The sequence below is a fragment of the Pleuronectes platessa genome, chromosome 16 (assembly GCF_947347685.1).
Source record: "Pleuronectes platessa chromosome 16, fPlePla1.1, whole genome shotgun sequence".
In the NCBI taxonomy this organism is placed as follows: domain Eukaryota; kingdom Metazoa; phylum Chordata; class Actinopteri; order Pleuronectiformes; family Pleuronectidae; genus Pleuronectes; species Pleuronectes platessa.
The window spans coordinates 6,731,389-6,792,336 of NC_070641.1; the positions used below are offsets into that span (position 1 = coordinate 6,731,389).

General features: G+C 41.9%; 2 protein-coding genes across 3 annotated transcripts; both read right to left on the bottom strand.

The window, feature by feature from the left end:
* Positions 1–18,992: 18,992 nt before the first annotated feature.
* foxk2b (forkhead box K2b) lies at positions 18,993–34,557 on the bottom strand. Of its 2 annotated transcripts, none has more exons than XM_053443902.1 (9): positions 34,061–34,557; positions 28,451–28,645; positions 25,472–25,625; positions 24,161–24,307; positions 23,866–24,059; positions 23,128–23,330; positions 22,712–22,957; positions 21,911–22,111; positions 18,993–20,964 (listed from the first exon to the last, which is right to left on the bottom strand). In XM_053443902.1, the coding sequence occupies exons 1-9, from the start codon at positions 34,351–34,353 to the stop codon at positions 20,759–20,761; spliced, it is 1,839 nt and encodes a 612-aa protein (XP_053299877.1). In that variant the 5' UTR covers positions 34,354–34,557; the 3' UTR covers positions 18,993–20,758. The 2 variants fall into 2 exon arrangements, with proteins under 2 accessions (XP_053299877.1, XP_053299878.1); XM_053443903.1 differs by lacking the exon at positions 34,061–34,557 and adding an exon at positions 33,251–33,488.
* Positions 34,558–37,765: 3,208 nt separating this feature from the next.
* Positions 37,766–41,196, bottom strand: LOC128459049 (transmembrane protein 238). The gene has a single exon (XM_053444152.1). It carries the CDS (start codon positions 40,860–40,862, stop codon positions 40,224–40,226), a length of 639 nt encoding a protein of 212 aa, XP_053300127.1. The 5' UTR covers positions 40,863–41,196; the 3' UTR covers positions 37,766–40,223.
* Positions 41,197–60,948: the final 19,752 nt, after the last annotated feature.

Sequence of the window (60,948 nt, forward strand, 5' to 3'; positions counted from 1 at the left end):
GGTTTCTAATCTTTTATTCTTCTCATGTTTCCTGGAAACAACTTTAATATATTAAAGTCTCGGTCGACTATATATTTTCCTAGACACCTCACTTCTACATTGTTATTCAAATGGTTAATTGAAGATTGTTTGTTTTTCTTTTACACGAGACACACCTGACATATTTACGTGCCACTCCCGCCCACGCCCTCGGGTGAGGCCTGTCTTTCTAATAATGAGTCATGAAAAACAAATTTAGACATGAGGTGAGAGACGGAACAGAAAGCATCTCTGCCATCTTCCTTGATGTTGCAGCAGGAGGACAAATATCAACAGCTACACTTTTCCCCGCAGTCTACATCTCGATTTATCAGATTGAACGACTAAATATCAGTCTCTGAAGACGAATGAGGGAGTTAGGAACAGCGAGGCCGGCCGACCAGACAACCTGTTTGATGGAATTTGATCAAGCCCGAGTTGAAACCTTGACAGATAAAAAAAAAAAAAAACTGAGAACATCCCTAATCTCCATCTGTTGATGAGAAAGGAAAAAGGTTATCAAAACCGCAGCAGGAAACGGAGAGCTGACTTATTACTGCTCGTACGTCTCCTTTATTCTGGCCCCGCACATCAATTTGAAACCTGCAGGCTTTGACGTTGGGAGGCATGTGGCTTTTTTCGACAGAGGAAAAAGAAAACGGACTCATTTAGCTCAAGAAATGGACATTTTTCCACACCATATGCTGCACATACCTGCTCAAACACAGACTGAACTCCTGCCTGGTGCAACGGAAATGTAAATTTTGGGAAAATGTGACAATTATTGGTGTTCTTTCAAATCAAACCCATCTTTGCTCCAAAAAATGATAAATAAGGTGTAGTTATTCAAATATAAACCTGCCATAGCAGACGTTTTGGCAGATCACATGTCATAATTTAAACTGTAGTAAAACTGAAAACTGTTCTGTTCTTATTTAGTAATGCAGAAGATAGGGAGTAGCTTTATCTTTCATTTAGAGCCGTGTCTCCGGCCACCTGATGTGAGCAAATCATATTTACCCTCTTAGCTCTGGTTTTGGTTAATCAAGTGAAGTTGCGGCTGATTATACAATAAAGTAAAAGAAGCTATAAAGCTTTTGGGTAAGAAGTTAGTCAGTCTCACTGTTCACACGTTGTCTTTTAATACTTATTACACCGTCTTTCTTTCACAATGAAAAGCCTCCCCTTAAGGGAACATTTTAAATTAGATTTTGACAAAGCAGCACAAGAAGTAGCAGAGCGAGAGGAAATGTAGAAATAAATAAAACACAGGGTTGCTGCTGGTTTCAACCAGTTCAATTTTAGGCTTCCTGATGAATGAGAGCAAAGATCTTTGTCAAGTACAACAGATGTTAAGAAATATCAGAGTCCGAGAATCACGTTAAGTTCCTCATAATTGAAGATAACTCTGGAAACACAGCAGTAAGTATAGTCTTCACCACAGACGGGTGAATGGAGATTGATAGTGATGAATAGAATGAAGGATGACACAGTTTTAGGTGTAACAGAAGTGGCGGTAAATTACGTTAATCTCGGCGCCCTTCGGTGATCATCTGATGACACATTAGCCTCTGGGGGCGAAAGCCAATATTTGGGGCTTCTGGTGTCAATAGTGCCGAGCTGGGTCAAGACCTCTTCCTGTCACCACCCACCGTTTACAGTACTCCATGTTTACAAAGGCAGAATCTGTTTAGAGTGGAACATTAACCTAATTAAAACTTACCTAAATGTATATCAGAATTAAATGTGCTAAAATGTTACATGCTCAGACATTTTAAAAAGGCTTAAAATTCAGATTATGACATTTAGTTTTTCAGACCCAGCGAAAACCACAAAAAAAAGATAGAAATTCAACCATTTTCTAAGTGGGAAAAATTGGGAATTATAAATAAGAAGTTGTTGTTTATAATGCGCGTATAGAGCGTTTTTTATGTTTGACATGTCACTGCAATAGAGTAAATGAAATGTAGACTTATACATGTGCAATAAGGTTTATTACATTCTATGAAATGGAAGTGGGTCAACTAAAACACTTGATCTCAGCACTCAGATCATTTTCGTCATTGTTTACCGTCCATGTCCTGAGGGTCTAATCTACTGTTCTTAAATGTACAATTGCACATCTGCCCGCTCCTCATCCCACAGGGAGGATCCGTCTGTTGTTGATCTCATTGAGTGTTTTTCTTCTTTTTTTTTTATGTTTTCCTTATCCAATTTGTGGGGTTAAAAAGATAGACGGTGTCATATGCCTTGCAGACTGTTCAGCTGCCGGAAGCCAAAAGTGATATTGGGTTATGTAAATAAAATTCGATCTGAGTTGTCTCAGCTGACCATCATCAACCGATGACTCAAAACCATTAATCCCGAAACCAAATCTTCCCTCCAAATAATTTTTGTACAGTTATTTAAGAATGAGAGTGATGGTTTATGAAATCCCAGGACAAATGTGTGATTCAATTCATGGTAATTCAGTTCAAAACTTAGCTCAATCCCCGCTACCAATCTTACTTGTGTGTGTGTGTGTGTGTGTGTGTGTGTGTGTATGTTTGTGTGTGTGTGTGTGTTTGTCACTAGTGTATTTTCAGCTGGAGCTGGTTCAAAACAACATTCCTCAAGGTGCATCAATCGCAGATCATCCGAAGTCCTTTGGGTTTTGCAACAGTTCTTCTTTCCAGGTAGGATCCCAGCCTGGGCTAAAGCCCATGTGGACTGAATACTGAATTCTTTTTAGCAGAAAAAAGAAGAAGAAAGTATTTCAGACTGAGTGGGCACAAAAATGCAGAATATACCTGCACGCACACGGACCAAGCTCCTGCCAGATTTTTTTTTTTTTTTTTAATCAATTTACTGGAGGCTATGGCAACAAGGAAATGAACCTGATACGAGTTCATCTGGTCTAGAAGCAGCGACGCGTCAGCAGAAGCTTCATTTCATGTTAAAATACTTTATGACCCTTTTTGTTGCTGTGACCTTTTCCCGCACTTCAGTTCACTGCTCATGCTCCCATTTATTCATCAGTGTACTCATGGCTGCCCAATTATGGATCAATCCATTTCCTCTGTGGCATGAAATCTGCAGGCACACGGGTCATTCAGTGTGGCTGCTGTTTTTTTTGCGTGAAAGAAGTTTTACTTTGCTCTCCAAGCGTGTGCCAAACATTGTTTTAATCAACGGGTCAGGGTGTGTTGTTGCCGCCTGATGGGTTCCTCCCTCTCTCCTCGGCTCCGCACACCACTGGCCGGCTGCATGTCACCCAGATCACAGTCAAGAACCCTCACTGCACAATCATTCCAGTTGCTGAATAATACAAAGCAAACAGTGACCTACTTTCGAAGCAGGGAACAAGCTCGAGTAAAGACACGGAGCGGAGTACGGCGGAGGAAGTGGACGGAGGGCGGAGCGGAGTGGAGGCAGGGCGGTGTGCTGACGGAGGGGTTTAGGTATTGGTTTGTGTTACCATTTAGAAGGAAAGGAGGCCAGGTCTGTGCTGAGGAGACGAGAGCTGCGAGCATGGCCTGCCATGTGAGCTCCCAAGTCCGATCCAGGCAGAGTGCCGGGCCAGGCCGTGGCTTGCCGGCTCCTTTAAATGTGATTAGACAGGCAGGCACAAGAATACTGCAGCAAGCCCCTATCCTGAAGGCCTCCCTGCATGAGGAATGCAGTTCACAGAAACAGGGCTTCACACATGTGTCACAACCATCCATCTGGGCAATGTACACACACTAACCTTGCACCCGCCCACCTGCATTCCTGCTATTTTCTACCTGTTGTTTATATTTTGTTTATCCTGCAGGTACGATGCAATGTTCAACTTGTTGCTATGGGCCTTTTTGTTGACAGACAACTGAAGAAACCGAAAACAAAAACAAATATGCACAACTGAATCAAGTCCGCATACAGAGAATTAACCCATTATATCCTTAATTTATTGCTGGAGTGACAGTTAACAAAATGTAGGCCTAATTGCAGGTTGATGTAGGATGTAAGAAAACAGTTATTCTGAATTTCAGCAAGTTATCGTCTTCCTCTGGTCTGTTGCAGGATTAAGTTTAAACCTGCACCAGGAAATAAAGACATAGAAAAACACAGAAATGACTAGTTGAGGCGAAACCTGAAATAATAAATGCTGCAGATTTGGCTAGTTTACAATAAAATAAAACTCTGATGCAGTCGTGTTGGACACCGCCACATGCAGGACGACGAGGAAAACTTTATTCAAATTGCTTACTAAACAGAAACTGGTTCTCAGGTTTGTTCCAACAGACACCAGTTTGGGTCGGTCAACATGAACTCCTCTGCACTTTGCTGAGGTCAACTCAGATTGTTTTCCCCAGTACTCGATTAACTACTTTCTCTTAATATGTGGAGCAAAAACAAAACAAAAAATCCTTCAGGAAAAGTTGCTGAGTCACTGTGGACAAACAGGGATGAACTCTGAACAGCAGTGTCAACACCACTCTCGAGCAATGCATGCTGGGAAGTCAGTCATTCATTCATTCGTCTCATCTCTCATTTCTGTGAAATCTGAAAATGAAATCTACACACTCTGAGTTGAATTAACTTAAACGTCAGACTGAGACAAAGCGTACATATCACATCACGTAAGACAAGAGTGGATTCCATTAACTGGGACGCTCAATGTCTCCTCCTGCTGAGACTCCTGCTCCTCTGGTAAGAGTTCACACAGTGTGCCGAGGAGGATGCGTATATCTGAGAGGGAGACGTAGGACACGTGGTCTGCGCTCTGCATCCAGCAGCAGGCCCCTGTAGGTGGGCTGTACGTGCTTTTTAAAAGTAGATAAGGGTACACACACAGGGCCAAGCGTATACTAGTCGGAAATCCCCGGGTGTCACGAGCTGATGGACTCGTGACACAGCAACACCTTCAGCTCGTTCTTAGATAATGACTTCAGGTGGTTGTCACAGTGACCAAAGGATGAGACGGATGCATATTGTTGGTGTTTCACCTGAAATGACGCACAATTTTGGATTACACACAATAACAGTGAGCCAGTGTGATCCACAAACAATTAAAAAAAATAATAATCTGGGAATTCATTTAAAGAGCCAAATTAAACACAGACTCTGAAACTTTAGTCTTACACCCTTCTTTAAAATCAATGTATGAGCCTCTGTCGTTGTTGATTTGATTCCCTATTTGAAACACAGACTGTATATCACACTATCCAGAAATGAGGCCAAGATATCCTGGCTACGAACGCTGCCATCTTGTGGCAACGATGTCACGTGATGGACCAATCACAAGTCAGTGTCAGCTGTGGCTCATGACGTTTCACCCTGTTTATATATCTTCAAATAACTAATTAAAACCAACAGAAGCATGAACACCTGAACAAATTACATGAGAACTACCAAAACATTTTTATTTAACTTGTTCTTTGACTTTTTAGTTATGTGCATGTCCCATCTGCTAACATGCAGGTGGAGTTTGCAAGCTATACTGCAGACATCCACTAGGGGGCAATCAATACATTTTGGGAGCTGTCATGTCGTCCATCTTTATTTACAGTCTATGGTCTTAAAACTAAAATAATTATTCTCTGACATTTTTTTAACATGTATTTCCAAGTCTCAACACACAGAAACGTCAAATATATAAAATTCTTCTGAACGTGAAATTAATTTGACAAACAAAAAATGTTAATATGTTAAATGACGAGTTAATATTTGATCTATTCTAGTGCCTCGTTTTGGCCCCTGGTGGTACTTTAAGGAAGTTTCTTAAATTCAACAGCTTGATGTTTAAAGTGGTGAATAACAATGAAAAGTATGAATGTGATTATTAAGGAGTTTATAGACCGTTTGCAAAAGCTAAATAGGAAAATAAAACCTTGAATTCAGTTCATTACGATAACAAAATTATGATGGTAAAAGAGAGTACATTTGTGAAAACCTGACTTTGACTGGGAATAACCGGTTGCTCTTGATTATTTTCATGTTGCTGAATGTTGTTTCCGCCTCGACACAAACCAAAAGTCATGAATGTAACTATGTGTCATGTGTTTCCTCTCCGTGGAGGAAGAGATATACCGAGCTGCTCTCTTGAGGCGAATGAGGGATTACTGAGAGGGCTTGACCTCTGACCTCAGCCCCAGCAAAAGATGATAGTTAGCCGCACAAAGCCGTTCGCAAACACACACACACACGTACTGAGAAATTTGAGCAAAAGGTTGAGCTCCACATTGGCAGTGCACACGCTGAGCTCAATCATCTGCAATTACGTCCACTGAAAAGAGAAGTGAACAAAAACACACTGGAGTTTCTCAATCACATTTGGAGCATTTGTTTGCCTCCATGATAGAGGTTGTGCGTCTGAAGCTGCAGTGTGTGGATGCAGGTGTGTTTACACAACAAGCAGCTGACCCCACTCAGGTGCTTTTAGATAGATCATTGTTCTCTCAACGGAAGGTCAACACTAACAAACACGTTCAAGTATTCTCAGTTATACCTCGATCTGTTTTCACTTTAAACTTCTATTTATCCCTATATAAAAAGAAGGATTTTTAAATATACCCTTTTGACCCCAAATCACACAAAACACACAAAACCTAACGAGGAAAATCCCTTCAAAAACACCAACACACACAATGTAGTATTCAAAAGGTTGAACATTTAAACTGGAGACCAACCAATGTATTAGTTGACAGATAATATTGTCTGGAATGATCTTTTCAAGGCAACTCATTGTTGACATTTGTGTTTTTATCTTACAGAAAAAACAAGGCAGAAAATATGTACTTTTATGTTTATATTTTACATATAATATGTATATTAAATTAAATATCAACTATTTAATTAAATAAATAAATAAAAACAATACAATTCCTCCACCAAGGCCCCTTTAAAACCAATCGAGCTGCACTAATTACGCACACTTATGCCTTCTCTGGCAATGTTAGAGAAAGTGACAAATCCATCACTCCCACTAAGATAATAATCCATCCTGTGGTTTTTAGGGTAAGAAAAACAAATAGTGAAAATATCCATGTCGGAGGAGATCAGGCATTTTTTCCACGTTTGTCTGGTCAAGTGATTTGACGACTCTGACCAGCGTCTCACAAACGTTAAATATACAAGACAATAAAAACATGAATGAATTTCCAAGTGGGAGTGACCAGTTTTAATAGAGACCTTTATAGATATTTGATGTTAACTCTGACTGTTTTGGAAAATGGGACCCACAATGGTGTTTATCAGCTGTTAGATGATGATGATATGGTTTGACATTCATCGAGTTTTAACACAATGACAAGAACTGGCTGTGAAATTCATCTTGAAGTGCACAACGTTACATAAAAAATGATGTTGATGTTGTTTTCTATGGACACCTTCCCCTTCGACGCTCTTGAAAATCCAAGCTGGCGGCTCACGGTCTGGATGTGACAGCGCTGGTGCTGGTGGAAGGAAACAATTGTTGCTCCACCACGTTATTCAGTCGCCCTCATAACAGAGAGTGAAGTGTGTTGATGATTGCAGCTTCGAGGATCCTCTCATCCTAACGAGTGGTTGCCGTGGGCTCTCAGCCTCTCGCCGTCTGGTCCACATTCATTTCACAATCATGTCATTTGGTTTTAGTCTCACGTTTTTTTTAATTAGATTTGTTTTTCTTTTTTAAAGCGTTGGTTTTATCTAAGAATTGTTTAGATTTGACTTGTTTACCTCACTGGACTGCTGGCCTTTTGTTTTAAGGTAATATAAAGTCTGACCTCCTGACTCCAGGAAATAGATTAAAAGAATAGTCCTGCGTTTTAATGTTTCTGATCTTTGCCTCTCGGCTGCACACTGTCCCCTTCGTGATATGTGTAACTTAAAATCAAGTGTGACCACTCTAAAATAACCAACAACCTGAACGAGGGGACGTCCAGTGGACAGCACACGCTCCAATGATGAATTCAAAAATGAGCCTGGTGTTTTTCCACATCTTTCTCAGGGTCAAATCCAACAACAAGAAATGATGTGTTAATCCATCTCTTTTGTTGGATTCCCTTTTATTTGGGGGTAAAAATAGTTTCCGCACATGCAGCCAGCCACAGGTGAACAGGCGTGCTTTTGTCCTGACAACATGTGCAGGGTCACATGTTATGAAAGGCTCGCCCATCAGAGAATCGGTAGTCCTGGAGACACGATGCAACAAACTCAGCGGAGCCTTTATATCATGTTGTGGGGAAGAGTTCCACAATGGAGATGCAGCAAACAGGAATAGGGTTAAAGACAGTTTCCCCGCGAAGCCACGGTGAATTCAGCTCGTTAAAAAAAGACTGTCTGTCCGAAGCGCCTACATCTCTGCAGCTTTAACAGCTGGATGCCGCAGGGTGTCGCGGTGGCCCTGTGCTTTGCTCTGTGGCCACAGCTGAGGTCTGGCTTCATGTTCCACTCGTGTCAGTGAGGGTTTCCTCTGAGCTCTCACCTACATAAACTTTAGTTCAATTGTACACCCTATAAATTTAACCACACTCAACTGGCTTGAAGAAAAAGGTTCCATTAAAAAAAACCTGAGGCAATTTTTGTCAAATATATGCACCATGGTCTCGAAGCACTTTCTACCAATAAACCTCAAAAGGATGCAAACATTGTTCACACCAGGATCTATAACATCAATGCTCTGCACCACCAGTGAACTCTTTCACTTTTTAAAATAGAGTGTGTTTCATTCAGCACTACGATATATAATGTTTGAATTTATGGTTTTAGGTGAAAATTACAAAACAATATGACATTGATCCCCACAACATGATGCAATCGTCTCAGTGTGCTACGATTTTTCATTCAGGCTTGTTTTTGACTTGTTCGATTTTAAGACAGCAATGATCCTTTTGCAGCCTGAGGCCTTTCATCAGATGGATGGTGAATCATTTTATAATGCGGTCATTGTTAAACAGTGACCGCACAGGGGGCTCACAAACAAGCCCCCTGCATCACACTGACTCTGCTGACCCCCCCCCCTCGCACATAATTTATAACAATATATTATTGGCACTATCACCAATCTCTGCTGCTTAGAACCGCACGTGCCCATAACTCTCTTACTGTATATATTGCTGTTCTACATTGTTGTTTTTATATTGTTGTTTGTACAGTGCACCGACCACACCAAGGCAATTTCCTGTATGTGCAAATAAACATGGCAATAAAAAGAATTCTGATTCTGATTCTGATTCCATAGACTAAACCACAGCAGCCTATATCGTGTCTGTCGCCCTGACCTCAAACCCAATCACATCTCTCGTTTGCATATTGTTTACATTTATTCTTCCTCGTGAATACCGATTCATTTTTCCATTCGTGCGTGTGTGTCTTAGCTGTGTGTAGACCTGTGAACGCTACATTGGCAGGAGCTGAAACACGTAACAACCTGCTGCGGTGTGAAATCAGCCTCGTTTCCTTGGGAACTGAGAGGAGGCTCTCCATCTCTCGGCTGAGTGCTGCGAGAGAGCGACGCCGACCAATTAAGAGGCGAGAGGGCCCGAGCCGCGGGAAATTATCTTCGAGTGCCTTTTCAGTCACCTCAGTGAAGACTGCATTTAATAATCAGGAAGGCAAAAAGCTCCGGGGATTATTAAAGCATTTCGCCTCGCTACATTTGAGTGCGTTTTATTTCCTCATCGCGTCCTGGATTTCTCTTGATGAAGCGTTCTCCGTCTTAATGGATGGAAGCGGCGTGGCCTTTTACTCGATGCACAAATGGGATGATAATACAGTCTGTTACTGTAATTTGAGCTTTTATGATGTATTTGGCTAAAAGCAACAATAAAGTCTCATTCTATGCATGTTAATACATTTTTCAAATGCCAAAGATCTTGAAAACATTTAAATTAACAACTAAATAGCCCTTTGTGCAGATCAGTCCTCTCATTCAGGCCCAATGAATAAAATCAACAAATATGCACTTGCATCACTTTCAGTTTCCCAATTAAAAGGAGTGAAATTGTCTTTTTTCTCACCATTAAAAGAAAACATATGGAACAAAGCAACTCTTGAATGGCCTTGAGGATGTAATGTTTCCGGTGCCACTGGATATGAATGTGTTGGATGGAAGGAACAGCCTCCTCAGTATTCAAACTTATATTTTAAAGGAAGAGATTTGGTTTTATTTGACGTAGCGTAAACAAAAGGACGATTAGAGACGTGCGAGGAGTCTCTGGCGATTGGACGCCATCGGGACATCATCATTTTGAAGAAATATTCCCCTTTTTCGCCTGGATACTGAAAACAACCTAGATGTGAAAATATCCAGACATCAAGAAGTTTCATAGGAATTAGGAGGATGGTGCCAGAAAAAAACTGTGTCTATGGTCAAGTTAGGACAAGAACAGGAAGTCACCATATTGATACAGAAACATTATCTGGGGACAATGAATATCCAGATCCGGTTAAATGAAATTCTAGAGGATAGTTCTCTTAACCTTATGATCAGCTAATTTGAACACGCTTAAGTTATTTAAACCAAAATTGTGGGACAATAGAAAAGGTGAGAAGCTCACGAAAACTGATAAATTCATCATCTGAGGACCATGAATATCCGCAAAAAAATTAGGGGACTCCAGTGATTAGGACTGTGACAGCTTTTCATAAACCAAACTGTTGATTGAAGTGACGTTTGGCTTGTGCGGGTCACAGAGTCACAGATATCAGTGACTCGCCTGGGGACCATGAATCTTACATCTGGTTTAATTGTAAGCAAAAGGTCCCTTTATATAATCAGTTTCAGGTTTTTCTGGTTGACTAAAGACTGCTAAATCAAAAGCTTTTCTGCACATAAGAGAAAATCAACTTTTGCTCGCTCTACTTCACCTGCAGTTTGAGTCATTAATCGAATCCCAGTGTTTGGATTCCAGATGAACTCGCCGAACTCAGATGGGTTGAGGCTGTGGGTCAAAGTTACTAAGTTTTTTAATTGAAAGAGAAGAGCAACTGTTTTCATTTGGTTGATCATACTCTTCATCTCCCAGAGGACACACAGATACCAGTGTGTTCTGGTGCATGGTTTCATGGATTCTTGTGATCGAGCCAAGTCCACATGAGATCTTGTGCTCTGCTCAGCAATGAAAAAAATGTCTGCTTCCCTTATTCATCAGCAGAGGTTCACTTATGAAATTGACCTGTGAGCAACACATTTTACCATCTGTGGCAATTACCATAATTACCTTACAGCTAAAAGCCAAAATTTTAATTTCATTTAAAACTTCTGTAGCAGAAACACAGGCCTCTATCATCAGGTCGTACATATTCAAAAACCTTTGGTACCTCTGCAGTGATGCGAATCAGCCAATCAAGACTCAGAGTGAACCACAGAGTCAACAGAACCTCTGAAACTCTCATCTGCTTGTTAGTAGGAAACAGGGGCGTTTCTAGGTTTGAAAGAAAGGGGGGACTTAGCCCCTAAGGATGCTGAATGTTGCTCATTTGGGGCTGCGGATATCCATGTTTCATACAGTTCATAGATTGGTTCAATCAGAAAGAGTGTGATTTTTCTCTGTTTCTTTGCTTGCATTCATTCAGTATAAGACAACAGAAAAGACAGAATTCAGGGTCATTGTGAAATTTGACAACACAAATATGAACTGATTATAAACAACAACATTCTATAGGCACTGATATTATTGTTTTAAAATACTAGAGATAGATATTAATGCAAAGAATGCAAGAAGCTGTCGATAGTTATTTCTTATATTTCAAATTTGCTCGTTCACACTCTTGCTCATTGGAGACATTTTTCTAACAAAATAGCTAGCTAGCTAGCTTAGTGTTAACATAGCTCATTACAATATTCCCTTTCATTTGCCTCAAGTAAACCTAAATTTAAGCAGGAAACAATCGTTAACAACTACAGATAGCCACATTCTGTAACTACCTGTACTTACAATTTCACTCCTTGCATCATTTACTATGAGCTAAACTCCTTGGCTGTAATCCTGCTGTCTTGATGAGAGACGTTACTTGGCAGAGTGAGAAAGCCAGCGCAGCAGCGATGCAGACTCCCCAAGGTCCTAGTGCCCGGCCTTTTATTGTTAAGTATGATGAGAGGCTATTGGATTGTAATTTGAAGGGGGAGAAAACGACGCCCCTGGTAGGAAACATATTTCAGAAACGTATCTATGGACTGAAGTGGTCTAATCAATGAAATTGGCGTGGGGGTGATGAAAAGGGAACGTTTATTGGTGCCGATCCACTTTCTTTATTACACTCTTGTGAATCAACATGTCAAATGTAACAAAATGTTTATTCCAACAGAAACGGTCGTGTGGTGCACAGCTAACCTAGCCTTGAGCTGCTAGCCTCAATCGAAAAACAGAAGAATGAGCGACAGAGATTTGACTTCCCTTACACGGACCTTCGGACTTCAGGCTTATCACTGTTGCTTCCATCAGTAGGCAGATGCTTTGCACTGTGCTCTGTTTGGTCAGCACCAAACAGCAGACAGACAAAGTAGCTACACAAGAAAGAGGAGCATTCACATTTTTCTCCAGACCTGGTGGAGACCAAAACAGATCTAAAAAGAAAGTGAATATTAGATTTAGATTCATCAGGTGGCCAGAAAAGAATGAATACGCATTCACAGATGAGTAAATGCGCAGCTGCTACCAGTCATGATCATATCATGTTCTCTTTCTTCTGCCAACCACGTGGCTGAAAAAATCAATGCAGCATTACAGTAAATCAGATCAGAATCAGAAAGTATTTATTGCCAAGTAGTTTTACACCTACAAGGAATTTGCTCTGGTTATTGGTGCATACAATGAACATAGAAACATAAAAACATACAAACACAATAAATACAACAAACATAAGAAAAGCAATAAAAAGAAACAATAGATATTTACTCACTATTTACTTCTTATTTACTCCCTTTTTCTAATATTTATACAAAGTAACATTTATTTAGACATAAACATATTTAAATAAAAATAGATAATAGATAAAAGATATAAAAAGTGAAGTAAAAAGTGAAATGCAAGATGCAAAACAGTGAACAGTGTCAGATTGCAATATGCAATGTAATGCAGTATAATATAATATAATATAAAGGTGTTAATTTAACACATCCTTGAGGTGTGGGGGCGGAATAAAAGTCCGAGTCAGGTGGGGGTCCCGGGCCTTGTTGATAAGGCCAACTGAGGCTCCGCTTGATCCTGACCCTCCGACACCTAGAGCGAGCAGCAGCCAGCCACATGTTCCAGCCCCTCCACGTGAGACCAGGAAGATAATGAACCACAAATCTGAAACTATTAAAACCATGTTATTGTAGGCAGTGGTGGGGAGGGCGCAGTGTAGTCCAGTGCTAAGACCGTAAAGAAAAGATGGACGATGTCTCTATTTCTTCCCACTATCCAGAAATGAAATACCCCGGGTATATACGCTGCCATCTTGCACCAATGACGTCATTTTGATCCCAAGTCTGTGCAGTGGTGGAGCTGCGGTAACAAGGTCCTGCTGATACGCTTGTTTAACCCAATGTTTTTGGCGTCAAATAGGAAATTGAAAACCAAACCTAGAATAAGCACTCGAATATCAGCGTGACAGGAACTAACAAAAATAGTGTTCTTTGAGAAAGATTTATTTGATGCTTATTTAGATGTTTTTGTTTGGTCCATGTCCCGGCTGCTAACATAGAGGAGGCAGAGTTAATGACATATGCTGCAGCCAGCCAATAGGCGGCTATCGAGATGCTAAGGCTTCAGTTTTGAGGGGGGTATCATGTCGTCCATCTTTATGTACCGTCTATGGTCCGGTGGCTGTTTTTAGGTTTTTGGCCATTTCAGAGTTGTTGCCTTTGGGTTTAAGGATGTTTTCACACCTGGAAATCTGAACCAGGCTTCGTATGTCTTTGTTACATTGGTTACATTTGATCTGGTTTGTTTTCCTTGCACATTGTACTTCAGGAGGCAGACTAGACCTTTTGTAAGCCATATGTACGTCCTGTCGTCAGCACCCTGCATCTATACTTGACATGGATTGGTTTGTTTACGTATTGTCAGTTGGTAGACGTCTCTCTGTTTGAATGGAGAAAATGAATGGACTGCTTCACTTTAATAATTGCATTGCCACTGTAAAATCATTATGGTTTTCCTAGCAACAAAATGAGCGTCCTTGTCGGCAGGGCCGGGTCTAGACAGGCATGTATGAGGGGGCAGCCACAAATCTTGAGGGGGCATTGTGTCTAACCCTAACCCTAACCCTATTTAGTTTGAGGGGGCACAACATTTATTTGAGGGGGCCAGGCCCCCTCTTGCCCCTGCCTAGACCCGGCCCTGCTTGTCGGTCAAACTGTCGAACCATCAGAGGTGAAGACTGCTTCCACTTCTTTTTCTTCTTCTATTGTTTAATGGTGTCTCAACTTCCCACAAATGGTCTGACAGGCTGAACTATACAAAAGAGTATGGTATGGTGTGGTTACCCATACCATGGTTAAGTTTGATCAAGACCCAGACCATCTCATTAGCTCCAACTAAAGTTTGGTCTGTTTTTTGGGATGGCACCCATCAAATCTGTTAGTACGGTTGAGACTAAACCAGAAACATCCGGACCAAAAATGGTGTGAAAGTGCCTTTAAACTGTGTCCAATAGGAACCAGTAACATAAAACAGAGGTGCAACGCACAAAGTTTCCCTTTATCAAACAGCTACAGTTGATCAGATGAAGTAAAGGGATCCTCTTCACCAGGCTGGAGCACGACGTTTCAAGTGTTGGCATTTCGAGTGGTTCGAACGTCCTATTTGCACGTTGAGACCTCTCCTCTCGATCAAGAGAGCTCTTAGCTTCCATTTGCTGCTGAGGGAGGTTTTCAAAGAGCTGGGACTTGTGGGAGCCCTGCATGCTCCGGAGACTCTGGGAATCTGGTCCGGGCTAGTTGTGTATCAGCTGCTACCCTCGGTTACAGTCTCCACAGAGGGGTCACAGGCGGCACGGCTCGTCCCTGCGCTTCTCACCGGCAACAAAACGCCCACACTGCCTCCCAGAAGTAGAGCAGCGCTTCTCTCTGCTAGAAGCCACCCACACCTCTCCCTCATCCTGTCTCGCTTTCACCGATTTTGTTTCCCACTCTTGGTCCATCACGCTCTCATCCTTCTGTCCTCATTCCCCTCACCGCTGCTCATGGAAACGGCTGCTGTCGGGCCACCATCCGATGTCAGGGCCGATGAGGGGCTGAGAGCCAGGAAAGGGAAATTATATTCAACGCAGGTGACACTTCTGCTGTGCAGTGTTGTGAGCACTCCGGTGCTGCACTTGTGACTTTGTTGCAAACTATTTTTGTATGTGTGTGTGTGTGTTTGTGTGTGCGTGTGCGTGTGTGTATGTGTGGGAGTGTGTTTCTGCAAGTTTACATGCTCTCCTCTTCACTGCCATCATGTGGTCAGTAGGATCACTGCAGCAGTAGATGTTGAAAAGAACGATTTCCATGTCTTCGGGATGAACTTGGGGCCCCAGGCAAAAGGGAGCTGGGGGGGGTGCAGTCCTTACCTGGACTGCCAACTATAAATAAAGATAGATTAGGCATCCCAAAATGAAATGGAAAATGAAGCCACAGTATCCTGGAGAGCAATCGTCAGTCAGTCTCAGCTGTCAATCATGATCTTTCATGCTCTTTTAAAGCACCAAATTCAACATCAAACCACAGATATCTGTTCTAGAAATCGTTTTATGAAAATAAGAAACGTGAAAATGGGTCCAACAAAGGAACTTCGAAGTGACTTTTGGACATGTCCCCATTCTTTGATATCAGTAAAGTGAATGGGACGATCTGACAGAGGGAGAGGCTGCACAGGAAGGGCTCTGTGGTCATTGTTACCTCCAACAAGGAGGTGATGTTTATGCCTGCATTTGTTTCTGGGTTAGTTCTTAGGTTTATGCAAGGAAATACAATTTCCTTGAAAATGTTTCAGCGGGTCGGAGCATGACTGCAGGGGAAACTGTTCTGGACTCGATCCAGCTCAGGGAGCAGATCCAGGATTTTGGTTTCACTTTCTTTAACATTGTGAGATTCCCAACATTTCTCAGAGAATAATTCATGGATCTTGATGAAAAAAGATTTGTTTACAGGACTGATACTCGAGTGAGGTAGTTTGGTGCACCCCCCATTCTCGTTCTGCAACACCCACAAATCTGTATTCTGTGAAAGCTCTTCTATTTTCTACAGAGCAGTGCCCGACTTCCGACAAGGCGTCATGAGTTCTCCCCTTCAGCGATGACAGATGACAACAAAACCACCAAATGCAAACAGAGTTTGTGCAGAAATGTGGTTCATATCAAATGTGGGTCGGCAACGCCCTTAAAAAAACAAAAGATGATTTAAAGAATAAATGTGCTTTCCCCGAATCCACAGGGGGCAACAAACCCTCTATAATGTAAAAATATACATTTAAACAAAATAGTGATGCAACAAAAGATTTAGGAATATTTTTAAACAGTCAAATTATTATTTCACGTAGTAGTGGAACTGTACAGTTATGTTCTAAGGTGTTACAGGGAAAAGATGTTTCCCAGTGAAATGGTAAAAGAGTGTAAAAATCTGCAAAACTACAAATTTGTTGAGAAAAATAATAATAAATAAATAATAGCAGCTGCAGCAGCTGCAGAAGAGAGGCTTGTCGTTCCGGTCGTCTTATGTCAGAACATGGATTACTATAATAATAATCAAATAACTACTTATGAATTCAGTGTGTTAAAATAGCAGGAGCACAGAGGGAATCCACGTGGAGCGGCAGATTTCGTGGAACCAGGGCTGTTCACTAGCGCTGCAGATCTTCTCTTTTCCTTTAACGTCTTCAGGACCCCTCATGTGAAATCCCTGATCCCTGCTGTTGTCCACCTTGTGCTGAATGTCACCGGGACCTTGTGGAAACAGCAGCTTTAAGGAGCCGCACTCCGCCGTGCACAGAGCAGATATTATTAGAGGATTAAGGTCCTGGAATAGTTGTTTTCCTGTGGGAGCAGCGAGCAACCTCATGACCTGCGAGAGCAGCTAATTCAAGACACGAGGCCCTGACTGGAGACGCCGTTTAATGATTAGATCTTTATTTGAGAGAAATATTTGAAGAGACAAATCATGCACAGCAGATTTGTCTTGCTTGTTTTCAGGTTTCCCGGAAAATGAACACTGTTTCCAGGCTGTCGCACATCAAGCTGCTGGTTTCTATGGAGAGAGAGACAGAGCGTCCACCTACACAGGCTGCAGCGGAGGCGACGTTAATGTGTTCGTGATGACAACTCCCAGTGTTTTAAACACGACTGCTGCTGACAGTCACCTTCCCCTGATGTCTATCATAGACTGTAGGTGTCTATCAACATGTGGTGTGACAGCAGGCGTCAGCGTGTGACGCATATTTACTCAGTGTGTACGTGTGTGTGTGTGTGTGTGTGTGTGTGTGTGTGTGCGTGTGTGTTTACATACAGAGTCTGCAGCAACAAGTCAGACAATCAACATCAACCCACCAAACCCGTCCGATGTTACATAACTCGCCTAATTCTGAAAAGTTTGAGAGCAAACAGGCGCCATCTGGTGGAGAGAAACCAGAATGTTACTTACTGGCTGTCATGTGGTGTTTCATTTTGTATTATTTATTTTGACCTTTGTTATTTATCTTTTTCTACATTCTCTTTATTTTAGTGCTGTCTCTTGTACTATTGATTGTTTTGGTCTCTAAATCTGACTGTGAATCTGAACTAATTTCTAATTCAGTTTTTAATATCCTATGTTTTATCAATCACCTGTAAAGCCCTTTATCTGAAAGATGCTATATTGATACATTTGGTGTGTTATTGATTGTTACTGAGCCAAATTTTAAATCCAAATAAATACTAGCAACTTTTTCACTATGGCAGGGCTGAGTACTCTCCCTTTTTCATGACATCACTTCTCACGTGCCATGATATGATGGGCAATCCTTTCATTTCTGATCAAAATTTTGCTTGACCTTGACCTTCAAGCTTTTTATAGGCTTTAAATGTCATTTACTTTAACAATATTTAGGTAGAGGCTTTAGAACAAACCTTCTTTGTTTTCTGCCTTCCCCTGCACTGTGTCGTATGCGTCTATATCTTTTCAATATGTACTGAACACATTTTTAATTAAAAAAATTCCTGGATGTACCGAGCATCTTACAAAGTGAACAAACGTGCACCTCAGCACATCTTTTTGCAGCTGTGTGGCGTGGATGTTGGAGCGGTCAATGAGAGAGGCCGACGGGAGGAAGCACCTTCAACCCAGCAACTTTATTTAGCTCCTCCAGCACAAAAGCAGGAATGCAGGAACTCTGCAGGGTGCAAACTGGGAAATTGTTTTACCGTCCCCGGGTGGCTGTATGTCCCCCCCCGACAGAAACCCCCACACATGCACATACCGAACCATCAGAGCATTTAAACGCCACCTCTAAGGCCTTCAGCAGCTGGAGGACATTTTCTATCTTAAAACACACAAAGGCCCGTCCTGTAGATGACGCTCTAAAGCCCTTCATTACAGAGCGTGATAAATTGAAGTCAAAGTTAAGAGACATTTTTAGAAAGTGTCTTAAAAACATTATGACGTTGTATCCATCTCTTATTTCCTTGTGAAGCGCTTTGTAACTTCTGTTGATAGCGTTAGCTTAGAAAAGCTTTAACATTCTTAAATAGATCAGATTTGTATTCTTAAATATTGTGCAAACCTTTACGTCCAGGGGGGCGCCCTACTGACTCCCACTGTGCATGTCGATTTCCAAATATGAAAGAGGACCTGTGGTAGCCTTAAGGTTGTCATAAAAAAACCAAAGGGGTTTAGTTTTGTCCTATGTGGGCTTCTGTTAAAAACATGGCGGCAGACCTGCTCCTAAAGGGCTCATTCTAGGGTAAAGAAAACATTTCCTACGATTCAGATGAAACACACTAGTGAAAACATCACTGGTATTATTATATAATCAATTTTTGCAAATGGATCCCTTTCTCCTCAATTGTACACACTGCACCTTTAACACACTGGATATCCACATTTCAGTTTTAATCATTTCCTTTTAAATCATCCACTGTTTTCTTGAATGGTTTATTCATCATAAATAGCAGGAGAGGTGTCGTACAACATAGTATATCACGGAATTCTTCAAACGGAGAATTGGAGACGCATGTTTGGAAAAACTGGGTATGAAAAAAAAACACAGAATGGTGACATTTGTAAGCAAAATGATGGATGAAATATTTAACTTTTGTTTGCTCTCTTCTATTACTCTTTGACTGTGCTGATGCAGCCATCTTGTGTTAAGGTAAACCCACTGCTTATTTACCACCTGAGAGCTTTAAAACAGTCCTCTAATGCTCCCTGGTGGAAACATTAGGAAATACAACCACTACATACGGTGCTCATATTCAAGCAACAGATGCAGAAATGGGCTTTAAATTAATTTATTAAAAAAAAAAGAAAAAGAAAAAAAAAAGCATTTCTCCACTGAAGCAGAACAAACATCAATTTTTTTTCCATTTTACCTTTGTTTGGAACGTGTACAGTCAGAAAACAGACTCCCCGGGTCGCCAGAGCAGAGTGAAATAATTGAGCAAATGAAGGGGGGGTGGAGGAGCTGGGGTAGGGTCTGCCAACACCACAATGTCAACACGGCCGGGAGCAGGTGAGGAGAGGGAGGAGGAGGAGAGGGAGGGTGGTGGTGGGAGGAAAACAAAACAAAAAAACTAAAGAAAAGGAAGGAAAGTAAAACACAAACATTTCATCAAGTGCAGGTCTGGTTTGGACAAAGCAGGTCTTTTTTTTTCTTTTTTTCCTCTGTTCAACTTCTCCATCGAATACATGCAAGGTCATCATCTGGAACTACACATGGAGAATTCATATTCTTATATCGGTTATCTGTGCAAGTATTAAAATATGTAGGTATTATATGGATATGTCAGAACGAGGGGGAAAGAAACAAATATTACGAAAACTATTACATCGTTTCACTGAACAGAAAAAAATGAATTCCACATAATGCTAATAATAGAAAAAGTGAGATTTCTAACTTGGTTACCGAAATGTCACCGACTTCACCGTTTTTTACTCTTCCTTTAATTAAATTATTACTTATCTAGAGAGGTGAAAATACATTTAAAAAAAATCCTATGCTCCACATTTTGAAAAACAAAATACTGCATATCTACATACAGCTGGAATAAAGGAAGGTCAGTATTGTGAGAGGCTAGCTGCCAGAGTTTCAGGAATATTGGCTCCGAGTTGATTCCTTTCTAAATGAGTTGACCGTTATTTTTTAACCATTAAATGCTCGACGTTCTCGGTTGGTCGCAGACTGGGGGGGTGTGGTCTCCGCTGGAGTCTCCTATCTGCTCTGAGGTAGATGCGACAGACAGGTGGCGTCCAGCCCGAGCTCAGTCAAAGGTCAGCTCTGAAGGGTTAATTGTTGTTAAGGCTTCCTGTGGTCTTGGTTTCATCACTCTCCTGTTTCAGTGGCTCACAGGGGGCACCTTTGAGTTCTTTGTCCCGTTTCTGTATTTTTTTGTTCTCAACCCACATTCAAGTCTGTAACGGGTGGACATATCTATATTCTTTTTGACGCTCCAGAACAGAAGTCAAACTGAAAATGAAAAGAATCCTCTCCATTTGGCACCTCTGGAGTCAGTGGTAGAAGCAGGAGAAACAAAACAAAACGACGGGGAAGGGGAGACGAGAAAGGGAGAAACAATGGAGGGGGGAGGAGACAGTGGTGGTGGTGGTGGTGGTGGGGTTGTGTGGTGCATGTGGTGGTGCAGACTAGTTGGGATGGCTTCCATGGTTGTTAGCTGCCGACGAGTCCGAGTCTGCTGCGACGGCCGAGGCCGCCTCGTCCTCCACTTTGACACGCTTGGCGTCCGGCTGTTCGCTGGCCAGCTGATCCCCGTTCTGGCGTTTGGTGGGGAGGGAGGCCGAGGCGGAGGCGTGGTCCGCCAGCAGGTGGAGGGGGCTCGCCACAGCCGGGGCTAAACAGGAAGGGGAGGAAGAGAGAGATGGAGTAGTTCAGTGTCGCTGCTGGATCAGTGGTTAACCAACATCTGGAAGCAGCAGGCCTGTGGGACATGTGGTTTGGCTCCGCTGCTGCGAGTTCAGGATAATAAAGACGTTTCTTTAGCGGAGGCAGAAAGTGTTAACTGTCGACCATAAACACGACTGTCAAATCTGGTGGTGAACTTGACTGCGTGTTTAGTTAACACAGAAATTATCAAACTTAGAAGCAATTTCTCATTCATTTGCTGCAGTAACAGACCTATTATAAAAAAAACTGTCTGCAGAGGAGCAGCTAGACCTGTCAGTTTTCATTTTCTATGTGGCCTTTTAAGCTGATTCTAATCAGAATATTAGTATATTTCACTCACTTTTCAAGCTAAAATCCTCAAACAAATCTGATTCCAGACATAACCTTTGTGACAGTTACTAAACACAGCAATTCATTGATTATTAAAGGGAATGATTAGCTGATTAATCTATAATAAGTCCTTATTATTGTTAATTATGTACCCATTCAAATTGTATCATGAAATAAACTTGTTATGACTTCAAATACAGTAATACGTTTAGTAGACATGATACTTCTTAATGTAATGCACACTTATAAAATTGAGATGCAGTTTGAATATATAATAACAGCCACAATGTCTCCCCTGGCTACACTGAGTCCTTCCACTTCACGTCCGGGAGATGCTGATGAGCAGATCACACGTCTCACTTCAAATTACTAACATCGATCCAAAAATATTAATCAAATTCAACTTCAGTTTCGTTTTGAGCTATAAGAAACACATTTCATTTATCTTCCCGATTTACTTTCAAGGAGACGCATTTTGTTTCCTACGCCTTGGAACATTTAAAGATCATAATGCAGGAAAACAACAACAGCCCCACCGGTTTCATGCAGCCCTGGTGTCTCACCTGAGCTGGTGGGTCCCTGGATGGCAGTGGTGACGCTGTGGGTTCCGTTTTGTGTGATTGCCTTGATGGGCAGCTGGTGATGACCCAAGGGGGCCTGCTGCACTATGGTAACGGTCTGCAGGGCTGTGGCTGACTGGGAGCTCTGAATGATGCGACTGGAGCCGCCTATAGAGGTGATGGTTGGAACCGTCTCAACTTTGACTGACAAGACCAAAAACATTTAAATGTGTCAGTGAACGACGACAGAAGTGACGATGAACGCTGGACTCCACTATCTGGTTAACACCAGGGAGTCTATAGCCGAAATTTAAGATCTTCTTAATTTTGTTTCTGTAATGGGAAATATTAAATAAAAAGTAAACACACTATTTTACAAGTAAACACTAATGCCTGTGAGACTTGACCTTGATTCTCATTGTACAAAGTTTGAAAGAGTTTTGACACACAGCAACGTTTTCTCTATCAGCACTTTTAGGCTTTAACCACCACAAGGACATTCTCAACCCACGAATCATTAAACTTGCATTTCCCAATGTTCATAAACCAGTTGGTTAGAAAGGCATGAGCCTTAACATATGAACCAAGGAGATACGTGCATCAAAAGACATGTGTACAGAATAAATCATATTAAATATATTGTGAGGTGGCCATAATTACAATTTGATAAAATAGTTTTTCAAATTAAGAAAATGATTATGCTATTTACTTCTTCATGGCATTAAACCTAGTTCCGATGACAACAAATTCAAGATAAGTAGTGATGCATTAAGAAATGTTGCCAAGTGCTGTTCGATGACTCACCTTTGACCTCGGTGCGCTCTCCGTTCTCCTGCGTCCCACCCTTGATGATGGTGGCTGGCTGGGTGATGATGGTGGCGGGGTTCAGGGACCCTGCCGGGATCTGCTGTAGGACGTGGACAGTCTGGACCACAGGCTGAGAGTTGCTGGTGCTCACTGGGGATGCCATGGTGTAGGTCATTGGCTTGATGGTTTGAGGTAACTGGCGCTGGACTGCTATGAGTACCGGCTGGTTGTTGACAGGCGAGCCTGGAACAGGAGAGCGTGGTGTGAGATGAACTCTTCGCAGCCGTTTTATTTCAATGTGTCAGATACACAGGCTGTTTTACATTTAAACTTTAACAGGTGAAATGTTCCTTCAGAGTCTATAGAGAAAACGAAAATCATCGCCAACCATATTACATAGTTACTGAATCTACCTGTTGTGTTTTGTGCAAAGCGTGCTTCCTGGATGATTGCCAGTTTGGGCTGGACTGCAGCGGCGGACACCGGGGTGGGAGCAGAGGGGGTCTCCAACTCCAGCGGAACCGGTGAGCCCTCTCGTGATAGGCTGTCGGGGGTTTGGACGCCACTGGAGTGAGCGGAGAGCACCCCCGAGTGATTGGGAGACACTGGTGCACTCCTGAGACAAGAAAAATGTCAACGTCAAATTCAATTTACAGATCAGAAAATGCTTGACAGACATATGAATTAAATGATGTTCTTAAAAAATGATCATAAACTCTGCAGCCTATTGTGAAAAATCTATACGTCATAAGGGACAACTTCCAATCAGTATCTGCCTCATGTTTGCCAAGATAAAAACGTATTTATCAGTATATATAATGATGATAAGATGTGTATTAATGTTTTTGTTTTATATAAGTTTTTTAAGTAAATATATCATAATATCATACAATAATTTGTCATGCAAGTTTGGTAATGACATCTTACGAATAACTGAATTTTTTTTTACATATGCATTAGTATAAGAAATGTTTAACACCCCCTAAAACTCAAATGTGTGGGTGAGATAAATGTAGGATTGTTGTGTTGATGACTCATGTGTAACTACATGTTGACTATAAGTACATAAACTGTTTTTAGTCTGGAGTTTCATTCTACATTCGAGATGTTAAATCATAGCAAAAGTGTACAATGGGGTGATGAAGGCAGACCTGGAGGAGAGGGGTCCGTGGGGGGTCCTGAAGCAGGGGACGCCCCGGGGCCTTCGTTTCCTGAAGGCCTGTTCTATCAGCTTGCCCTCTGAGGACGGGTCTATCCTCCAGAATGAGCCTTTGCCAGGTTCTTCCTGCGACCGCGCCACTTTGATGAAATAACGGTTCAAGGACAGATTGTGGCGAATCGAGTTCTGCGACAGAGAAAAGGTTCAAGTGGTGAGGACGTTACAGTGAGATAGATAACTTTCGTGACTCTTACTCTGAGGTTTGAGTACATGAGGCTTTAACTCACCTGCCAGCCCTTGTCTGCAGTCCTGTAGTAAGGATAGTTCTTTGTGATATGATTGTAGATTCCGTTTAGTGTGAGCTGCTTGTCCTGAGCCAGAGTTATGGCCTGGACAATCAGCTGTGCATAGGAGTACGGAGGCTTGGAGTCATCCTGTGGAGCAGAAATGAAAAACACATTTCTTGAGTTACACTGGTCAAATGTTGGACAATAATCAAAATGTCTTCATGTTACCTTCTAACGATATAACGTGTATAATTGTCAAAGGAAAGAGAATAATGGCTGCAACAGAAGGTGAGAGATCCTCCTGGTCACGCTGATCCAACAGGATCCATTTAATGCACTGCAGTTTGCAGATGACTGAGATAAGAATCGATAACTTTAACGTTACATTATTTAGCGCCGAATGAGACATTTTTACACAATTGACAAATTAACTTGTTTCAAAATTATTTCAAAAACAGAATGGGAGTTTTTTAAATATATTTTTTATATTCTGGCAAACAAATAATGCGGCTATCAATAAATCTTCACCAATTTTGTAATAAGTAGGTCAGACATATAAAATAATACAACTTCCATCAAGTAAACTTTACCTTGATTAAATTATGTCTGACAAATGTCACCATAGCAAAAGGGAACAAACAAATATAGGCTGTATATGTTTATGGTGGGTATTGTACTATTGTTTAGCACTGTATTACCATGCCACATGTCCTCCCTCCCTGCACTCACTTTGCACATTAACAATAAAAATCTAATCAGGACTTTGGACAAGTACAGTATTGAAGTTTACTTTGTGTTGGTGTGATTTGCTCAAGAGACACTTATTTAAACACATAGAAAAAGAACAACAAGACGAGATGTAATGTGATGCAGAGTCAGGACATCAGGGTTTAGGTGACCTGAACGATTGGGATTCATGATCCGACATCATCGATTAATAATTAACACCTTTGTTTCAACTGCAGGAACCTTTGGAGGAACTGTGCATATTAGGGTATGAAAAAGTTCCAGCTAGTGATGTGTGTAATATATCCTGTGAGCAACAGACTGCATCTGAAAGGTAAATTATTAAATTCAAGAACATGTTTAAAAGCAGAGTGAGTGTAATGTTCTTTTTGAAAAAGTAAACACAGCTCTGCGGGAGTGTGTCAACAACAAGCTGAACTGAAATCAGGCTCCACAGTGAAATAAGGGCAGAGGATGTCCTATGAAACCAATTGTGACTTGTGAATATGAGCAATACAGATCTAGTGTCACCGATTGATTGAGATGTTAATGCTTTGGGGAATTAGTGATTGGTATTGATCTCACCTTGGGACTGTCCCCTCCGGAGGCGTCTTTGTCGTTCTCAGGCTGGGAGTTATCGTTCATAAGCTGCAGCTCTGCAGAGCTGACCATGCGACCGCCCATCCTGTAGCCTGAAGAGCCTGCGCCCCGCGGGCTGGAGGGGCACGAGTTAGCAGCACTGCAGGGAGACAACAAGACTATGAGCTGCCAAGACATTGACTCAATTTAAACTCAGGTAACACTATTCTAAATTAAGTGGAGCACAGTAAGAGATTTAGTAGAGATATGTAGATAGTCATCTCCGCAGGTCAGCTTTGGCACAATCTGTGCCATTTGAGTCTTCTCACTATAAAACTTGTTTATTTTAACTTATGTCACTCGAAGCCTTTATATACAATTGTTTATCCAAGAAACCACAACGAAAGCACTCTGATAAGCCCTCATCATGAAGCTGCTTAAATATAACAAGCCTGGCTTTTCCCCATGAGGAGCATAGTTTACGTTTCCTGGCCCGGCTCAGCCGCAGTCTGTGCTGCAGTGATACGCTTTTGGCCGACGTCTATGCAAATCACCTCCCAGAAAGACTGAAAATACTGAAAATACTGCAGTCACTTCAGGAGCCACAATCAGGTCCAAAGCAACAACACATTCAAACGTGAATCAAGTGTGATTATCCAGTAAAAAGGTTTATTATCCAGGGGATGAGGATATTTAAATATGGGTAATGTGCTTCCCATTATATGTGTGTGTTGGTTCTCAGGGGACTTTGGAGGTGTTGTCAAACCAAACAAACAGTGAGATGCAGCAGCTCTGGACTCTCACATGTACAACAGCTGCTGTCCCTTTTCATTACCTCAATTGTTTGTTTGTAAACGGGAAACACACTTTATCATTAAACCAACAAGGGACACGTGTATGGAAGAACAAAGCTGGTTGGTTTGAAGCCGAGCCGGCTGAGAGGATCTAGGACTGATGGCGGTGTCGCCTTCTCTGAGCCCTGCAGTCTGTGACCTAAGCCTAAGCTGATCATCGCATAGGGCCCATGTTAAGGTCAGCTTGCGACTCAAGGTCACCCAGTGGAGGTGTGGCAGGGACTTCGCTCACGACCATACACTGAACTGGGATTGGAAAACTGTAGGCTTATAGCACTGACAGAAGGAAGTGCTAAACTTAGACCAGGCTAAACTTAAGCTTCATTAGGAGGCAATACGATAGGTTTGAAAGTTTATGTTCCCTGTGGAAGGTAAAAGTAACAGCTCTGATTCTGTTGTTTTGCTTTATCTGGATTTAATTGACACGTAAGATGAACTGTTGTTGAATTTAAACTGCATCTACCCCCCTAGTCTCATCAAATGTATGGATTGAGCCAAGTAAATTAATAGTCAAATGTAATAAATAGAGCTGTGAAAAATAACGCGTTAACGCGTTATGATTAAATTACAGGATTAATTCTTTTTTTTTTTTTAACGCATTTAACGCATGTGCAGAAGGACCTTCCAATTCCGCCGCCTCTGCACTAGTCGCCGCTCTAATGCAGTCAGACGGCAACTGCCATTCAAACAAACAAACAACATGGATAATTCTGATGAACCTGAGGACCTTCTGGACGGGAAGATCGTGTTCCAAAAAAACAAAGATCGAACATTCAGTAAAACCAAGGTGATATGCACACGAAGTTATCGTTTCGACGTAGCAATACGCGCCTAACCACCGCAACGCGAAGCATGTGTTGGTAGGCGAGGGGCGTTCAAGTGGAATGCGCCAAACCAGACTCACTCGCCGGACACATTGTGCAAAAGAAGCGGTCAGCTTTACTGTCAGAGAATTTGAACAAGTTAGTTTGCCTCACCAACTGGCTAAAGACCGAGTAGCTAAGAGGGCCTTTAGAGGCATTAGATTGTATCATGGTGTGGTTAATGGTTGTGTGACAAAAAATATAAAAAATGTCAACCATCCTATGGCTAAGAAGCTCAAATAATTTCTGTTTAATTTAAAAAAAAAAAGTTTTATTCAACCACACAATGGCTAAGGAACCCGAATTCTGTTTAGGATGAAGATTATATTAATGTTCCATATGGAAAAGCAATGATAACTGCTGAAGAACTGCTGAGTTGCAGCACAAAAGAAAAGTTAAATGTCATAAATGTTGTTTTCACAAAAATATTCCGAAAAAATCGGTAATGTGATTAATCATGATTAATCCATAGAAACCTGTGATTAATTTGATTAAAAATTTTAATCATTTCACAGCCCTAGTAATAAATTGTTTTGCGGTGGTTTGATCAAAGACTTAATAGAGATGGACACTACGTCTCAACTTCGTCCCACTGATCCCCCCAAAAATTAGGCCAAATGATCCTGTACACAGACGCTTCCAACTGGCACGTTTGACATCATTTGGAGTCAGAGTATGAGAATGAGTGATTCAATTTGTAAGCAGAGTCGTGCTCCTGACAATATGCTCCCTCGACCATAGACTAAATAAAGATTGATGATGCGAAACTTAAGTCAAAATATCCTGGATATTTAGAGCCAGACTTCGCAGTAAAGATTGTGATGTGGAGCTGTGGGATCGTGTTCACACCGATACCCACATTCGACCAATCAGGAAGTAAGACTCAGCTGTCAATCGTGATGCTTCACCCATTTTATATGTCAACAAAACATTTGTAAAAAACTAACTTCAAGTGTTCATCAGAGAGATGAACACTTGAACAAACATCACAGTGATTTAATGTGGTCTATTTAACATCTGCTAACATGGAGGAGCCGATGTTTACGAACTACATGTATACTGCAGTTAGCCACCAGGAGGTGTTCCTGATTGTGTGGCTTCACTTTAGGATAACTGACATGTCCAACATTTGTCACAAACACATTATTTGCTGAATGATCAACCCTCATCCGAAAGACGTTTTTTTTCAACACAATATGAAATAAATGCAACGGCAGGCAAGTTGCCAGCTGTAGGTCAGTGAATGCATCATCGACAGTAGCAAGTACCTGAGGGTGCCAGTCGGCGACGGCAGGGGGCTCATAAGGTGAGCGATGTTGTCTGGAATGTTGATAGTCAGTGGGGAGATCAGCGGCTGCACTGGTTTCACTGGGGACTCTGGAGCTTCGCGCTTCACCTTCTTTCCAGTGGACAGAGCTGTGAACGTGATCTTGATGTTTGTGCTGGGGAATCTGAAAGTGCACCTGCAAAAAAACAAAAATAAGACAGGATTTCAAAAAAATGAAGAACCCCGGGAGCTGGGGCATGCAGAGATATTTCCAATGAACTTGAACAGCATTTCAAATTAAGGTGAATTGTGAGATCTTGATAACTTGATAACATAAAGCCCGGCTGGGGAAGAACTGTTGGCCGATTCTTTGCCTGAGACAATGTGTGAGTTAATTAAATTTGAATACTGATGCAATGACTTCATGAAGCATTAATACACTGCAGAGAACTGGAGTTTAGAATGAAATGGCTGCTGATATGCACTTGTTTGCAAAGGGAGTGGTTGCCTCAGAGGAGGACATCGCTGAATTTGACAGTTGTTGCAGTTGTGAGTCAAATATAAGACATATCAATAGGAAAATATACCTCAGTGGAAAATGTGCGATACTTCTCAGTAGGTATTAGCTGATTGCTATATCTGTCCATATAAGTCAACAGAGAACCAACCATTTTAATGAACTGAATTAATTGGCGACTGATCAAGTACCTCTTTTAAATATTTACGACTTTCCAGCTCCTCGTGTCAAGAGGCCGCATTTGTGTGTTTTAAATCATTGTAAAGTCACAATAGGCTCTAGACAACAGCTGTTTTTATGTTTGTGGAAATGAAAAAACATCAAATAAGGTTGATGGTTAATTGTAAAATATCATGCTGCAATTAAGTATTTTTTTACAGTCTCATTTCAGTATTAACACCAACCCCCAAAACCCCTTATCTGTAGGGCTCAGATATAGAGATGATAATTAAACTAACTTCAGTGGTTGAATAATACATTTAAAAAACCAATAGTTGAAGCCATTCTGTTACTTCCGCACCCACTAGTGATAGTCAAACCTGTGACACTTATTTCACTGTTTTATCTACTTTCTGTTGAGCTTTTCCTGCCAACATGACTTTCAACACAGCAGAAAATAGAGTGAGGACCTGCTCCATTATCATTTAAATGCAGGAGGCCTTCTTGCTGAATTGAACTATGGTCTGTTAAGGCAGTGTTTAAACAGAATCTGGAATTACTGCTTCCAAAGACACAAAACAAAGAAAACCAGTGAGCTGTAGTGCTGCACTGACAAACGTGACAATGATGTGTTCACACTTGTTGGATTCAACACGTTAGATGACGTCAGTACCTTGAACCAACTGGATCCCTGTTGAATTTTAATGGAACAGGTCTGAACCATTGACATTTATTGTTCGACACATAGAAAAGTATCACTGGTGTTTCAATGGCTGAATATTTCTCAATTTTCATTTGGCATCTACGGGAATTTAAACATAAAAAACAACAAAATGGACTCAGGAATGATAGGCTGCCAACAGAAAATGAGCACATTTTAAGTTTGGAATTCTTGTAATAAAAATATTTTAGGTTTGACAAGAAGAAGAACATCATTGGTTTATGTACACATTTATATCTGAGGGATTAAGGGAATCTGTTTATGGAAATGTTATATCAGGAACGTTATTTAAAATCAGGGTTGGGATTAGGTTGTCTGACACATTGCTTCTCAGTTAGTTGCAGGGTGGCAGACACTGCACTTCTGTTTTTTTGCCAAGTTCTCACAGAGCTGGCATCTGCTGAAAGAACTGTATCCCTGACACTTACATCTCAAATTAGCTTTGCTGCTCACAGGAGGAGACTGAAACACTTCCTGGAGCCAGACTGGTGAGGGGAGACACTTTCATTATGCATGTGCCCTCCGAGCACCCTTTCAGGAAGGGTAGAGACTTCTCTGTGGATCCTTTAAAGTTATACACAAGCTTTAAATAACATCATAGCATCCCTCAATATCTAGAGACTGTGCAGTAGTGACAGAGTGGGGACAATGATATCTAAATATAGCAATAAATACTAAAATATCAAAAGCAACGCTGCTCCTTTGTATTCGTTCCTGCGCTTCATTCTGCTTTCAAGGATATAAACATAGACCCAAGCTCTCAAAGCCAGTTAAACATTAGTAAAGAAATCTTACATGGGAATAGTAAGCTTCAGAAATATTATAATGTGAGAGCATATCACATGGGCACAATGCGTTAATGTTGGCTGAGCATTGTTTTAGGTTCAGAGAATTTGTGGCTTAAGACTGAGTCTCAATCCCCCAATCGCCAAATATGTGCTAATAAAACATTTCAACAAATTTGTAGTGGATATAAAGGCTATACCCATACAACTGGCTCACACCTTAAGATTATTTGTTAACGATTGATCAATTAAAGATTTAGTCTGTACATTTTTAGAAAACTGAGAAATTATTAGTACATGACTTAAAGTAGATGACTTATCCAATCACACTCCATGTCCCTTAAAACTCTTAAATTAATACAATTAAAATGTTAGTGGATCATTATTGAATTAATCTGATCCAATTTTTAACTATATTGTTAAGCATTTGATTGTTAGACATTTTTAGGTAAAAAATTACAAAACTGTTTCCACTTTATCAAATGTAAAAATCTGCTGCGTTTCTCTGATTGACCAGTGAGGCTTTTCCTTCAAATGCCAGTTACAAATATTACTAATAGTTGAAATCCATATTACAATACGACAGAGATTATCAAACATTCTGTTTGCTAGTTTCTGTATGCAGGTGGCAAATCATTAAAATATAACTTCAGTATCTTAGGCTGATGAGACTCTCAGGTCAGAACAACACTTATCTACACCATGGTCTACGGATGATGTAAACTTATAACTAGATTTTGAGAAAATGATCAAGCAACTGGTTTTGTTTCGAAATTACTTCCGACAGTTAAACAATTCATACTAAAATAAATCAGAAAAACAAGCAGATAATAAAAAATGTAATTGTTAATTGGAGGATTCAAACTAGTCAAACTGCTTGATAAATCTGTGTTATAGAGCTTTGTATAAATATATATGGGAGCTTCCTGATATACATTAGGAAACATGTGGTCAAAATACGTATCTAGGTTTGCAGCCTGTTACATGCCCTGCTTCACCGTCCACTGAATGTATATGCAAAACTTCATTCATGATTGTAAATTGTTAATTGTCTGTGTGAGACTGAGGCAGGTTGTGTGTATATATATTGTTCAGCACCCCCCCTGTGCACGCATTCACAGAAAGCCCTTCATTAACCCACTTTATTCCTCTCGTATGACTAATGAGGGCTAAATGCCACACACACGGTTGCTACACTCCTGTTACAACGGCAACAAACCGGTCTTGTTCAACTGAACTTTCACTTGATTCTCTCCTCCCACACTCGCTGCAAAAACACAACAAAAAAGAATGTAAACACAAGAAGACAGCAAAGACAGGAAGAGGACCAGCTCGGACACAATTTATGGGTGTGGGATGAAACCAGGAAGAATGGGAGGGAGGTGTTATTCTCTGTTCTGTCTGTTTACATCACCAACGAGGAATCCCTGGAATACAACCGACCTGTCCCCTGGGCCACAGCTCTGCGATTTCTCTCATGCCGCCAATCTGCTGCCTTAGCTGAACCCGTCTTCATCGCGACAATGAGGGTCATTAAAGTGTCTTCACTCGCTCGAGGGTTACAGTACAGCATGTGAGCCCATGCTAGGAGGTAGCATCTTCCCCAGAGCAGCATTTTAAATAATGCTGATTAAAAGCTCTTTATAGGCAGTTGGCCGGATCAATAAGAACACCTGAAACCACTGCTGCTCCTTCCTTGTTCCAAACAGTGTGCATACAATGAAATGCATTGATCGGCGTACAATGTGTTATAACGTTAATGAGGAGCAGCTCAGAGAGTAGTAAAAACAAGCCTTTTTGTTGTGAAGTATAAAAAGTGGTTTCACATTGAGGGATTGCACAATAGCACAGAGCAGGAGGGGGGAGTGTGGCCACTGTTGGCAGAGGCTGGAGGTTTGTCCACATCACAGGCCACTTTAGAGAATCATCTCGAACCACTTTCTTTGTGCCAAAAACCCAAATAAAGGTCTAAGGAGAAAGAGAGAAAACCAGTTTGTTTTCAGTTTAGACTGTCTTTACCCGCCTCTGACAGTTGTTCAAATTACTTTGACAATAATTCGAATTTGACAGTGTAATGTTCACTTGTTTACGTGTTAGACTACACTTTCCCTTGTTTTTGTTTAGTTCATGAAACAGTTCAAGACGAAAAAACAAAAAATCGCCGAAATTGTCAAATAGGAAGCGTTTCCGTTCTGGTGTACAGGTGAAACTATGAGTAGTATTGAGTCATTACTCTTACAAAAGTCAGAAAAGCCTTCGGTGACGCTATCAAATAGCACACTTTTCCAAAATAATAAAAAGGTTGAAAGCAGATATTGGTTGGCAATCATATATTCATTTATTTTGATTGTCTAAATCATTTTATCTATAATATTGCCCCAAATAATCCTGATAAGTGTCCTTCACAGTTTGCAAGAAGCTGTGATGACTTAATTATAATTCCAGTAATACTTAATACTTGGAAGACTCCAGCTTATATTTACTTCATTTATTTTCATCTGTAACCTTATCCAAAGCAGCCACTCCAACATGGCCTACATCCAAAGCAAGCAGCACATACTGCCAGTACCACGTGTAACAACTCCGCATAGTATACAGCAGCATCATTTAGTACAGTACCGTATAGCAGTATCGGGGTGGATTCCTGCTTGTTGAGAAGCAGCCCACAAGCACACCATCAACAAGTGAACCAGTGGCGGTGCAGGTTTAGACCTGCTCAACGTGGCCCAGAAACCTCCCAACTCCTTCAGAGATGAGTCGGAGTTTGGTGTTAAAATGAACCTCTGGGCTCATGTCGTCCATTGACGTTTAATGTTAGCAGGTTATTGATTAAAAACACTGGCTAGCATGACTCCGGCTGTTTTCAGACGAGGCCAAAGGTCCCGCAGGATCTGCTGCTGTGAGCCGGCAGGGCGGGGACGGGCCGGGTTTGTTTACGTTTAGGGGTCGTGGGGAGCTCCATTCACAACTATCGGGACGCTACGGCTAACAGCTAGGTCTCATGTTTGCACTGCCGCAATGAATGTTTACAGCCCGGCGACCACAACATGTCTGACTCCACAGTGTCCATGTGGCTGAAGAATAAACACACACACGTCTCCCCCCCATGGCTGTGAGCTGGCTGTGAGCTAGCTGTTCGTGCTAACCGGCCCCGACACAGACACCGTGGAATGCGGCTAACGCCGAGTTAACCACGGGAGGGGGGATGTGGAATGAAGGCAGGCGGCTAATTAACACTGTTGCTAACAGGAATGTCAACAAAGAAAATGGCTATTCGAACAGGATGCGGGGTTCTTGCTAACATGCTAAAACACGTGGTGCTCTCGACCCTGCTAGCCTGCGCTAAGTCAATGTTGTTGACTGTTCACTTTAGCTGCCCGGCTACTAGCGCCGCATCCACATGTTCACCAAGGATGGAGGGGGACTTACATTCGTGGAAGCTGCAGAGGAGGGGCGCCCCGTCTTAGGAACACTCCGTCTACAAACACCCCGTTTTTACCGAGACACCTCAGGTAAAAATCGCCGCCGCCGGTGCCGTCGTCGCTGGCGGTGAATATCTCCAGGTGCCTGCGGGAGATGAAGCTGGAGTGGCCCATGCTCACGTCCACGGAGCCCTGGGACGAGTTGCGGCCGATGGTCACCGAGCGCTTTTTCATCATGTATTCGAATTCACGGCCCTCGAGCCGGGCAACCGGCCCAGACGATCCGCTCACCACGGCCATGTTCGGCTTTAAATCCCTAAAGAAACAAATGGTGGGATAAATAAGACACCGGGGTACGGACGCCGGACTGCAGCCCTTCAGTGGCGTGGAGATGGAGCGAAGCTACAGGCGGGGCATCGAATTGAAACCGGGAGTTTGGAGGGGATCATGCGAGGCCAGGGACCGCGGCTCCGACCCACCGCCGAGAGAAAGAGTAGCGGAGCGATCCAACCGAAAGGAGCAGCGGGCGGAGATCTCCCGACTGACAGCGCTCTCCACCAATGAGAGGGGAGGAAGCGGCTGCAGCGCCCACACTGCGACCAATCAGAGGTCCGAATGTATGTGAGGACAGATTCAAGGTCGGTTGGTGCGCAGTAATACGCGCATACGCTACTGGGAGAGGCGGAAGAAGTGGTGCGGGTGTAGAACAGGGAGCGGATCAAGCGGTTTACACGTGCAATCTATAACATTCATCGCTGCTGTCAAATATGATCGATAATCCGCGGCCCGCGCGTCGGCATCACGGATTAATCACGAATCGAAAACGGGAATCGACCACGTGCATTGAAGCAGTTGGCGGGTTTTCCGCTCCCGTCAGTGTCCACGTCGCAGCATCGCAGAGCCGCGGTGCTGCGCCAGCTCCACTACAGAATCCACGCCGGGCGTTCCGCGCGGCCCCCTCTGCAGCACCTCGTTGGTTTGTAATGGTTCAAGTTATCATCGTAACTGATCTCGAATCAACACAAACAAACCACGTTGTCCTGACACAAACACACACACACACACACACACACACACAAATAAAACTCCATGTTATCAGGGGAGGTGCGGGGCTGCAGGTTTTCACTCCCGTGCCGTGCTGTGCTTTGGCCTTGTTGTTATCGTCAGACTGAGCGACCCCGCCATCTGTAGGCCACTTGTTTGTAAACACAGTCCGTGGGCAGTGCGCGTGCGTAACAACTGATGGAAGATAACACGTCAGACCAAAAGGATGAGTATTGGTCAGGCAATAACAGGATGCAGAATCATTGTTTTTTAACTTGATCGACTAGAAAAGATTTCGAGTTTGATAAATATGATAAGAGTTGATAGTCAATCACGATACATTAAAGGTACTACATATAATTAGAAGAGGAAAAGGGGTCTTATTTGTATCATTGTCTCCTCTCTATGGAAATAATGAAGAGGATTCCAATACAAGAAGAGAATATCTGAGAAGATGATTGTTCTTGCAGCTCTGGGGTTGTGAAATCTCTACCGATCTTAAATTACCTCTTTGTATTATTATAATGGACAAAAACAACAATATCTACAAGCAATGTGTGTTTGTTCATTTAAATATGTATCAAGCAGACGTGTCTTTGATGGTGGCTCCCAGCCTTTCTCTGTTTTTACATTAATGTAAATGATCATATCTTTATTGCGTACTGTTAGTTACAAACAAATTGAGGATGTTGCCTGAGGCTTTGGGAAGTTGTGGTGTGTTCTGCTTGTATTGTATTAGGTATAACTGATACATAAATTGAGTAAAATACTTGGCAGAATAATACGGATTATTTTCAATATTTACTGTGGCTGCAGGCCTGAAGATTAAAGATGCCTGCTCCAATTCTGGAAAACGACCACACTATGCAAAACAGTTTGTGACAGGCTTTAGACATTTATTCTTATTGTTTGTTTTTTCTTTGTTTTATTTTCTGATTGTTGATGTTAATTTTTTTATTACACACCTGATGCCAAAACAGAAAATCGTTCTCAATGAAACATCCCATCCATTATGTTTGATTGAGTACAGTGACATTCAGTGACAATCTGATAAGTCTTCCTGTCATGTGGGCATAAAACGATTAACATTTTCTGTACTGGATATGTACATTAATAATCATTAACAGCAAAAAAAAAATCTGTTGTGTAGCTTCATTGCATGTGTAACTTAAAAAGCTTTTATAGATGTAGTCTGGTTGACGTATTTCGATGAAGACATTTGATGGATGTGTTTGCAATGAATAGACAGGAATATGACTTTTAATGGTGGTGCATTAGAGCTTTGAAAAGAGGTCTGTTGAGATGTAAAAAAAAAAAATACAAACCCTGAAGTTAGATTTTAACAGGGATGAATACACAGTTGTTATGGTTTTACTTTTTCCACCTGCTGGTTGAACTGGAGAGTTGAATGACCTCTAAAATCCACCTGCATCAACTTCCAACCTCATCTCAACCACTGGAGGGAGACATGCACCGTCACAACCCTCCATAGATGACAGCATGAACTCACTGGCCGTTTCAGGCTTTTAGCCTGGACAGAGAGCAGCATCACTGCATCGCCTGCCAAAACACACACTGACACACCCACAGCCACGTTTTACCAGCATCTATAGACTTATTAATAACACAAGTTGCTAGGATGGGCCCGATGTTTAATAATACATTCATACACATTTGATTGTTTTAAGTAAGTGCTTTGAGGGTATTTTTGATTTTACACATCTCAGCTGACAGTACATATACAGATGATTTAATAGAGCCCAGATCTGAAAGAGACATTTACAGATTTACTTTATCTACGTGCGTAACTTATTGTACTTTCTGTGTGTTTGTCTTGTGGCGGCCTCTTATTTCTCCGCTGGTGACAGTCGAGTCTATTAGTTCCAGGAAGAGCAGCGACCTCTGTGGCACAGTTAATGGGAATCAACTATTAATCGAAGCTCTTCCAAACCACATGACTGGGATTTATGACCCTAATATCTTTTTGCACTGTCGCCCACGGAAGAGTAGGCTTTAGGAAGCTTCAAGTTTTATTAGATTTAGAGCAAGTCAGGATCGATCTGCCAAAATAAAACATCTGATAATCTGCGTATTTCACATGAGGGACTGTTGTGATTAGAGATCATAATGACATGTACCACCAAGTCAACTTGTGGATTTCAGTATAACAGGGAGGGAGGGCGGTGTCCCATGGGGGTGGAGAAGGCTCCAAGCAGCAGGGTTTCCATCTCTTTGCAGGGAGAGAGAGACGCATTACGCCTCTCCTCCATTTCCTCCTTCTCCTCTGGGGCAGGAACCAAATGCGCACATTAATAACACTCTCCATGTCTGAGGGAGCTAATGCTGCCTTAAGTGCTGATTACGGCTGGGAAGATTCAGGCGTGGAGGAGTATTAGTTTCACTCTCTTCACTGGATGTTGTGGTGAACAAACCAAAGCCCAAATCCAAAACCTTTCTGAAGGGAGAACTGCTAATTGGCCAGACCCTTCTGCACATACAGGGCTTTCTAGCTTTCTGCTGAGCTCAGTACTTTAGTGTATGTGTTTGCTTTCGTTGTCAGTCTCTGCGCTGCGTGGATCATACAAAAAAAAAAACAGGGCCAAAACCCACATTGCCTGTTTGGCTACTTTTTCTAATGAGGTGCAGCCGCACAAAGAACACAACAACAGTCGTTTGAAACCATGTTTAGTCAGATATTTTAGAATTGTATCCGTCCTACAGGAACAAGAGACACGTTCAAACATAAATATAATTTACGACAGTACAAAGATGACAACAAGCACATAAATAAGGCAAACAGTGTCATCATGGTGCAATCTTTAAAAAGCTTCCTCCTCCGGCCAAAAGTGCTGAGAAACACATTTTCCACTCCAACAGTGCTGTCCACACTCAACATGGCGACATGTTTTTACCCTGAAGTCAAAGTGTGGAATAAAGTTTGTTTTATCTGCTAGGATTATTCAAATGTGTTCCAGGTTGCGTTTGGATTTGAATTAATCATATATCCTCCACTGAGGCGAAACCTCCCGGGGTTCAGAGAGCCAGAGACGAACACCCTTGTGCTTCAGTCCCGCCTGCCAGCTCCCTCCTCATCCTCACGTTTGAAGGAGTCCGGTCTCTTCCGCTCGGTCCGACTCCTGTCACGCTTCGGTCACAGTATGTCGTGTTTGATCAGGTTGAGTTCCTCCTCGGACACGGTGATCTGCCCCGTGTACCAGAATATCCAGGGGATCAGGCTGAGGAAGATCAGCAGGGGCCCGGACAGCACGAAAAAGTCCCAGAAACTCAACGGCGCAAAGATCCCCACGAAGAAGAGGATGAGGCCGGCGATGTCCAGAAACAAGGCCAGCGCTATGAAGAACTTGACGCACCCCCTCTGCTCCATCGCCGCAGCCGAGCGAGAGAAAAAGGACGAGTGGCTGTCGTCTCAAGGTCTGACAGGAGTGAGTCTCTGTGTAGAAGTGACTTTCTTGTCCTGTGGATCATTGTCTTTAACCAGCAGCACACCTTTGCATTTCTATCATAGTTCAGTGGCAAGTCAGGTCTCCAGGCACAACAAAAGGTTGTGAAGCTCTTTAACAGCTGAGAAACTCACAGTCCGTCTTCATTCCTATGCAGGCCTGACCTGTTTGGCCCCTTTCTTGTCATTGATGTGACACATCAGACCGCTGTCTGAAACCCGCGTGACAGATTTATGCACGTATATTTCATAATCATCTGCCATCGAGGTTGTCTTTACACAGTTATAAGCTTGATATAATTAATTTGCCGTCCTCCCCCAACCCCTAACCCTTGGATTATTTTATTCAGCTAATGAAAATTAAGTGATTCCAGCACTGCATCAGTGTGTTTCATCTTTTATCAGATGTTTCAAAGCCTCCTCTTGACATCACTCCCATCGATTTACCCATGTGTATGTTTACCCGTGATATTTAACTTCACAGGGTGGATACGCTGCACTGAAGCCTTCACTAAACATGAGCAATCCCTGGCCCATGCATCACTACAATAACCCTGCCTACTGTGGAGGGACTTGCCGGCAAAAAGAGGAAACGCACGTAATGGAATCTTCCCTTGTTTGACCTGTCCTGCTGCTGCAATCTGTCTCCGCTTCCCTGTCCTGAATGCCTGTAGTTACAGCAGGTGTACACAGCACAGGTGAATTGACATTTCACGTGGCAGAGCTGACATTTTGCATAAGGTGTGCCATGAATCTAAGCATCTAAACATATGGAAATCAGTCAAAACATTCCATAAGATACACATGTTCCCAGGTCACATGAGATCCTCTGCTGAGGAGTTCCCGGTTTGTTTAACCAACACCGAGAGACAAACCAGTCTGACCAGTATGTGTGTGTTTGCACAACTCTACCTACCTCTTTCTGGTTGCAGCTACAACTTGTGTAAGGTATGTCACATGCATTTTTTGCAGATGCGACAAAGCCTTTGTGAAAAAGAATAAATAAATTGAAGTTGAAGTAATGGAGGAATCTGCGGACAGGAACATTTGTCCAGTACGTTTCACAGCCAGCAGCAAAATTATATTTTAGGAGCTTAGGGGGAGTTTAAGCTAAGCTAATGTTTTTTAGACTTGTCTCTATATATATCATGGGCCGTGCTAACCAAATTAGACCCCCCCCCACCCCCCATAGTTACCATTTAGATGTCAGTTCACTGACTTAACTTGACTAAATACACTTACATTATACTTACAAGCTCAAAACTGAAATGATAAATGACCTAAAACTTGACTCTAACTTGAGACCCTTCTATAAAACGTAAATACAGGTGATGCCTCAAGGTTCCATGAGATTCTAAAGTGCTGAAGGGGCAAATAAATAAACAAAATAACCACAAACTAATAGCCTCTACACAAACCTTGACACTTTGGGGGCTTTTATGACTCTGGGGCCCCAGGATGCTGCCTGCTACCTGGGATTTGGATAATTCTTGTATCCGGGCCTGCCGAAATAGACATGTCAGTCAGACTAAACCTCTTATTTTGACTGAAACATGTAAAGATGGTTGTCTAAGGCTGTGAAGGGCTGCAGCTTAATGTTTTAATATATATGACCAGAAAACCGTCCCAATTTGAAATGAAGCTACTTATTCAGAGAGGCAGCGGCTCAGATCTCCTGTTCTTCTCCCTTTTCTCCTTCTTCCTCGTCTTGTCCTTTTTCTCCTTCTTCCTCTGTTGGTTCTTTTTCTACTTTACCCTCTTCTTGTCCTTGTCCATCTCCTTTTTTCTCCTCTTTATTCTCGAAAGTGGAGGACTCCAGCGAGTCATCATAGCCTTCGTTGTGGTAGGCTGAGTTTTTGCCCCAGGTCACCCTGCTGGCTTTGCGTGGAGAGGTCGGCCCCACCTCGCTCTCGGAGTCTGCGTCCTCCACGCACTTCACGTGTCTCGATTTCTGGCTCATCCTCTTGGAGATCTTACTCGCCAGCCGCTCCACGACGCTGTTCCTCTGGTCCCAGCCGTCGTAGTCCCCGGGCACCTGCACGTTGCCCACGTACCACATGACCCAGAAGCCCAGGCTGAAGAATATCACCAGGGAGCCCGTGTAGATCAAGAAGTCGCCGTAGAAGCGGCCGTCGAGGCTCACGTTGGCGAATATCCCGACGAAAAGCACAACAAGGCCGATGACGTCGAAAACGATGGCCATCAAGAAGGAAGGCACGCAGCTGCCCACGTACCGGATCAGGTCCATGGTGAAGACGTGGAGAGCTGAGGCTCTTGACGCGTGAATAACGGGAGGATGCTTCATCCTGTACCTGCACACCTGGGGAGAACGCCCCACCTTAAAGACTGGATAAACAAACGTCTCCTCAGGTGGCTCCCCTGCGCACAGACACACACGGACACACACACCTCACTAGATCAGGCAGCTTCCACCTCTGAACTGTCACTGCACCGTCCAATATCACACAATAATGCGCCTTGGTTCCCATAATGCAAATGAGCCCAGGAGCTGCGCGGAATTTGAATTTGGCAGTCAGATTCTAGCCTGCAGGACGACATGCATGACTTAGCGTCTCTCTCCTGAGTTTTTATCTTCTTTGTTTATAGACCAACAACAGAGCTACACATGCAAACAGAGAGCTGACTCACTACCTCATTTGAGGCAACTATTGGAGCTCCACCTCTTCGAACCTGATGGATTGACATACAAACCATGTGATGAGCCTGAATCAACATGTTTGTGTGAGCTTTTTGTCTGATTACGTTTTCTGCTTGTTCATCCTCCCACAGTAGAATGTCCTTAATATGGGCAGAGTGATTTGTTTTCACATAAAGCAACTGAGGAAAGTCCTCATCTTTCTTTTTTTATTTTAGCCTTTCTATTGATTGTGATTCATCTCTAAATTCTTCTGGCCCTACATTCAAATGTTTTACTTTTTCTGACCATCAGTCCCAAACCTAAAAATGCTCAGTTATCTTTTAGAACATAGGACAAGATAATCCCTTTATGGAGGGCGATACATGACTTAAGTATAAATAAATAAATACATAAATATATGGATAAATAAATGCATAACTACATTCAGAAATAATTTAATAAATTCAGAATTAAATAAGTATGGAAATAAATAAATGTGGAAATATATATTAAGACATTTATTTATACATTTCTTTATTTATTTCTGTATTTATTTATACATTAATTAATTAATTAATTTATACTTAAGTCATGTATCGTCCTCCATATCCCTTGTGGGTTTGAAGGTCTTCCGCCCTGTTTGATGTTAAGTTGCCAACCACCTGCTGTTGTCAGAGATCACCAGCGGATGTTAGGGACATACCAGTTGTGTACCTTTAATGTCATTGTCTATTTCAATCATCCAATCAGAAGACACCCTCTGCTAGGGCAGGCCCACCACAGTCTCACCCACCTGGGTAAATGTCTCTAACATCTTGCCATCCAGTGGGTCTTTCCTCCTGATCCAGTGCTATGTTGGCTGCTGTGTTCTGCAGTCTGTGATGCTTCTTTAATGCCGTGGTGCAGGGTTTGTCTATGGATTCCAGTAACCTGATGGTAGAAATTGCATCAAAACCTCTGTGGCGAACGATTTCTGTCCAGCCATGTTGTTCTGCCTCAGATGCCCTCTCCACATATATTTCACTTAAAAATGATTGATTGATTGTCTGAACATATGCAGATTAATTCTCTATTCGTCAAATAAAAAGTTGATCAATTTGTCTCTAACCAGTTTAAAGGCCAGTTCGCGTTGTAATGTCTCCTATTCAGACTATTTGTATTCAGATCAGGTCAGTTTAGTTAAATTTTGTCCACAAACTATTAAACAATGGATTTGATATAAAAAAAAAAGCAAGGCAATACGTTGGGAGGATTTGTAAGGATATATAAAAGCTGAAGCATGGCTACCCTTCGTACCAAGAATAATTCTACTGGCAACCCTTTTGATAGCTAAAATTAATGAAATGAAATCAAATAAATACAAATGAATGATTACATATCTGTTGTTTATTTGTTAAACATATTTTAAAAAACATATTAAAACACAAAAAGTGGGCTACACATTTTATGTTAATCATCATAATGATTCAATATATTTACTCCTTTTACAGAGGAACATCTGTTATCTGTCCTTGACATTGTTTTCTTAAACTTGCCAGTGTCCCTCAGTTCAAATAATCTTTGGTAATGTTGGGGAGATCTATGCTTTATACATTATTTGTGCACCGTTTAATTCAACAAGATCATAAAATATTAAGGCATATAACTTAATAAAAAGTGGATTTGTTGGTTCATGGTAACCAGATCGATCCGCAATTCTTACTGCTTTTTTGGCAGTGGGAAGATGTGATTCATGTTAGTTCGGTTCCCAAACCTCCACATGAATAGTTATGTGTGGAACAATGAGGAAATACAAACTTTTCTTATTATACACACAGACCTTGTTGGTGAGGTCACAAGGTCAAACTTTGTACCAAACATGAACCTCTTGTGGATTCAGAGGTTGATTCACTTCATCTGGAACAATCTCACATGCAGTTATGTTGTATAACTTAGACATGGTTTAATATTACCTGGGTTACTAACCAATAATCACGCTAACTGGAATAGGAACTCAGATAATGTCATGGTAACAATAAAGTTACTAACACAGTATATAACTTAAATATTTATGTATTTATCTTCAAGTCTCTGTGGACCAATTCTATTCTGTCTATTTGCAGGTGTACTTTTGATATGCTGAATTATGTGTGTTAATATTACTGCTTCCCGTCTAACAATAGGTAACAAGTAAGAGATTTTCATCGTGTACATTGAGATTTTAATTGCAGGCTGTAATCTAAAGAATTATCCAAACTGTGCATAAAACTTGTTTAGGCTTTACAAATGTTAACGTTACATTGTTCTGGTTTATCAAATTTTATATATAATCCACTGAACGCATTAACTGATGTTTTTTAAGGCCACTAGGGAGCATTCAAAATAACATACAAAATGTGATGACAGTGTATGTGTGAAAGAACAAATTTCACACACTTATAAATGTTAGTCCTCTGAAAAGGTCTGAGGAGAAAATGTTGAAAAAGGGCCTATCCCGCAATGTTAGAGAAAGTTAACAATGACTTCCTGGATACGCCCCCTGATTCGGATCTGCACTTAAATTAAATGAGTTCTTCCCTGACCCATACCACATACTCCCATTAGGTTTAATGGTAATTCTGACGTAATCTTGTTAAAAATAACACGTCAGGATGGGGTGAAAACATGACATACGACTTTCATCCTATGTGCAACAACAGGTCCATTAATCTGAAGCTGTCACCTCCCTCAACTCCAGAGAAATAAAACCCTCTCTCTTAACTTTATCTGTCGGCTTTTTGGTCAGATAGGACAGACAGCACATGGTTTTTAAAGTTTTTTTTCCTGCTGTAGACAAAAATGAAAATGTGATTTGTGTGGGTGAATGAAAACAGTAAAGTTGGGGTGACTGACAAGCAGTGATATGAGAGGAGCTGCAGAGTGGCGTGCTAATTCTCTGAGCCGCACCTTTCTCATAAATGGCCTGCAGCATCCCTTAGCATGTGAATATTGATTATAGCTGCTTTAAATCCAAGCTGCTCTTTACAGACCAGAGTTTTGCCATAAAAAATGTTCAACGGCTGACAACAATAAATATTTAGTGTCCATTACGTTACAGTAGAAGCTGCTTGTCTCTCAAGGGGTACTTCACATTTCTGTGCACGTCATATTTAAATCCCATGAAAATGTACTTTCAGGTCACAGTAGTCAAATTCTCTCTTTTTTACATATTGTATATTTCAAGACGGATTCATTCAAATTCAAAGCCGCCTTCCTCGTGATCTTGTCCCAATAAGGACTTCAGTGGATGCAACTACACACAGTAAACCATGAATAGACAATTATAAGCTCTCACAATCTTTAATTATTCATGCATTGGCATACACTGCACAACTCAGCATTAGGAAATCCCCCATGTCCACTTTTCCCCTCATAAATACTAATAGGCACAGTTTGCTTTCTAATATCCTCATCGCTAAATTGAGTGTGAATGTGTGCATAATTGCATTTTAAACAGCACATTGTTGTCCTCGCGCGCACACCTACTTTTTGACAGCCACGGTTATTAATGCAAATGTTGTCATGCTCACTTCAGACTGAGATAAGGGCAATGTTTTGTAGATCCTGGTAAACCAGAGGAATAAACATAAATGTCACCGACACGCAGAGTTTTTACAATTAGGTTCCACTGACGCTCCCATGCTGAAAAGCGTCATTTCAAATCAGTGCCGTCTTAAAGGTAAAGTGTCTCCGTTCAGATTTACATCCAAACGTGAAGTTCTCTGGCAGAATAACACCTCCAACGTGGTCACAGATTGAACATGGGGGGTCTGTAGTAGCTGAGGGGCCTCTTCATGTTTGACTGCTTCCTGTTCTCCTTGGTGATGGGGATCAGGACCACGCCCACCACAAAAACCATCAGCCCAATGGAGACCAGTGCCGGCCCCAGGATGTTGGTGACCCTCTTGCAGTGGCCGGCGAAGTAGAGGCCGCTGATGATGATGCCGCATGCCAGGAAGCTGCCCCCGGTGGACATGAGGTGGATAGGGTACCAGAAGACCTCACATTTGCTGTGGGACGTCTCGGTTGTCCACAGGGACTCGCTGCGTGAGAGGCTGAACACGGTGCTCTCTGTGCGGCTTGGGGGCGTCAGCTGGTCCTTCGACTGGGAGAGGGTGCACTCTCCCAGGGGGATGTTCTCTGGGTTGCCTGGCATGGCCTCGAGGATGACTCTGGAGAAGTGCGTGAGACATGAGTCAATCTGAGGGCGTCTTTTAATAACATGACATTAAGCACGATATAGAATATTGTCTACACACGACAAAAAAATTACTCTTTTCAGGAAGCCTGAAGCAAACTTATCAATGATAAAAATAAAAAAAAATCTAAATATATTTTGCTTTTCCCAACCCAGAATTGTAATAACTTTTTTTGTACTAATGTCACGGCTGCATATTTGAGTTGATTCGAATCACCTCACTTGATCATTTCCAGTCGTTTGCCCATGAGAAGCAGCTCCCATCAGGCGGACAGAAGTGAGGAAGTACACAAACACCTACCTTTCAAATCTGGATCAATATCCTGTGTCTTTACTCTTGAAGAGTCCACGATAACTTTAAATCTATGAAGCATCAGAAAACATCCAGAAACCTGAGCTAGATGCTTCCTCCACCGTCCGACCAGAGAAACCAGTAAAAATGCAGTGACACACATCCACACTGAACCACCATCTACCCACCCTCCTCTGCTCTCTCCACCTCCTCAACAGGATCCCGTGAGCACCATCCCCTTACCATCATCTACCATCGCAGGCGGTCTCTCCTGATGCTGCATCCAGGGCGAGGAGCTTGTCGTCAGGTCCCCAGAGGATATCCATAGACACACACCCCCCCCCGAAAAAAAAATCCCCACTCAGGCTGAAGTCTCCATAGGGCTGTGAAATGATTCTAAAAGAACTTCGACAATCAGCTCGGTTGTTGCCCGTTTGTCTAAAAATGTCTAAAACTTCCAGGGGACCGGACAACGAGAGGAAAAACATCTGCCTCAATTGGCTGCTTCTCTTTCCACACAAAGAGCAGGGCAGGGCAGCGACTGGGAAATGGCTCTCTGTTATAGCTGGATTGATGTAGCAAGCAATCACCCATACAGAGACTTTCCAATACAGCCTGATATGTTGGCAGGGTATTGATCCCAAAGTACCCCGGAGCAATTATGTGCAAGTTGTAGTTTTGTTCGGTGAACATGGGATCGATGAAATCTGTGTAGCATAATTAACCCTCAGAAAGCAATGGGAGTCATGGAGAGTTTTGGTCAAATTTAGGATTTATTCGTTATTCCGCTCCTGAAATGTCCTGCATAGGATTCACAGGGCGCGTAGAGGAGGGATGTTAGTGCAATATGACACTGCTGCTTCCACTTAACAGCCCTGATTTTACAATTTGTGTCTTTGTTGCTTTGTGTTCACTTTTGGAAAGACACGAGTGTCAGCGTGAGGCCATTGATCGGAACATGATCTCACTCTTTAACACAATTACACATTGCAGAGAAATCTCCGGCTCTGAAAAAATGGCTCCTCGTCCCTGCTGCTTGTACTTAGCGAACCCGAACCTCCAGCCGGATCTCATTACATTACTGCTGTCATCTGTTTAAAACGCATCATTGTACCATGCTGTGGCACAACACTGATGTAATGAAGCCTGTCAATACCTGCAATGAGCCACAAAATACAACAGGGGGCAGTACTGTTATATGGTTGGGTGTGGGCAAAATCCTGAATCCGGTTTCCATGTGTCATTAACTTTTAGTGAAATATTTCATGCCAGGATTAATTGATCCCTCGATTCTGACGTCCCTCGTGGATCAAAGTCTTTCATTCTGCAGCCACCTGTGAGATTACATCCACTTCATGTAATGTGTCACACTATCTTGAGATTATGATGAGCCCTATTCTCTTTCATGGCTGTGTTAAGTGGGTTGTTGATCATAATCATCTGAGGGTATTTTACAATGCCAGTAAACCTGCTCAGAGATGAGGTGCAGCAGCAGGGCCCCTGTTTGACTGCGGCTCCACACACAATGTATTGGTTTTCTGTGAATCAGGAAAATACTTCCAGGATCATAAACCAGTTGAGGAAGAAGCTATAATACACATAGCATGTTTACACAATGACATAATCTTGGGGCTCAGGAAATTGTGACAGTAATTGTTTTTTTAATTATATTGACTTTTTTAGACCCAACATTTCTCCGTGAGAAAATACTTGATGAGGAAAAGCTTAGCACTCCTCTGCCACAATGGGTTTGCAGAGAGAGAGAGAGAGAGAGAGAGAGAGAGAGAGAGAGAGAGAGAGAGAGAGAGAGAGAGAGAGAGAGAGAGAGAGAGAGAGCAGGAGGAAAGAGACCATAGTCTAAATACATAGCGCTGTAATAATAGCAATATCAATAGTAATGATAATTATTTATAATTATTATTGTATCAGCAGGTGTGGAGCAGGATCATGGGGGCAGTCGGGGGTTTGCAATCACAGATCTAGACTCTGCAGCTCCGGAGGGATACATACCTTCAGAGAGCGACAGGGTGAGGGACGGGAGAACGAGAAAGAAAACTTCAGGAGAGAGAAGAAGAGGCCTAGTTAGTAGCAGGAATTTTGTCAAGCCTGATTTGAATGCATGCAGAAGGAGAGGGAGAGGAGGAGAGGAGGAAAGTGCTGTTGGCAGTCTATGCCTCCAGCTTTGATCAAAATGGGAAATTGTTAAGCCTTAATTTTAAATGTAGAGAAGGGATCTGCCTCCTGGAGCTGGTTCCACAGGAGAGGAGCCCGATAGCTAGAGGCTCCGCCTCACATCCTTGGGAGCACGAGGAAAAACAGGTAAGGTTGCATTTAGAGTGCACAGTGGTCTATTGGGGTAATCATAGGGGGTAATATGCTACTATGAGCATGGGGCTTTGTAAGTCAGGAGAAGGATTCTGAATTAATTTCAGGATTTTATAGTGTGTGAGTGTAGCAAAGATAATGTTTAGGAATTGTGTCTTTTTTTAGATCCTGTCAGCATTAACACTCCAGCATTTTGGATCAACTTTACAGACTTGATGTGGAATGATGATAAGACACTTCGATAATCCAACCTAGGAATAACAAAATAATCTTTTCCTGCATTCGTTGCATAAAGCCAGTTTCTTGTGCCAATTAAATGTTCCAGTCTCTAAAGTAGGATGTGATGGTCAATGGTGTCGAGTGCAAAACTAATTTCAAGTTTGTGTCTTGTAGTTGACGAAAAGATAAATAAAAAAAACTAAATCAGACAATTATCAGATCAGCAGATTATGGACAGTCCTGATTTGGAAAACTATAGCGATATTTGTGAAGCTCCTCGTTGTTGATCTGACACAGTAACTCTTCCCTGGAAGACAGGACAAGTAAATTCATTCAAATGGTAAAGCAGCATGACTCATTTAATTAAATCAGTGGTCTTCATCTATCTTTTAATGAATTGGCAGGAAAAAACATATCAGGCCATTTAAATTAGAGTTAATATTGAGATTAGAGTGTTATGTAATGTTAAAACGATCTGTAATGCAAATTAAACCGTTGCAGATTCCCCAGATTTGTTGTACCCTGAATCAAATCACACGTGGATTATGTGACTTGTCAGTATTCAAAAGTTAAAAGTTGAGTATACTGGTAAACCAACACACAGGTATCAGTCTAATCCTGTTTGGTAATACAAACACAGAAGGTTGCCAGGGATTAGAGGTAATAAGCCTCATCTTGAGTCAGCACGCTGAGTTTGTTGGTTTGCCAGGGGTTTTAAGGCTGGATTCAAATGAACTGTGGACTTTGAGGCACAGCGCGGCTCCTCCGGTTAAAGCCACCAGAACTAAGATGCTCTAACAACTCCGACCCTTGCGGTTTTTCAGGGCTGTGGATTAAACAGGAATACTTTTTGGCCAAATGAAGCCTTGCGCGGAGCTTCGTTAACTCCTGAGCAAATATCGATAAAAGCCGCACGGCAGCTCATCTGCAGATACTCACTCGTCTGTAGATGAGTCACATTTCAGGTAAAACTCAGCAGATTTATTAACACATGGAGCCCTTTTCATTATAGATTACCTTGGACAATTAATTAAGCTGCTTTGCATATTCACAGCGACTTTTGGGGTAATCCCAGGAGGGGAGAGCATGCAAAAAAAACTGTAGCATTCAGGGTCTTTCACTCATGGAAGTGCAGAGAGACTTATGATCCTCTTGTAGCCATCAATCTACCCCTTAAAGACAAAGACCAGACACTGAACCTGTCACTTAGCTCAATTCTGCTGAACTGTCATGAGCATTAAGCTGAAATCCTAAGTTTACGCCTTTTAGATGTTCCCTCAACCTTTCTATACTCACTTTATATAGCACTATGGCCTGATGGACAGATGCAGTGGAAGGATGGAGTAAGGGTCAGGTAAGAACCCATTGAATATCATGTACATTTTTTATTTAAATTGATCAGATGTGAAGATACTGAGGTTGGTGCGATTGTTGTTAGTTTTGTCTAAAGGGCCCATATTGTTTAAAATACATTTTCTGGGCTTCTACTATCGGTAAAATACTTGAATGGGGTCAGTGGGTCACTCCGTGGACTTTTTCACTCAGTCCATTAGAAGAATTATGCTATTGGAACTTTGCGTTTCGTACTTCTTCTCTTTATGGTTTCATCATGAAATCGCACTCTTCTCTCAGCCCCACCCAGCCGGCACCAGTCTAGCCTCCGAACCCGAAAAATGTCCTACAATAGCGAAAAGGTATTTGTTAAATCCCACTACTGATCATCAACTATGTGTTAGGGCTTTTAATCATTTCTATACCCTCCAAGTGCAAAAACATGGGCCAGAGGCAGGAGGCGATTTATATTTAGTCGGGCAGGTAAGCAAGCGGGACAAACTGGGGTCCAGGTAAATAGAAGTGGGTAACAGATTAAGGTGTCACGTTCAAGCAACGTGGATCTAAGCGCAAGCACGGACTCAAAGGCTAGTGAAGTTTCATTTAAAGGGATAGTTCACCCAGAAATGAAAATTCACTAATTTTCTACTCACCACTATGCCAATGGGTGAGTCCACAAAACACCTTGGGAGTCTCAGGTGTAAACAGTGTTGCAGCCGATTCAAACACTTCACCCAACCCTCCATTGGCAGAGTGGTGACTAGAAAATGAGTGAATTTTCAGTTCGGGGTGAACTATGCCTTTAATGAACTTAAACACAAAACAGACTTACAGTCATTGTCACAAGACAAAAACTCAGGTCCAAAAATTCCCGCCAAGCTAATCAAGTTGTAAAAAACTGAAGTATTAAACCTCAGGTTGAATCGGGAAACCAGGCGGAATCAAAAAGAAATGAACCAGAACTAACCAGAACACCTGACGAACACAAAAGGGGAGGGTGAGGGAGAAAGTAAGACACAGGTGTGACACATGAGGATTGAGGAAAAGAGTGAAGTGACCTTCGGTTGTACTCTGTGTTTCACAATGCACTGTGGGATACAATGGGTGCTTTGAATACCCAGAAGTATTTCTGACCCAAAAGTATTTCAGCGGCCGCCATAATAAGAGCTGTTTGAATTCTCTAAATGATGAGGATAGGAGCTTCAATGCTTCCTATGCAAAATTGACGTTTCAAACACACCGTTTGAGAACTGGATAGTGTAATCTAGGTCAGTAATCTGACACCTTGATCTATTTTTTTCTCTAAATAAATCAAACATGTGTTCAAGCTGTTTAGGAGTCTTCCACCCACCACATATTTTCAAGGAGGAATGCGAAGGCAGGCATTTCCATGCTTTGATGATCTCAACATCCATATGTATTCATATTGACGTACATCTTCAAATCCATCGGGTTGATTCAGCGCACTGGGATAAAAATAGAGCACATAATGCATGCTTTTAGCAGGCAGAGGGAAGGTAGCTGTGGCCTGCTGATGATGGCCTCTGATGGTCCTTTGTGACGTCAATGCCCTGCACTGTTCTCCCCCTGCTGTGGCATGTCAGTGATGGGGGAAAGGACATGGAGTGCCATTAGATGCTGGGAGAAAGGAGATGTAGAGTGTATAAACAGATCAATAGCCCGGCAACATCTCATTTCTGATTTGTTTTCCCACTTTGATAATTGGGCGAAGAACAGAGTGTGTCACGCTCCGACAGAGTAGTGCCGAATTAGGGGACAGAGTTCTGCTGCGTATTGCCTTGACTGGATATATTGAAAGGTGTTTAAAGCTTTGGAAATCCTTTCATATACAAAATGATCATTGAATAAATCTGTCCGTTGCAGCACATAACCCCACCCCCTCCATCTTCATTAGCTTCCGGTTAAGTTCAGCAGCACAAAAAATCCTCCTCCTCACATAAATGCCTCCATGCCTTGGCCTCCCAGTACCTGTGTGACCTCCTCCTCCCCTACATGCCATTGATCCTTGGATATGGGTCTAATCAGAGTTATATATATATATAATATTTATACATATATAAGGCTAGATGTCTCGTCCGCGTTTCCGGGACAACGGAGTCGAACGTCCGCACATGGCGGCCATCTTGCGACAGGCGGTTCGCTCACCCATAACATTGTTTCGGTTGTGGTATATGTACTTTTTAAAGAAAAATAAAAGAAAACAATTCTTGAAGTATATTTGTAAAGGGAAATCTTGCACCTATTTAAGAACATTATTCAATTTTTTGGAAAATAACATAATTATTCATAAGTATGCAGTGTCATAACTACATCTCTGACTTTTATAAAAAAACAAAATCGGTTAAAAATTTAACAAGTTATGGTTATTTAAAAAGTACGTACCATTACAACACAATATTATGGGTGAGCGAGCCGCCTGTCGCAAGATGGCCGCCATGTGCGGACGTTCTACTCCATTGGCCGAGACATCTATGGGTCTAATCAACAGCCTGTGAACTCATGGGCTTGGGGCATTCAGTGTGGCCGCCCACCTTCTGGATCTCTCTCTCTCTCTGTGATGCCCAATCTCTGGACCCTTTCAAAAAGTCCTTATTTTCATTATCTGCAGCTAACATCTCTACTGATAGTTGCTATACACGATTGGTTTAACTTTTAGATTTAGTTTTTGTAAAGCGGCCTTGTATCTGGAAAGGTTCTATATAAATCCAAATTATTATTTTCATTATGAATACATTATATGCTTAATCATTCAAACAGAGATAATCGGTCAAAAGCATATGAATTCTGCAGTGGAATATATGCGTCATTACCTCCTCCTGCATGCTGCACCCACGCACCACCCCTAACCTGAAATTGTTGTTGTGAATGTATCTGACGGACAATTGCTGCGTTCCTTATATGTGAAAGGCAAACCCTGGAAAACGGCTTATGTTAACTTTGTGATACACTGGTGACCTATCCGGGGTGTACACATCTTACCCAATGTCGGCTGGGATTGGCTCCAGCCCCAGTGACCCTAAAAAGATAAGCGGAATAGATAATGAATGGATGGCTGAATGGATGGACGTTTCAACAATCACTACAACCTTAACTCGACCTTGGGCAAGTGGAAGAAAAAAGATGGATAGATTGAATTTATCCCTCACTTCTTTTAGCTAACAGACACAACTTGTCTGCAGGAAGTTCAAGCAGCCTCTCAAATGGAGGGAAAAGTGTTGTCGTGACCTGACGGTGTCAACTCACTTCCGTGACTGTCACTGCCGGTCGGCACAAACTCGAAGCTTTAGGTGAGGAATCACTCAGAATTAAGAGGACACTGTCTTTGATGACACAGCCTGTCTCTGCATATTACCACAAGTCTCAGTGGGTGAACCACACTGGCCGGACGAGTACACTCAAAGGGCGATTTTCACACTTGAAATGAATAATTTCAGGATTTTTCTCAACTGTTATCTAATAATGAGTTTGCTGTGAGTCATGTTGTTGTCCCATTTTCAAATAGAAAATTAGGGCCGGCAGCCTTTAGATGAAAACATAGCAGAGAAAAAACATTTTTCAATACTCAATATGAAGCAAACAACGTTTTGACTGATGTTGTCCAGATTGATTTTAACCTACCTTAGTACCCTAAGTACTACAGAGCTGCCAGTCCACAGCGTTTAATTGACCAAGAAAAGAGACTGGAGTTCCAACAATGCGGATCGAGAGTGACAGAAAAAATCAAAACTGAAATAAGAAAACATAGGACAACAAAGTAGCAGTTACGAAAAACAGGGAGAAAAAAATTTAAAATACATGGGTGGGAGCCTGTCAAAAAATGTGTCCATAATTGGATAAAGCAGAGACACAAAGTGACAGAGTCAAGATAGTCAATATAGCGGTAGCAGAGGTCTTTATACAATTAGGTCTCAGCAAGAAATGCTAGAAATGGCCTCCACACCTTTAATATAGAGTGTTGTGAATTCCCTTAGCCAAAAATTATCTGTTCCATCTTAGCAACAGAGAGCATTTCATAAAGCCATCTCCTGAAGCATGGGGACTTCCAATTCAACACCATTCTTTTTTGAGCTGCAACCATGCCTGTGTTTTTTGAGAGCCTGCTTTTGATGAGAGGGAAGGGCCCTTGTGTTTTCTAAAGCACCAAATACTGCTTGGTGACAGTCTGGCTGAATGTTAAATTTGTATTAATTTGAAAGCCAGTTGAATATGTCACACCAGAAATTACACAATGCCCGGACATTACCAGAATAGGTGTGGTAACGAACCCTGAGCAGAACCACGTCTATCACATACAGGAGAAACTGATTCGAATATCCTAATAAGTTTGGTTTTAGAGTAATGTAGTATGTGTAAGACTTTAAATTGAATTAATCTTTCTCGAATTTAAAGAGCAGCTATGTATGCTAGACAGACTCTCTAACCACAGTTCTGACACTGGTACACTATGCCCAGTTCTTCGGCCCAGGCCTCCCTCAGATGAACTGCACTGACTGAAGCCGTATTGGTTTTATTATGAATTCTGGGATACTCTCCCGAATACAATGCCTGACTTGAAAGTAGCGAAAGAAATAAGGCAAATTTAATATCAATGTAAAGTTCACCGATACAGCGCAGACCCTTCTCCCTCCAGTCCAAAAACGCTTGATCCATCAATGCTGGTTTGAACAAGTGATTTTATGCTATGGAAGGTTAACTGAAACTTCTAGTAGACCCACATTTTTGTATTTACTTGATTCAAAATTTCCAGGGAGTTTCTGCAAATGAAATTATGACAGATTAAATTGTGCTCCAGAATAGATTAGTGTTGGTACGGAGGTTTCTGAAATTGACATAGATTAGATTTATAGCCAAAGTGGGCAGGCAGCAGGCCAGTCATCAACAGGGAAGTCCTGTTTCCAGAAAGTCAGAGCCCTCGCATTTGCAGCCCATTAATAATGCCTAAATACAGGAAGACAGAGGCCAACCCTGTTAACATCCTTCTGTTAATGGGCCTTAGACATAAGAGGTGGTTTATTTGCCCAGACAAATGAGAGGATAACAGAACCTAGTTGTTTAAAGAAATAAAAGGGTAAACCAACCCGAGGTGTGAGGTTGCAGAACTGGACTCGAAAGCACACACAGAGAGGGTTTGGTATAAACAGAGTCTCTTTAATGAAGTGCGGAAACAGACAGTTTACTAGCTGGTGGCTGGTAGAGACCGGGCAGGCGATCCTGTGAGCTGAGACAGGCGGGCAGGTTGGCCCTGGTGGTCCTGAGGCGAGTAGAAAAAAAAGGAGCATGAGAGGGTTTCACTGGAAACGTACAAGCCAATCATTGAGAGGGGAAGCAACCTCCAATTCCTGGTATTAGCTTTAGATTTGTCCACCAAGTCCAAGAAATTCAATTTTAATAATAGTTTGGGATTTGTGGGAATCTTAAGTCTGAGGTAGGTAACGTGGGTGGTAACTAGTTTAAATGGCAAAGATGCCAAAAATGAGGGGGTTAGGTTATTCCTCAATGGCATGAATTCATTTTTACCCCAGTATATTGTGTATCCTCACATTCTACTGAATGACTGAGTGAGTGTAAATCAGGAGGTTGGGCCTGAAGCTACTGGATCAGATAATCCTATAAAAAAAATCATCAGCATAAAGAGTTACAACTAGGGATGCACCGATATGGAAATTCTTGGCCGATACCGATACCGATATTTAAAATAACAATCTGGCCGATAGCCGATACCGATACCGATATTTGTTTATTTTCTTTTTGTTGTTATTCATTCACCCTTTTGTGCCAGAAAAATAATTAAATCATTATTAAAAAAGCACTATTCATCACTCTTATCTTTTAATGAGCACAAATTGAATCAGATTTATGAAACAATCTCTGATTTAACTAAACTTTATTTAACAGAGACATATTAGGCCCATTTTACCGCAAGTTGAAATGGTTCCTTGGGATCTTAATGAAATGTCTGTAACATATTTTGGTCAAAATACCACAAGGGTAATTTAAAACAGCACCTTTTTACCCTGTCTAAAACAGCCCTGTTAAAGTATCATTATAGAGAACGCTCTTCTCATTGATTTACGGTAGCAGTATTGCCCGTTTATTAGATGTGTTACGGCTTCTGTGTGTATAACGTATGTTGTCAATTCCCTTGTTACCTTTGCATGAGACGGATGAATAGAGCCGGTGCACATGAGAATAAAGTACTTAAACAGACGCTACGCTCATACTTTTTACGCCAAGTTACACTGCGTGAGTCAAGATAACTTAACAAGCCCTCCTCAGTTTGACCTGTTTTTAGTGTCGGGCAGAAATCACATCGCGTCAACACCCACCGTGGCCCTTCGCGATGCTTGTTTTAATTAAACAGTCGGATTCCCCTGGTCCGCACCAGTTCTCATTCAGCTGCCAGGCGCCAGCCGGAGGGTTCCCCCAGCGGTCGCCGTAGCTGAGGTGATCCGCGAGAAGGGCCCGACACGCGTCCAGAGTGGCCGCCGCTGACCGCGTACCCAGTCCCCTCCCCGCCTTCCGCGCCGGCGCCGTGAGGTGCCACCGGATGAGGACCTCCCGGTGCCGCACACTGAGCCTCCGGCGGCGCGGAGAGGAGGGCGACGGAGCGACTGCTCCCCCAGCCGCGGCACGTGCCCAGCGGTTTTACCACAAATATGAACATCGGCCAATGATATCGGTGAAAGTCAAGTTTATTACCGATAAGCCGATATCAGTAAACGAGGCGAATATCGGCCGCTACCGATGTTCGGCCGATATATCGGTGCATCCCTAGTTACAACACTTTCAACATTACCAAATTTCACACCATCGATACCTAGGAGGGGAGAAGTATGTCACCCTGCCTTACGCCACAATGCAGATCAAGAAGTTGGGATATGTCAGTGTTAGTACACAAGATACTGGATTAGAATAAATTATTTTTTCACATACAATTTTTTTTTTTTACATATAAGACCATATAAGACCATTCAATCGATTGAAGCCTTTTGGTCATCAAGAGATAAGATAGCAGATTGTGTGTCCTTTCCATGAGCTGAATAAAGTGTATTAAAAAGCAAGTGAACATTACTTAATGAGAACCTACCAGGGATGAATCCGGTCTGATATGGTTGTACAATAGTTGAGATGTGATTACCCAGTCTTGTGGCTAGAACTTTAGTTATTACCTTCTGATCATAATTTATCAGAGCAATACATCTGTAATTCACAGGGTCCCGTCTCCTCCCTACATGATCTCTGATATAAAGACAACACGGCATCCACCCAGAGTAACAGAGGATGTAAGAAAACACAACACATCTAAACAGTATAATATAATGTATGTAATAGCATATGTTCTGTTTTATGTATAGAGGATAAACACACACATCTTAGTGCTGTGCATTAAAGTCTTAATGGTAATTGCCCATCGTCCTGGCCAGAAATTTATAAAGACACTCTCTTGTCCTTATGTTAATATATACAATCTGAACAGCAGTACAGATGGCATCGTTTAAAGCTCTGTAGGTGATCTTGGATCTTGGATTCTGCTGGGTATATACAAATCCAACCGGATGTACAGTGTTATCTGCCTTAAGGTGAAGCTTTGATTTAAAACCCCCTTGGCTGTTCTTTCATGTAATGATGCAACTCAATGATTCAAACCAAAGCTAGAATATAAAACTTTCACATTTGTTTTTGTTTTTTCAATTTCCGGTTGCAGGTTTTCTGTTGCTTAAAGGCTGCATTTCACACACATTCATCAAGACAGACAACTCCCACTGGCAGTTTTTACATGCAAACCCTATAAATAAAATGCAATCACATCCACTTAGATACTAAAATGAATGAACAAATAGAATCACCACCCGGCCTCCTCCAACCGGTGCAGTTTCAGATATGGACATTTTGACTTAAAAGGAATTTAATAAAAGCTTTATGAGATCAACCTTGTGTAATTACATTCCCTCAATGTGTTCCTGATAAACCAGTCACGTCATGTTACTGTGACCTCGACCTTTCACTCTTGACCACCAAAATTGAATCAGTTCATCTTCTACCAAATTTGAAGAAAAAACTATTGTATCCTTCAACCTTCAGCCATAAACTAATTCCAAGTGAATATTTGTACCAAATTTGAAGAAATTCCCTTAGGGTGTCTGTGAGAGGTTACATTCACATTCACCAAAATCTTGCTTTGTGAGTTCACAGTGACTTTGACCTTTGGCTGTCAAAATGTAATCTGTTCATCCGAGAGACCAACTGAAACATTTTAAAACCAAAATTAAAGAAATACCCTGAAGGCGTTCCTGTGATATCATGTTCACAAGAATGGGAAGGACAGATGTACAACCCAAGAACATGCTGTGAGTAGCCTCCGCACCTAATGACGTGAGTGACTGAATTCATTGGAGCATTTGGTCATAATTCATTCCTTAATGGAAGTATAGAAAAAGAGTTGTGATAGATTGTCAGTCACCTTATGTCGTCAATAAAGAAATAAAGGTCTCTTTTCCCGAGAGGGCTTAATGTGTCTCTGTTGAGTTACACCTGTGAAAACATGTATTGTTCAATTGAGAAAAGTAGCCTACTCAATCTGTTTTGGAAATCACAGGACAAAATATTGAATAATTAAAATGATTTATCCACCCATGAATTATCTATTACTCTTTTCCTTCGGGGGTTGCCGAGTCAGTCCCAACTAATAATGGGCAAAAGGCGGGGCACTTGATGAGGTTGTCAATCAATCACAGGGCTAGCATGTAGAGACAAACAACCATTCTGTGCAATTTGCAGTCTGCAATTAACTCTCGGTGCAAGCCTTGGAAGTGTGGGAGGAAGCCATAGTACTCAGAGAAAGCCCACGCAAATGCTGTTAGACCACTTTAAATCCATTGATTCTGAATGACCCTCGGCTTCAAACCCAGATGCCTCCTGCTGTGAGGCGACAGTGCTAGCACCATTTAGAATGAGGTTGACCGTGATTATGAAGATCAGGAACATGCTGTAACTTGATGCCTGAACAAAACAAAGTAGAAAGCATCACCCACATCCAGTCAAATAGCGTCAGGAGAAAAGCAAAGGAAACCGATGGTCAGTGATTGATTATGAGGTGACCTCTGCAAATTGGAGCAACACATAAACAATGACGAATTGGCACTTTGTAGATTTTTGCACAGAGGGAATTGGATTCATGTCTTAGAGAACAGGGTATGGCAGCAGGCTGGTGAACCTTTGCTGCAAAATTTCATCTTAGATCATGTTTTAGGTGTTAAAGGTTTCTGTACACCACCATCGGTTAGTGCAATTGAGAATTTACTGTCAGGTTGGGTCGACCATCGCAAATCACAAAAATCTGGGTATTGGATTTCAGGACATGACACAGCACAGACAAACATAGACAGTGAGAGAAAAATAAATAAAACTGGGAAACTTTGCGATGACTGACCAACCCTTTGATACCTAGAACTTTCAGCGTGTCATCTCCAATTCTCTACGATCCTCTTAAAGGCAATAAAAACTCTTAATGATGTCAGCCTCGAAATGGAGTGGAGAGCTATCGGTCGAGGTTACAAAACCAAGTGAAGCAATATACAGCAAAGTTATGACTCTACCTCACAAGAGAGATCTAATTTCATATATCAAAAGGGCCTGACTTCCTGAACCATGGGAAATAACCTGGTGTCAAAGGGATAAGGGCTCCGTGCTTCGACAACTATCTCCCCATATGTGATTGAGATTTCACAATCAGTACTCCATAATCCTGAGGTTTCCAAGGCGACCAGGCTGTAAAGCTGCGTAGTGTTTTGTACACTCTGTCTTTGCTGAAGCACAGAGATCACAGGTCAAGGCTTAGACGTGTCCCACCTTTAATGGACAAACCCTCCTGTAGATCTAATACCACAGCGATAGATGGAGTTCCTTTTGAGATGCTAATTCCCCTCAGAGCAGAGGGGACTGATCAATGATATTGATCCACGTGTCCATCAGCAGTAAGGAGAAGATCCTGCGGTCATATAGATGAGTATTTTACATCCCCCTTTTCGTCCACGCAGACATCCATATTTCGTGTGTATGCTGAGCAGACGTTAACATCCAGGGACACTTTGATGGACAAGGTTGTGCAGATGTTCAGACCTAATCAAGATAAATGGGAGCTTTTTGTAGAGTGCTGGAAAGTCAATATGGTGTTCCCAGTGAGTTACCTGGAGAAACTCCCTGTGGAGCTCGGCGTCCTTGCAGACTTTAGATTACTCAGAGCAAACTGTGTCGAACAAACTCACATAACATGAAGCAATTTGCAAGGTCCTTCAATTATACTTGTATTCTGCCATTTCAGCCTGAGTACATCTCAAAATATTAAGAAAATTATTTAGGACATCATTCCATGATGAATACCCTCTGTTATAATCATAGGGGCAACTGTGGCTGAGGGGTAGAGTAGTCGTCCTACAACCAGAAGGTTGCCAAATGACATTAATTGTATTGTAATCATTAATTGAGCTACTGTCTTACGCCCAGTGGCCACAATATATACTACAAGAGCAAAAATAATTTGGAGGGTACATGGACGTCCAAACGGGGCCTCACTTACACCATCAGGAGCCAATTTATGCAAAATGGACCCTCACAGACCCTCGAATACTAACACAACACTAGCTTTAGAACTTAACAGTGTTCTCTGTGGATGTTTTCCAACTAATATTTTCAATAGATAAATATAGCATTCTGTTGCTCTCACATGAAAATGTCATGATAGCTACCAAAAGAATCACCCCCTGGTGGCAGGCTCCAGTATAGCTAAATTAACTCTGCAGGGGGGAAATGGACCCGACTAAAAAGTACACATTACATTTTTATTCATGATGGTTTCTGTCATTTGATGTAGTTCCTAACTCACTGATGTATCTTCAATTATGGTTCTAATTATATTATACTGACTTGCCATTGGTCTCGTTACTGCGGCTCCGCGCCACAGTCACTCTGAATTGTGGGAGGAGGTGGAGACACATTGTCCAGACAATGGGTTTCACATTGTGAGCATTAGATAGTAGGTTCTCTGACCAGCATTTACTGGTCATCCCTCGGCTAAAAGTTTAAATTGATCATGCCATTAAAGCTCTGGCTGCTACATTGTGGAATTGTCTTTATCCTACATTTATTGATCATCATCTGTTGACACCTTTAAATGAGCTGAGGAGATTATTCAAACTGTTATTTGTCTCAACTAGTGTTCGCAATTTTGCATTTTATTTGTGTCTTTACATGAGGGTTCAACTTTAGTGAAACACTTTCTGATTTTGCTTCGTGAAAACAAACTTATGTGCTTGGTGAAAGATGATGTTGCTGTTTTTAGGAATGAGGAT

What these genes read in the sequence shown, in the direction of transcription:
- foxk2b (XM_053443902.1), bottom strand. Translation starts at nt 34,353, where the DNA reads ATGGCCGTGGTGAGCGGATCGTCTGGGCCGGTTGCCCGGCTCGAGGGC. An exon ending in CCTCTGCAGCTTCCACGAAT is followed by an intron (nt 28,646 to 34,060) that starts GTAAGTCCCCCT and finishes GTTTTTTTGCAG; the next exon opens with GTGCACTTTCAGATTCCCCA. An exon ending in CTTTGCACAAAACACAACAG is followed by an intron (nt 22,958 to 23,127) that starts GTAGATTCAGTA and finishes CTCCTGTTCCAG; the next exon opens with GCTCGCCTGTCAACAACCAG.
- LOC128459049 (XM_053444152.1), bottom strand. Translation starts at nt 40,862, where the DNA reads ATGAAGCATCCTCCCGTTATTCACGCGTCAAGAGCCTCAGCTCTCCAC.